Source organism: Elaeis guineensis, chromosome 5, assembly GCF_000442705.2.
Source record: "Elaeis guineensis isolate ETL-2024a chromosome 5, EG11, whole genome shotgun sequence".
NCBI lineage: Eukaryota > Viridiplantae > Streptophyta > Magnoliopsida > Arecales > Arecaceae > Elaeis > Elaeis guineensis.
In genome coordinates, this window is record NC_025997.2 from 53952563 (window position 1) to 54024651 (window position 72089).

Below are 72089 nucleotides of genomic sequence, written 5' to 3' on the forward strand. Positions count from 1 at the left end.
TTGGTCATGTTCAATGATGATGTATCCTTACATCTCACCTGTATGCTATACCAATATCTCCACACTCCTTGGTTAAGAGGACAACCAACCCATATGGCCTACAGCGACCTATGCTCGATAGAAGCTGTCGTCCTTATTAACAGCTTATCATTTGGTCGTGAATAGTTTTAAGGACTAATCGATAAATCCTCTCTTTATCAAACTTAAAAGTCCTAAGGACTTCATCATAATAACGGAGTTCATTAGAAGATGAAAGCTTATGATGAAAATGCCAAATATATTTTATTTATTAACAAATCAATTACAATACTCGGTTGCTCAACCGTCAACAGCTTGATGATTGGCTTTTTGGGACATATTTCCCAACAAACCTCATCCTAACATGAGCAAAGTCGAAGGCCCGGTTCTTTTAGACCGGATGGGGGGAGAGGCCCTTGCAACGACCCTTATGTGCCCCCACAGCCCTGCTGGGAATAGGAGGGGAACCTCGTCCTAACCTGAACTGAGATCGACTACGTCAAGAACAGAGGGAGAACCTCATCCTAACGATGACAAGGACCCAGCTGCTCAACAAAATCGGATAAGGGGAAAAGTTCCCTCAATGACACCTCTACACTTCTACGCGACCCCTCAAAAAGCAAGGGGAGGACCCTCCCTCAAAAAGAGGAGGAAAATTAAAAAGGAAAGCGATGAATTACGCCGGCAACAGACGAAAAACAAACCACTTCGAAGACCTATGGAACCTCATCTCCACAAAGATGGGAAGTTCCTACCAAACATCCCCGGCCTCTAAGAAGGCTCTTGACACAGGTCAAGAAAATAGTGACCCCTTCGAGGTAATGCGGAGTTCGGACCATCGAGCTCGAGCCTACGGCCATGAACGATAAGAAAAGTAAATCGACGTGATGACGACTGGGCACCTCCAAACGACGTCGACGTCAGACAAGTCAAAAGACAAAAGAAGTTCGGCGGATGATAATTTAATACAATACGTGGACGAGGTAATACAAAATCTCTTTTTCATTTCATTTATGAAATATACACTACAAAGCCTAGAAGGCTAAAGAAAGAAAAGCAAAACGACGAGAACAAGACGAAACAACAGAAGAAAAAATATATACATGGGAAGACGGAAAGACAAAAAGAGCCCTAAGGGGGCCCGGCTTCCTCCGACCTCGGACTTTCGGCTTCGACCCTCGCCAGGGAATCCCTTAAACGTCCGACTTCTACTTCCAATTCTCTCTCTCTCATTAATATCTCCATGTATCTTCAATGATATCGCTGGCTTTCGCTCTCCGCCTCTCGACGCCTTTTTCTCAGGACCTCGGATTCTGCCTCTGCATCCTTGACGGCCTGCTGCTCGCATGCCAGCTGGATCTTCAATTACTACAGCTCAGCCATCCTCCCCCCAAGGGTGACAGAAAGCTCTTCTGCAGTTCTTCTCAGGGATTGGAGTTCGCTGGAATCTCGAGAGGAAGCGAGCTGAGCCCTGCCAGCCAACTGCCCTTGAAGATGGGCAACTTCGTCGGTCACCACCCTGAGTCTCCCTTTGTATTCATCCACCTGCCTGCGCCAACCGGCCCGATGCACGTCGTAGCCCACCTCGACATCCTGAAGCTGCTGCTGAAGGTCGAAGACCTTCTTCGACCACTCCCGATCGCCGTCGGCCCGAGTCAAGAGTCGGGATGAACTTCCCTCCAGCTGGCTAATCCTCTCCTATGCAGTTGACAATTCCACCCTGAGAGAACTGATCTTGGTAGCTTGAGCCCAAATTCGATCGCTGGCATGCTTCTTGTGTTCCTCAAGCTCCTTTACGAAGTTCGCCTTCCTCCAGCTGTACTCCATGATCCCCTTCATGTGGAGATTCTGAAAGTGGGTGGCCTCCGCGGTGGCTTCAGAGTGACCCTCCCTCAACCTGCGAAGCTCGCCTTCCATCTTCTTCGACCTTTTTGTCAAATGAAGAACTTCCTTCTCCAGCCGCTGGATCGTGGACTTCAGCAGAATTCCCTAGGGCAGGGGAAGTGCTTCGGCAGGATGCTGCCATCGGGAGACCAAAGCATCAAGGTGCGTCTCATTGCAGAAAGAAAAACAAAAAGGAGAAAGGAAGAAAGAAGAAGCCATCCATGATGAGAAATTCAACTTTATTGATTGAATGTTTCTTAAAGACAAAAGGAAAATTGCAGTAAAGGAAAAATACAAGATCAGAGGTCTCAGACCTCAGTGATAGGAGTTGGAGAGCTCGGTGTCTCTGGAAGGGGGGCTACGACAGCAGTAGCAACAGGAGAGGGGTCGGTCTCATCTTCAGACTCCTCACCCAAAAAGCTGAGATCGAGCTCAGGAAACTTTCTGGTCACCTTCTCCTAGCAGAGCTCGAATCCCTTGATGAATGCTTCTTGGCCGAATCGAACGTTCAGGTCCCTCATCTCTGCGGAGGCCTTGAACTCCTCCACTGCAAGACCCCTGGCCTCCGAGACCAGGACCGAAATCTGCTCCGCCAAATTGGCGACCTCGGCCTCCGTCTTTCTCACCGTCTCCTCCAAGGTCTGCTTCTCTTCCTCCCAGGCCTGCTTTTCTTTCTCCAGGGCCTCTTGGAGGGTAACTACTTCAGCGGCCTTTTCATTGAGGTGAGCGACTTTGGCCTGGCGACGCTCCTCCGCCTGGATGGCGTCCCTCCTCGCCCAGTTTGTCGCCTCGATGTTGGCAAGAAGCTGGTGCCCAATCTGCAAGGGTGACTAGGGGATCAGAACAAGGGTCGAAAAGCCAATTAAATGAAGACTTGTTTACCTCGAGAAAGGACTCTAGGGAGTCCCAAACCCGCTGCTCAGGATCGGCACGGTCAATCCTCTCGACGACTTCAGGCAGAATGCAGCCGTCGATCAACCGCTTGATCAAGTCCCTGTCATTGAAGGGATTCTCCGGCTCTTCTTCGGAACCAAGGGACTCTTCAACGACAGCTCGGCGGCTACTCGCCCTGCGGGCCACCGACTTCATTCTCCTCTCCCTCTCGGTTTCGGGCGCCTCCATGGAACGGACCCCCAAAATGGGAGCCCTAGCGGGGGGACTCCTTGAAGAGGCCCGGGGGGCCGATGGTTCGGCATCTGAAGGAACATCGACCACGAGGGCCGCCTAGACAGGCACGGTCGAGCTCGTCTCCTCCATTCTGGCCTTCTTTGCTGATCCGGAGGCCACGGCACCTTTTCTTTTGTGGGCCTTGAGGCCCCTGGCGAGCATCCGTGCTGCTTCGGCATCCATTTCTGAAAAAAAAAAAGAGAAGAGAAGAAGGATAGAAGAAAAGAAGAGAAAAGAAAAGATGGAATACTTGCAGGATCCTGGGGGCTCAAGCCGATGTTGAACAAAAATTGCTCCTTCAGAAGATTGGGAAGGGAAGGAGCAGAATAGTCGAGAAGCTTCCGGGCGGTCTGAAGGTCATCCTCCCCCAGGCTGGGAGCCCGGTGGACAGAGTCCCTCAGAGAGCCCCAAGGGGGCAGGCCCAGCCTCAAAGTTGGGCAATGGACGAAGAGATATTTTTCCTTCCAGTTGTGGATTGAAGAGGGAGCACCTTTCAGTAACCCATTCTTGCCAAACTGAGGGGAGAAATACCACCAGTCCTTCGTCGAAAGGTGACGCTTGAAGGTATAAAAATGCCTAAACAGAGAGAGGGATGGCTGAACCTCGACTACGTGGCAAAGGGAGAGGAACCCTATCAAAAACCTAAAAGAATTCGAAGCAACTGAAGCTAAAGAGATATCTAAGAAGCGAAAAAGGGCGACAACAAAGGGTGAAAATAGAAGCCGGAGTCCAGCACGGAAGGCCTCTTGATACAGGCAGAAACGACCGGGTGGGGGAGTGCTAGCCCGGTCGGAGGGGCCAGGAAGCTCGAGGTCATACTCCGGAGGAACTCCATACTGAACCCTTATCAGTAGGAGTTCATCCGAAGTCAGGGAGCAGGGAATGGCACCCGATGCAAAAATCGAGCGAAGCCCAGTCCCAGAAGTGGGTTCATCTACAGAGTGGGGCTCCTGGGGGGCTGAGGTAGAGGAACTCCCGAAATCGCTAGAGGCGGAGGTGCCGGAAGACATTTCGAATGATTTCAAACGAAGACCCTAAAGATCCCGAAGAAATCAGATGGGACAAGGGATGAGGGGTTGCGGGAGACCAAATCAGAGGAATACGATAGAAGAAAATGGAGGAGAAAAGGCCCCTAAATGGCAAGAAGAAAAATGAAGGTTCTGGGACTAACCTAGATCGCTCTGAAAAATGCAGAGGGGCGAGGACAGGGATGACTCGAAGGATGCCTAGGGCCAAAGAAGACGCCAAGGAGGGTCAGGGCTCTCGAAGAAAAGGCGGACACCGATAGAATTTTCGATCGGAATAGGGCCCCTAAAGGCGGAGGGGCGGGTTTAAATAGGCCCTGAGATCTGGTGTAATGACGATTGCGAATCCCCTCTGGCCGGTCTCTTTTCGCCGCATGTCCCACTCACCACAGTGGGTGGTTAAAAAGTGGCAGACGGCTGATAGTGCCTTTATTGCACCACGCCTTGAGCACCGTTCCACTGCAGGTTCCAAAAGAGCTTCTTTGGATCATCTCGATTTGAAAATACTCCGGTGCACGCGCATTAAATGCCAAAATATCTGAGGACGATCGCACGCGGACATCGAGGGAGCAACTTCGGCTGTGATAATCTTTCTGTACTTCTTTCATTCGAAATTCGAACTCGAAAGTAGGGGGACTGGTGTTGGGTATAAAATACCCTCAGCCAAAGTTCTTAACAGGATTGACCCTCTCAAGACTCCTCCGGCTTTCGATCGCAGACGGTATCTCCCTGGACTTCTCCAACAGTCGGATTCCCACAGTGCTGACTGAATTCCTCCGACGGATGAACTCCCACTACACCACCCGAGCTCCTTCAACATGAGTTCCCCCAGTTATCTATTAAACCGCCCTGAGCGCTCACTAAGCTCCGCCGCTAGCCAATTTTCTATGACTACCAGCTGCTCCCCGAATCCCTTCCGGACTTCTTCCAGCCAGGTTCAACTCCAATCTGAACTATCCCGGACTTCGCCAACGGCTAAACTTCTCCAACGGTAGATTCCTACAACTACCATATTTCAGCCCGGACTCCTACGGGAGCCGGATCTCATCCCCAACCTCGACTGTGGAAAGGCTTCTCCCGGACTCCTACGGGAGCCGGGCTCCGTCCTCGACCCCGATTGCTGGCAAACTTCGTCCGGAATTTTAAGGGAGTCAGACTTCGCCCCTGACTTTAATTGCAGGTGGACTTCATCCGGACTCCTACGGGAGCCGGACTTTGCCCCCGACTTCAATCGCAAGAAGGCTCCGCCCAGACTCCTACGGGAGCTGGGCTTCATCCACGACCTCGACTGATGGTCAACTTCATCCAGACTCCTACGGGAGCCAGACTTTGCCCTTGACTTTAATTGCAGGTGGACTTCAGCCGGACTCCTACGGGAGCCAGGCTTCGCCCCCGACATCAACCGCAAGAAGGCTCCGTTCGGACTCCTACGGGAGCTGGGCTTCATCCCCAACCTCGACTGATGGTAAACTTCATCCAGATTCCTACGGGAGTCGGACTTCGCCCCTGACTTTAATTGCAGGTGGACTTCAACCGGACTCCTACGGGAGCCGGGCTTCGCCCCCGACTTCAACTGCAAGAAGGCTCCGCCCGGACTCCTACGGGAGCTGGGCTTCATCCCCGACCTCGACTGATGGTAAACTTCATCTGGACTCCTACGGGAGCCGGACTTCGCCTCTGACTTTAATTGCAGGTGGACTTCAGCCGGACTCCTACGGGAACCGGGCTTCGCCCCCGACATCAACCGCAAGAAGGCTCCGCCCGAACTCCTACGGGAGCTGGGCTTCATCCCCGACCTCGACTGATGGTAAACTTCATTCGGACTCCTACGGGAGCCGGACTTCGCCCCTGACTTTAATTGCAGGTGGACTTCAGCCGGACTCCTACGGGAACCGAGCTTCGCCCCCGACTTCAACCGCAAGAAGGCTCCGCCCGGACTCCTACGGGAGCTGGGCTTCATCCCCGACCTCGATTGATGGTAAACTTCATCCGAACTCCTACGGGAGCCGGACTTCGCCCCTGACTTTAATTGCAGGTGGACTTCAGCCGAACTCCTACGGGAGCCGGGCTTCACCCCCGACATCAACCGCAAGAAGGCTCCGCCCGGACTCCTACGGGAGCTGGGCTTCATCCCCGACCTCGACTGATGGTAAACTTCATCTAGACTCCTATGGGAGCCAGACTTCGCCCCTGACTTTAATTACAGGTGGACTTCATCCGGACTCCTACATGAGTCAGACTTCGCCCCCGACTTCAACCGCAAGAAGGCTTCGCTCGAACTCCTACGGGAGCTGGGCTTCATCCCCGACCTCGACTGATAGTAAACTTCATCCGGACTCCTACGGGAGCCAGACTTCGCCCTTGACTTCAACCGTAAGAAGGCTCCGCCCGGACTCCTATGGGAGCTGGGCTTCATCCCCGACCTTGACTGAAGGAAGACCCCATCCGGACTCCTATGAGAGCCAGACTCCGAGCTCCTCTCAGATGGGTAGCTAGCCACCTCTCTCCACTAGACACTCCAGTCGAACTCCGACCGACAAGCCTGGACCCCCTGGCAGGCCGCAGCAACAGCCACGACTCTGCTCCACCTCCTGCAACAGATTTTACATGGCTCTATCACTCCCTGGCAGGCCGCGGTAACGGCCACAGCACTGCTCCACCTCCGGCAACAGATTCCATGCGGCTCCATCACTCCCTGGTAGGCCACAGTAATGGCCACGATCCTGCTCCACTTCCTGCGATGGATACTGCGCGATTCTTCCATCCTCTGGCAAGTCGCGACAACGGACACCGCTCCACTCCCCGCGGCAGACTCCACGTGGCACGCCTCGGTGATAGCCATGGGTCTACTCCACTACTCTTCGCAACAAACTCCTCCTGATCATGGGCAGCCCACTGCTAGACGGTTACAAACATCGCTATCAGTCTGTTGCTCCCTTCGCCTATAAAAGGGAGACCCCAGATACGTTATTCTCTAAGCTCTCATTTTTACCTAGAAACTCTGCTAAAATTTCTGTTCGAGCACTCCATTCTTGTTGAGGCAGAGAACTGACTTGAGCGTCGGAGGGTCTTGCCGGAGCAACCCCACCTCCGGTTTAGACTTCTTTTGCAGGTCCCGACGGCGACCGCGACCCCCACAACTCCAGCTTCTCTAATGCAGGCAGATTTTTGCACCAACAAAGAGAATAATTACAAGAATTATCTTGCAAGATTGAAGCAGGGTGCGAGTATAGCACCAAAAGGTTTGTATATGATACAGACCTATTTTTTATTGAGTGGCTCAAACTCTGATACTTGGATATTGGATACCATTGTGGATCACATATTTATAATTCATTACAATGACTATAGAATATCAAAGGTCTGAAAAGAGGTAATCTTGAGCTTTATGACGTAAGTAGAGAGTCTATTAGTGCAGAGGTTATGGAAATCTATGTGCTTGTTTTGCCTTCGGACAAAACTTTAAAATTAAAAGACTATTATTATATGTCAAAGATCATTAACAATATTATTTCTATATCTTTGTTATTAAAATAGAGTTATAAAATAAGGCTAATGGGAAATGGATGCTTCATTTTCTTTTCTAATAAATTTTATGATAGTAGTTTTATTAATAACAATCTTTTAATTCTTACACTCAACGAAAATATTTTTCATATTGAAAGAAATATGAAAAGAAAGAGAGAAGATGTGAATATCTGGCATTGCCGTCTTGATCATATTAGTAAGTCAAGGATAAACAAGTTATATAAAGAAGAATTTTTTGATCTGTATGATTATGAGTCATTGAAAACTTATGAATCTTATCTCATGGGTAAGATGACCAAGACTCCACTTTCTGGATATAGAGAGAGGGCAAATGAGTTGTTAGCCCTAGTACATACAGATGTATGTAGATTAATGATAACACAGGTCAGAGGAGGATACTCTTATTTTATCATCTTTACAGATGATCTATCAAAGTTTGGATATATGTATCTTATGAAACATAAATCCGAAGCCTTTGATAAGTTCAAGGAGTATCAAAGTATGTTAAAAAATAAACTGAAAAAAGTATCAAGATTCTTCGATCTAATCGAGGAGGAGAATACTTATCCAGTAAATTTTTTGATGATCTTAAAAGTAAACATATTCTCTCTGAATGGATCTCTCCTTATACACCCCAGCTAAATGGTGTAACAGAAAGGAGAAATCATACTTTGATGGATATGGTGCGGTCTATGATGTGCTTCACTAATCTTCCAATATCTTTCTGGAGATATGCCTAAGAGACTACCGCATATATTTTAAACAAGGTGCCTTAAAAGTCTGTTGCAAGCACACCATATGAGATATGGAAGAGAAGAAAGTCTAATCTTAAGCATCTTAAGATTTAGAGTTATCCTGCATATGTCAAAAATATTTTTGGACATAAGCTTAGTGTTAGATCAGACAAGTGCAGGTTTATCGGGTATCCTAAGGAAACTAATGGATACTACTTCTACCATCCTACTGAACAAAAAATATTTGTTAGTAGGCATGTCACTTTTTTGAAAAATAAATTCATCCAAGAAAGAGGCAGTGGAAGGAATATTAAACTTACGGAAGCTCAAAATCTACAAACCAATCTAGAAATACCTGTGGTTGAACCACAAGAAGATCCTCAAACAAAAGTACCCAAGGATGAGGTACATCCACAATACACATCTCCACTCCAAAAGTCAGATAGAGTGCGTCAAGCACCTCTGAGATATGGTTTTATCATTGAGAGTGACAATTCGATCAACATCATTCAAGATGATGATCCACTGACCTATTCAGAAGCTGTCATGAGTAGAGACTCAGACAGATGGATGGAAGCCATAAAATTTGAGATGGACTCGATATATACCAACCAAGTATGTGTTGGGAAATGTGTCCCAAAAGCCAATCATCAAGCTGTTGACGGTTGAGCAACCAAGTATTGTAATTGATTTGTTAATAAATAAAATATATTTGGCATCTTCATCATAAGATTTCATCTTCTAATGAACTCCATTGTTATGATGAAGTCCTTAGGACTATTTAAGTTTGATAAAGAGAGAATTTATCGATTAGTCCTTAAAACTGTTCACGACCAAATGATAGGCTGTTAATAAGGACGACAGCTTCTATCGAGCATAGGTCGCTGTAGGCCATATGGGTTGGTTGTCCTCTTAACCAAGGAGTGTGGAGACACTGGTATGGCATACAGGTGAGATGTAAGGGTATATCATCATTGAACGTGACCAACTCCAGAGTATTCTGCTGTCGAGAATATCTCTGATGGGATATAGGTATAAGTGTCCTTTAGACTTGAGATCGCCTCAGTGACTTGCAAGCAACTCACTGTGCTTTGGTACTGGACTAATTGAATTTTTAATTCAGAGACGAAAGGCTTCTGGGCATAGTCAAGTACTTGCGAAGTCAGAGTATGATCGAGATGGGATTGACCACTCCAAGAGTTGGAGAAGAATGAGTTGCTGTATTTCAATTTAGCAAAACCTTGGCCAGGATAATCCATTAGATGGATTTGATATTTTGAAATACAATGTGGACAACCTGATCAGAGTTGACAGTTGAACTCTGGGGTGTCCTATGATCATTTTGGACAAAGGGATGAATTATATGAAAACTATATCCGCATGGGTTCTAAGGATGTTGTTCTACACATTCGACCTATCCGGTCGTCGGGTATCATTGCTAGATGGTCACTTCGATTGGTACAAAAATTTATTCCTATGCTACCGGCTTAGGTTCGGACCTATGAGGTCATACATATTAGAGTTCATGATCCGATCGGATGGTTGATCAACGATTAAGAATCATTCTAGGGTTAAATGATCAATACGATTGACATTTAACCCAGTGCAAGTGTTGCAGGAAGATCGATTAGCAATTTGATTGCTAATTGGCTTAATTTGATTAAGCCAATGGGCTGAGATTAAGTCTAATTAAATATGATTTAATTAGATTTAGTTTGAGCTTGATTGGATCAAGTCCAATTAGTTTATTGGATAAGCCAAGTGCAAGGAAAAACTAGTCCTAGTTCAACTAGGACTTGGGTCAATCTAATTTCTAATTTGATTAGAAAATTAAATAAGATTTAAATCTAATTTAATCTAATTAAATTGGATTCTTAATTGAGTTAAGACCTATTTTAATTGGGTTGATCTAATTTTGGTTTGATTTGGTTTGGAAAATCAAATTAAAATAAGTCATAAGATAGAATCCTAGTAAGACTAGGATTCCACCTTGCACCACATAAGCCTTCCCCATGTCCTCTCTCTCATTCAATGCCAATCTCCTCTTATTTTGTGCGACAAAAGCCCTCTCCCAGGTCTCTCCCACATTCACAAAAGGTCTCCTCTCTTATTTCTTACATGGAAGGTGGTTTGGATCAAATCAAAAAGGAATAAGTTTGGATTTTGAATTCTATGAGATGGAGTTTTAGAAATCCAAAACTCTTTCAATTTTGCATCGAATTTATCCAAATTTTTTTTGGAATTTTTATGAATTTTAGGGTACACATTGTGCACCCTTTTTTGGTGATCCATGCATGAAAATTTGGAGGAGGTGCTCAAGAGTTGGGCGCCCCTTAACTTGCCATGTTTGGATAAGCCTTGACTAGGTATTTGACCTAGATAAGGACTCTATCATATCTCTCTATTTAAGATGAGTTTCTTTATGATATTTTTGAAGAAGATATAGATTTGAGAGACCTTTTATCCAACCAAAAATTAGAGAGAAAGATCTTTGGGTCGTGGAGATATAAAAGACACAAGTTAGGATGTCTAGAGAGAGAAACGAGAAGAAGAAGAGGGTCTTCTTCTAGGGTGGTTTGTTTTCATATCTTTCCTCCCTCTATCTTGAGTTTCCTAAGAGTGTTTCAGATTTAGAACTCCACCTTCTATTTTTCATCTTTGGAAGAGTCCAAATCAAGAAGAAGGAGGCACCTGATCAACCATCAAAGAAGGATCAGCGCAGTACTAGCATACTGTGCTAATTTCCTGAAGCAGGACTTCTGATCGAGATTCGTGGGCTCGTGTGGACAACTGCTAGAGGTCGGACATATGTGTAGCTTGCAACATCATCCTCAAACCCAGATCAGCAAGGTTAGAACATCTAACTTGCAAGGTAATAGATCTGATCTATTATTTAATACATACATTAGATGTAGTATAGAAACATGTTGATACGATCAACATGTAGTTCATGCTATATTTATATATTTTAATTTTTGATTTGATGCTATGTAATAATAATATAATAAGATCTTAGATCTAGAAATTCTTTGATTTTAGAAAATAAATTTTGATTTATTTTAGTCTTCCGATGTATGATCTTGAAAAAGTTTCAAGATCTAACCCTGAAACCCTAGATCTGGTTCCTATAATTGGTATCAGAGCCAGGTTCTTTATTACATGATTATTTATACATGCTTAGATTATTTCTTAGATTAGATCTAATTTATAATCTGATTGTTAAATCTAAAATTAAAATTTTAGATCAATCACGAACTGCAAGGTTGTCCTGCTGTAAGGTTTACCCCTTACAGTGCAAAGGTTGTCCTAGTTTGTGTAGATCTATCTTTAATCATAAATTTATTAGATGTGATCTAGATTAAATTTATGATTTATTAGATTTAAAAGATATTTAAATCTAAAATAAAATCTCTTTGTCAATAATTTTTGTGCAAAGAAATTATTTAAAGTTGAAATTGTTTCAATTACATGAACCTGTTTAGATTAGATCTAAAGTAGTTTCATATTTATTTCACTTGCATCTTGATTATGAATCAAACATGCAATATGGTTGGTAGAATCATATTGTAAAATTATTTTATAAATATAAAAATTATTTTTTGAAAAGCCGAACCCAACCCTCAGCCCCAAACTTAATTAAGAATTAAGAAGTTGTTTGATTAGGTTCTAGGATTGTGAATTGAGGAACCTAAGACACAAACCATAACACATTGGGTTAATGGGTTAGTGGGAATTAGGTCCATTAATTAGGTTAGACCTATGGTTAGATTAAAGATGGACTTAATTAGAGAATTGACTAAATCTAATCAATTGTTGTCTTAGATTAGGTCAAGGATTCTCTAGATCAATTACAATAGTTGCAGTTGGTCAAGTCCATGTCTTTAACGAGAACCAAATGGACTTGATTCTTAGCTAAGTAGTCTAGCACGAACTGTTAGGTTGATCTAATCGAAACTAATTAAACCAGTTGGTGTCTAAGGTAAACCAGATCGGTGGTTTTTAATTGGGAGCCCGCTTACCTGGCCATTTCTGATGGTGTCTAAGACAAGCTTTGGCAGACCCTCCCACAGATCGAACTTACCTGGTCTCTTGGTGAAATTATATTTTGATCGGATCACTTGACTATTCGAGCTGACCCATGTCAGCTAGGTAAATCAGTGTGACTGATTTAGGTGCTCCTAGACCAGCCCTTTTAATGATCTCTCTTAAGCTGACTTGGTGAAGCCAGTGGGAGGATCATGATAAGCTGGTTCATCTGACCTCATCCTCTATATTATTTAAATCCTCTAAAATTATTAGGTCCTTAAAATGACAAAGTTATGGAGATAACTGAGTCATAGCCTCCCATTAAGGTGTTTGATAATGAGTCCATTAACTCAATAATCATTGCAGACCCAAAGGCCTGGTGCTTTTTGACTAATGGAATTATCACTCATCATATGATGACCTGGAAGTGTCTCTCTAATGGTGGTTAGGTGAGCCAACCAAAGTTGGGCTTAATCATTCGTTGGTTAGATACACCAAGTATGATCATGTTAATGGTTACACCTAACCAGATCCTTACAGTGGAGGCCAAAGCCTACTGATTAGGTTTCTGGGGTAAAATTAAAATTACTAGAAATTATTTAAAAAAATAATTGGTTATGAACCTACCCTTAGATGTACATGGGTTGGCCAACCAAAGTTGGGCTTGTGTGCAGTCTAAGTGGATTCTAGTACCCACTAAGAAATTAGGGTAATTTCTCGAATTGGAGGTAGAGGCTACCAATTCGAATAAAATAGTGGGAGAAACCTTTTGATTAAAGTCCAAATCTTTAGGTTTAATGAATCAATTACTAATTAGGTTATGGTTCTCCTTTGTGCAAATATGGCCACTTCCCTATCACTCCGATCATTGTTGGACAATGATAAGTTGGTGGGACCCAACTTCGGTAGCTGGTATCGAAAGTTAAAGATAGTCTTGGAGCATGAACGGATCCTATATGTGATAATGGATCCTGCACCTGAGGAGCCAACTGCCAATGTACGTGGAACAGTCAGAGACACTTACCAGAAGTGGCTCAGTGATCGGACCACAGTGCGCTGTATCATGCTGGCTATCATGAGCGATGAGTTCAGTCGCAGATTCGAGACGGCTCAGCCAAAGGACATGCTTCAAGTGTTGGAGGATGCCTTTGGCACACCCGATGACGTAGAGAGGCACAAGACTAGTTGTGCCATCTTCAACGCCAAAATACGGGATGGTGCCTCTGTCACTGATCATGTATTGTACATGATCGAGCTGATGGAAAGATTGAGCAAGCTCAGCTTTCCATTGCATGAGCAGCTTGAGAAAGATGCAATACTGAACTCGCTACCCAAGTCTTATCTCCCATTCCTCACTCATTATAGAATGACAAAGCCTGAAGAGAACTACCACGGGTTACTGGGGTTGCTTCAGAACTTTGAGAAGGATCACCAACTCCTCAAGAAGTCAGTGAACTTAGTGGGAGGTTCATCTTCTGGTTCTCGACCTTTTAAGAAAGGGAAGAAGAACAAGAAGAAGAAAGTGAAGAAGGTGCAAGTTCAGGCTGGGACATCAGTGCAGAGCCAGACCAAAAAGATCAAGCCTGATAAGAGTCTATTCTACTGGCAAGCACCCTAGATTAGATAGTGTGTCAGATATCTACTTATGGCACTATAGGCCAGGTCATATAAACAAGAACAGAATAAACAGGATGACTCAAGAGGGAATCCTCAAAGTCAGTGATTGTGAATCACTTCCAACCTGTGAGTCCTGTCTTCTTGGTAAAATGACCAAGTCACCTTTTACTAGAAAAGGTGAGAGAGCTACTGAGCTCTTGGGCCTAGTACATACTGATGTATGCGGGCCCATGAGCACCAGTGCTAGAGGTGGATATTTCTACTTCATAACTTTCATGGATAACCTATCCTGATATGGATATATCTATCTGATAAAACATAAGTCGGATTCATTTGAAATGTTCAAACGATTCCGAAGTGAAGTAGAAAAATAAACTGAGAAGAGTATTAAAACTCTTCAATCTGATCGAGGAGGAGAATACCTTTCTAGTGAGTTTCTCACATATCTAGAAGTGAATGGAATTCTCTCTCAATGGACTCCTCCAGGAACACCACAGCATAATGGTGTGTCTGAAAGAAGGAATCGGACTCTGTTAGACATGGTCCAATCCATGATGGGTTTTGCTAGCTTGTCGATATCCTTCTGGGGATATGCACTCGAATCGACTTGTTATCTGTTAAATAGGGTTCCAAGTAAGTCTGTAATTAAGACTCCATATGAGATATGGACGGGACGTAAGCCAGCACTTTCACACCTTAGGGTCTGGGGGTGCCCGGCCTATGTCAAACGATTAGTCATAGACAAACTTGGACCTAGGTCTGACAAATGCTTATTCATAGGGGACCCCAAAGAGACAAAAGGATATTTTTTCTACCATGCTGATGAATAAAAGGTGTTCGTCAGCCTTAAGGCAATCTTTTTAGAAAAGGAGTTCCTTGGTGAAGGAACTGTTGCCTCTAAGGTTGAGCTTGATGAAGTTCAACAGGTCGAAGGACCGACACCAATAGCTGAACCTGAGTCGGATATGATTAGATCAGATCCGAAGCCCAATGTACCTGCACCATTAAGGCAATTTGGTAGAGTACCGCATCAGTCGGACAGGTACTACGATTTCTTGGTCCGAGATGGTGATCCCATCGAATTTGATGAGAATAATGAGGATCCGATCACCTATATGGATGCAATGCAGAGACCTGATTCCGAGAAATGGCTTGAAGCCATGAAATTCGAAATGGAGTCCATGGAGGTCAACGATGTATGTGTTGGGAATAGTGTCCCAAAGCCAATCGTCAGCCTGTTGACGGTTGTGCTCCTTTTGTATTAGTACATGAATTATAAATAAATAAAAGTTATTTTGGTATTTTTTCATCACAAATGTTTCATCTTCTAATGAACTCCTGTGTTGTGGTGAAGTCCTTAGGACTATTTAGACTCGACAAAGGAGGATTTATCGATTAGTCCTTAAACATGTTCGCGACCAAATGATACGTTGTTACCAAGGACGACAACATTTATCGAGCATAGGTCATTGTGTGCCATATGGGTTGGTTGTCCTCATAACCAAAGAGTGTGGAGACACTGGTATGGCATACAGGTGAGATATAATGGTACATCTGCACTGAACGTGACCAACTCCGGAGCTATTTCTGCTGTCAAGATTTGCTCCGATGGGATATGGGTATAAATGTCCCTCCGACCTGAGACCGCCACGGTGACTTGCAAGCAACTCACTGCACTTAGGCACTGGACTACCTGAATTTCTAATTCAGTGACGGAAGGTTGCTGGGTGTAGTCAAGTACTTGACTTGTCGGTGCGTGTGTCAAGATGGGATTGACCACTCCAGTTTAGGAGCTGTGTACAGTTGTGTTTCAATTTAGCAAAACCTTGGCCAGGGTAGTCCTAGTGAGGAGTCACAGGACTAATTGAGTTGAGCACGATTCAGATGATATCATCAGGGTTGACAGTTTAACCCTGAGTCATCCTAAACACAGGGGTCAAAAGGGATGAATTATACGGTAACCATATTCACGTAGGTTCTGAATGTTGCGATTGCGATTATTCGACCTATCCGGTCGTCGGGTACCATTGCTAGATGGTTACTTCGATTAGTACAAAAATTGGTTCCTGTGCTACCGGCTTAGGTTCGAACCTGCGGGGTCACACACATTAGAGGTTCCTTTCTGATCTGATGGCTGATTATGAGTCTTATCTATCTGGGACTCCATGATTGAGAATTAGGATTTTCTAATCATAAGTTCTACACATTTTGGGTACCGGGGTCAAAATTTTGAATTTCAAATTTTGAATTTGAAATTTGAACTCTTTGATCAGGGTTTCATATCGATGGTCTCTGATGCCTGATTGCCCATCGGATTTGGACTCAATATTTATGAGAGGTTTAATTAGTGATTTAATCACTAATTAACTCAATTTGATTGAGTAATTATTTTTGGATCAAGTCCAATTGAATTGGATTCAGTTTGGATTGACCCGATTAGGTTAAATGTTGACCTAATCGCTAAGGTGGTTTAGTCCCTGATTTGATCAGGGGTTAGGTTTAGTTAATTCTTGATTTGATTAGGATTTTATTAATCCTAATTAAGTCTAATTATGTTGGGTTTAATTTGGTCTAATTGTGCTCAACCTATTTTAAACTAGGTTGGCTCAATTTGAATCAAACCACCTTGTTTTAAATTTCCTGTGTCACCCAACTTCCTTGCACCCATTTGAATTCACGAGAAGAAACTTCTCGTGAAATTTTTCTCATGCAAAACCCTTCCCCACGTCCTCATTTGTGCATCATATGGATGGATAAAATAATTAGTTAGCCATTCAAATTCAAAGCATGTTTGAATTTGAATGGATAACTTATCACTTGCCCTTTCATCCTTATCCATTTTGTGCGCCACATTACTTACACGAGAAAAGGTTTCTCATGAAACTTTTTCCATGCACAAAGAGCCACGCCCCTTCTCTTCTCACGCCCAAAAGGATAGGGATAAGTTGGTTTTCGTTTGAATTCAAATTTGATTTGAATTCAAATGTGTAACCTCTTGTCTTTATCCTCTCACGCGGATAAGACACGTTTGACGTTGTTTTAAAAAGAGGAGAAAGGTGGGACGTACGTAAAAAAAAAAAAAAAAATTAGGAGAGAAACTTTGGGGCGTGAGGAAGGCTTCTGTGCAAGGTGAAGGTCCAAAACCTTTCGAGAGAAAAGGAAAGAAAAGAGAGAAAATTGGGCGCAGGGTTTTTGGTGTGGACCCTAGGGTTTCTACCTAGGGTTCGGGAAGTGAGATTGGTGTGCCACGAGTGTCGTGAGTCCACCAAATTTTAGAGAGAGATCCATCAGCCTCTCAAGTAACTGTGCAGATGATCCGGAGTGTCCGAGAAGTCAGCACACATCGATCGAAGGAATTCGATCAACATCTGCCATCAAAAGGGTGAAATCACGAACTAGCATTCGTGAGGAGCTGATCAGACGGGAGCTTCGTGTGGACGATCCGCAGAGGCCAGACAGTTGGGTGGCTGTGATGTGATGATCAGAGCTCTCCGACGGTGATCAGATTGCGGTGATCGACTACCCGCAAAAGGTGATGTGTTCTGAACACAGTACTGTAAAACGTTTACTGATTCAAATTTGAATTTCAAATTTAAATGCATGCTGTTGTATCATATTTAGATCCTAGTGTAGGGTTAATTAATATTAATTAATGAGATTAATTAATAATTCTGCTGTAAAATAATAATTTTGAAAAAGTTTTAAAATTACCATTTTGCCCCTGCACTAAATTTTTGCTTCAATTGGTATCAGAGCTGGTTCTAGAATATGATATACATATGCATGCGTAGATTAAGGTGTAATCTATAAGTTTAAATTTGAAATTCAAAATTTGAAATTCGAAATTCAAAAAGATTTAAAATTTGAAATTTGAAATTTGTTAGAAGTTTCAAATTTGAAATTCAAAATTTGAAATTTGAAATTTGGTTGAAATCTCAAATTTGAAATTTGAAATTTGAAATTTGAAATTTGAAATTTAAAATTCAAAATTCAAAATTTTGAAATTTGAAATTTGGTTGAAATCTCAAATTTGAAATTTGAAATTTGAAATTCAAAATTTGAAATTTGAAATTCAAAATTCAAAATTTAAAATTCAAGGACTGAAAATTCAAAATTTGAAATTTGGTTGAAATCTCAAATTTGAAATTTAAAATTTGAAATTTGAAATTCAAAATTTAAATTTTGAAATTTATATATTTAGATATACTTGATCCAAGTAGCAAGTAATCTAATTGGGTTGGTTGCCATGGCCGTCCGGTCATAGGAGAAAAGTAGGGTTTAAAGGCCCTCTCTTCCCATTCGATGGGGTCTCCTATGGCGGTAGGAGTGCCGATGCAATTATATCCCATGCCGATGAAGCAGTGAAAGGACTTAATTAAGAAATTTATCACGAATGTGTTAGATTAGATCTAAAAAAAAATTTATGATTTATTTTGAGTTATTTTCTATTATGAAATGAGCAATAGAATTGCTGTTTATGAAATGTGCTGACCCGTTTGTGAAATGAGTTAACACATTTGGTGAACAGAAAATAAAATCTTTCAAATTTGAAAATTGTTTTCGAAATACCAAACCCTGACCCATCAGCCTAAGTACTTAATTAAAAGAATTAAGTATTGTCTAGTAGGTCTAGAATTATGAATTAAGACCTAAGATAATTGCATAAACTTTTGGGTCAATGGGTTAGATGAATTAGGTCCATAATTGGGTTAGACCTAAGGTTAGTTTAAAAAATGGATGAATTGGAGTAATTGGTCAAATCTAATCAAAAGTTGAATTAGATTAGGTCAAGGATACTCTAGACTCAACTTCAATAGTTGTAGTTGAATGGGTCCATGTCTTTAACTAGACCAAGATGGACTTAATTCATGGCTACGTGGTGGAGCTCTATTTACTAAGTTGATCAAAATTAAAACTAATGAACCGGTTGGTGTCTAAGGTAAGTTCGACAGTTTTGACCAGTGGTTCTTAAGCGGGAGCTACTCGCATTGATTCGATCATTGACGAGTTAATGGCAAATCCCCACCATTGATCTCACTTACCTGGCCAATCTGGTAAGTTAGATTTTGATTAGATCACTTGGTGATTAGAGCTCACCCATGTCATTAGGTAAATCAGTATGACTGATTTAGGTGCTCCTAATGCCAGCTTTAATTAAATCCTTTTTAATCTGACTTGGTGAAGTCAGTGGGAGGATTGAAATTGGCTGGATGATTTCTTCTCTACTATTCTTTAATAAAATCCTCAAAATTATTAGGTCCTTAAAATGATTAAGTTATAATGATAACTAAGTCATAGCCTCCTATTAAGTGAATGATAATGAGTCCATTAGTTCAATGATCATTGGAGGCCCAAAGGCCTGGTGCTCATTGGCTAATGGAATTATTATTCATAATATGATAATTTGATTGAGTCTTTCTGATGGTGGTTAGGTTGGCCGGCCAAAGTCGGGCCTGATCATTTATTGGTCCGATTCACTAAATTAAGTCATGTTAATGGTTGGACCTAACCAGATCTTTTCAGTGGAGGCCAAAGCCTACTGATTAGGTTCTGGGGCAAAATAAATTACTAGAAGTTGTTTAGAGAAACAACTGGTTAAGAACCTACCCATAGATGCACATGGGTTGACCAACCAAAGTTGGGCTCGTGTGTAGTCTGTGTGGATTCTAGTACTCTTTAAGGAATTAAAGTAATTTCTCGAATTGGAGGATGAGGCTACCAGTTCGTAAAAATATTGGAAAAAACTTTAGACTAAAGTCCAAGTCTTTAGTATTAATTTATGTACTAATAGAGGTCTCGTTTTCCTTTAAGCAGCTATGGCCACTACCCTGTCGCTCCGGTCATTATTAGATAATGACAAGCTCATGGGACCCAATTTCGATAGCTGGTATCGAAAATTGAAAATCGTTCTTGAGCATGAATGGATCCTTTATGTAGTAACGGATCCAGCACCTGAGGAGCCAGCTCCGAACGCTAGTAAAGCGATCCGAGACACTTACTTGAAGTGGCTCAATGACCGCACCACCGTTCGATGTATTATGCTGGCAGCAATGAATGACGAGTTCAGCCGAAGGTTTGAGAACGCGCAGCCACAGGAGATGTTTCAAATGTTGAACGACTCCTTTGGCACGCCTGACGATGTTGAAAGGCACAAAACTAGTTGTGCTATTTTCAATGCTCGGATGAGGGATGGGGCCACAGTCACTGATCATGTACTGTATATGATCGAGATGATTGAGCGCCTAAGCAAATTGGGCTTTCCTCTGCACGAGCAGCTCGGTAAGGATGCGATCCTTAATTCCTTGCCCAAGTCCTTCCTCCCATTCCTTACTAATTTTCGAATGACAAAGCCTGCAGTAAACTACCATGGATTGTTGGGGTTGCTGCAGAACTTTGAGAAGGATCACCAACTCCATAAGGAGTCGGTGAATCTAGTGGGAGGGTCTTCTTCTAGTCGTCAACCCTTTGGAAAGGGGAAGAAGAACAAGAAGAAGAAAAATAAGAAGGTACAATCTCATGCTGGGATAGTAGCACGGGGTCAGACCAAGAAGCGCAAGCATGACCAGAGCCAGACGGAGTGCTTCTTTTGCAAGAAGCACGGGCATTGGAAGAGGAACTGTCCTCAATACATTGCCTCCCTGGACCCGAACAGGCCAAAGAAGAAGCAAGGTAATTATATGATAACTCCTTGCAACTTTTCGATTTGTGATACTACTGCCTGGGTATTGGATACCGAAAGCCCTTATCATATTTGTAATTCGATGCAGGGTCTGCAGGTCAGTAGGAGATTTGATGAAGGCGAGAGGTTCCTAAATGTTGGAGATGGAAGCAAAGTTCCAGTTCTAGCTTTAGGAATCATGAGTCTTGTAATCAATTCTCGTAATGTAATTCTGAGTGAATGTCACTATTGTCCAAGTTTTTTATTAAATATTATTTTTGTAGGCCTTTTGGCCATGTACGGTTATGATTTTTTAATAAAAGGAAATATTTGCAATATCATTTTGAATGGTGTTACAATATTTGTTGGATAATTAAATAATGAAATTTACTTACTATCACAGCCTGTTAATGTGGTTCAAAAATTTGGTAAACGCTCTAGAATAGATAATGTGTCAGAAGTCTACCTTTGGCACTGTAGGCTAGGTCATATCAATAAGAACAGGATAAACAGGTTGGCTCAAGAAGGAATTCTTGAAGTTAGTGATTGTGAATCACTTCCAACCTGTGAGTCCTGTCTTCTTGGAAAGATGACCAAGTCACCTTTTACTGGAAAAGGTGAGTGAGCCAGTGAACTCTTAGGTCTGGTACATTCTGATGTATGTGGACCCATGAGCTCAAGTGCAAGAGGTGGATTTTTCTACTTCATAACCTTCACAGACGACCTATCTAGGTATGGGTATGTCTATTTAATGAAGCATAAGTCGGAATCATTTGAAATGTTCAAACTATTTCGAAATGAGGTAGAAAAATAAACTGGGAAGTGTATTAAAACTCTTCGATCTGATCGAGGAGGTGAATACCTTTCCAATGAGTTTCTGACGTATCTAGGGAAGAATGGGATTCTCTCTCAGTGGACTCCTCCTGGAACACCACAGCATAATGGTGTGTCTGAAACGAGGAATCGGACCCTGTTAGACATGGTTCGATCCATGATGGGGTTTGCTGGTCTGCCGATCTCCCTCTGGGGATATGCACTCGAATCGGCTTGTTACCTTCTAAATAGAGTTCCGAGTAAGTCTGTAGCCAAAACGCCATATGAGATATGGATAGGACGTAAGCCAGTACTCTCGCACCTTAGGGTTTGGGGGTGTCCGGCTTATGTTAAACATTTAATTACAGACAAGCTTGGACCTAGGTCTGACAAGTGTAATTTTATAGGGTACCCAAAAGAGACCAAAGGGTATTATTTCTACCTTGCTGATGAGCAAAAGGTGTTTGTCAGCCTTAAGGAAATCTTTTTAGAAAAGGAGTTCCTTAGTGAAGGAACTGTTGCCTCTAAAGTCGAACTTGACGAAGTTCGACAGGTGGAAAAACCGACACATGTTACTGAACCTGAACCGGATTTGATTAGATCAGATCCGGAGCCCATTGATTATGCACCCTTAAGGCGGTCTGGTAGAGTACCACATCAACCGGACAGATATTATGGTTTCTTGGTCCGGGATGGTGATCCTATCGAACTTGATGAAAATGATGAGGATCCGATCACCTACATGGATGCAATGCAGAGATCTGACTCTGAGAAATGGCTAGAGGCCATGAAATCCGAAATGGAGTCCATGAAGGTCAACGATGTGTGGACATTGGTTGACCCACCCGAAGGAGTAAAACCCATAGGGTGTAAGTGGGTCTTCAAAAGGAAGAGGGGCGCAGACGGAAAGGTGAAGACCTATAAAGCCCGTCTGGTTGCCAAGGGATATCGTCAACGTTATGGTATAGACTATGACGAGACGTTTTCTCCTGTGGCAATGCTCAAATCCATTCGGATTATGCTTGCGATAGCTGCCCATCTGGACTATGAAATCTGGCAGATGGATGTGAAGACAGCTTTCCTAAACGGAGAGCTGGACGAAGAGGTGTATATGATACAACCTGAAGGGTTCACATCCACAGATGAGTCTAAGGTGTGCAAGCTACAGAGGTCCATTTATGGACTTAAGCAGGCATCTCGGAGTTGGAACATACGTTTTGATAGGATGATCAAAACGTATGGCTTCGTTAAGAACGGAGAAGAACCCTGCATTTATAAGTGGGCTAATGGTCCAGCAGTAGTATTTCTTGTATTGTATGTGGATGATATTCTCTTAATCGAAAATGATGTCCCTGCATTATAGGGAATAAAGATTTGGCTATCGTCACAGTTCTCCATGAAGGATCTGGGAGAAGCTTCCTACATCCTAGGGATGAGGATCTATAGGGATAGATCCAAAAAGTTGCTTGGCTTATCCCAGTCCACGTACATTGATACTATGCTGAAAAGGTTCAGCATGGAAAATTCCAAGAAAGGCTATCTACCGATAGGCCATGGAATTTCTCTCTCGAAGAGGGATTGTCCGACAACACCTCAAGAGAGAGAGCGTATGGGTAGGATTCCATATGCTTCGGCAGTGGGATCTATAATGTACGCCATGACATGTACACGACCAGATGTGGCATACTCACTAGGGGTAGTGAGTAGATACCAATCTGATCCAGGAGAGAATCACTGGAAGGTTGTTAAAACCATCCTAAAGTATTTAAGAAATACTAAGAACCAGTGGCTTATATATGGTAAATCAGACTTGAGACTTATAGGGTTTACAGACTCTAGTTTCCAGTCTGATCGCGATGATAGCAAGAGTGTGTCAGGATTTATTTTTACCCTTAATGGTGGGGCTATCTGCTGGAAGAGTTCCAAGCAGCACACTGTGGCTGATTCAGTATGCGAGGCGGAGTATATTGCTGCATCAGATGCTGCCAAAGAAGCGGTGTGGCTGAGGAAATTCATCACCGAGCTCGGAGTAGCACCCTCCCTTGTTGGTCCAGTTCTGCTCTACTGTGACAGCTCTGGAGCCATTGCTCAGGCGAAGGAACCAAAGGCACACCAACGGATGAAGCATATTCTGCGTCGCTACCATCTCATCCGGGAGATCGTGGATCGAGGTGACGTCGACCTTCAGAAGATCGACGGGAAGGAGAACCTGGCCGACCCATTCACTAAAGCCATTGCGGTGAAGGAGTTCAACGACTACAAGTCGAAGATGGGTATTAGATACTGCACTGATAGGCTTTAGGCCAAGTGGGAGATTGTTGGGAATAGTTTCCCAAAGCCAATCGTCAGCCTGTTGACGGTTGTGCTCCTTTTATATTAGTACATGAATTATAAATAAATAAAAGTTATTTTGGTATTTTTTCATCACAAATGTTTCATCTTCTAATGAACTCCTGTGTTGTGGTGAAGTCCTTAGGACTATTTAGACTCGACAAAGGAGGATTTGTCGCTTAGTCCTTAAACATGTTCGCGACCAAATGATACGTTGTTACCAAGGACGACAACATTTATCGAGCATAGGTCGTTGTGTGCCATATGGGTTGGTTGTCCTCATAACCAAAGAGTGTGGAGACACTGGTATGGCATACAGGTGAGATGTAATGGTACATCTGCACTGAACGTGACCAACTCCGGAGCTATTTCTGCTGTCAAGATTTGCTCCGATGGGATATGGGTATAAATGTCTCTCCGACCTGAGACCGCCACGGTGACTTGCAAGCAACTCACTGCACTTAGGCACTGGACTACCTGAATTTCTAATTCAGTGACGAAAGGTTGCTGGGTGTAGTCAAGTACTTGACTTGTCGGTGCGTGTGTCAAGATGGGATTGACCACTCCAGTTTAGGAGCGGTGTATAGTCGTGTTTCAATTTAGCAAAACCTTGGCCAGGGTAGTCCTAGTGAGGAGTCACAGGACTAATTGAGTTGAGCACGATTCGGATGATATCATCAGGATTGACAGTTTAACCCTGAGTCATCCTAAACACAGGGGTCAAAAGGGATGAATTATACGGTAACCATATTCACGTAGGTTCTGAATGTTGCAATTGCGATTATTCGACCTATCCGGTCGTCGGGTACCATTGCTAGATGGTCACTTCGATTAGTACAAAAATTGGTTCCTGTGCTACCGGCTTAGGTTCGAACCTGCGGGGTCACACACATTAGAGGTTCCTTTCTGATCTGATGGCTGATTATGAGTCTTATCTATCTGGGACTCTATGATTGAGAATTAGGATTTTTTAATCATGAGTTCCACACATTTTGGGTACCGGGGTCAAAATTTTGAATTTCAAATTTTGAATTTGAAATTTGAACTCTTTGATCAGGGTTTCATATCGATGGTCTCTGATGCCTGATTGCCCATCGGATTTGGACTCAATATTTATGAAAGGTTTAATTAGTGATTTAATCACTAATTAACTCAATTTGATTGAGTAATTATTTTTGGATCAAGTCCAATTGAATTGGATTCAGTTTGGATTGACCCGATTAGGTTAAATGTTGACCTAATCGCTAAGGTGGTTTAGTCCCTGATTTGATCAGGGGTTAGGTTTAGTTAATTCTTGATTTGATTAGGATTTTATTAAGCCTAATTATGTTGGGTTTAATTTGGTCTAATTGTGCTCAACCTATTTTAAACTAGGTTGGCTTAATTTGAATCAAACCACCTTGTTTTAAATTCCCTGCGTCACCCAACTTCCTTGCACCCATTTGAATTCACGAGAAGAAACTTCTCGTGAAATTTTTCTCACACAAAACCCTTCCCCACGTCCTCATTTGTGCATCATATGGATGGATAAAATAATTAGTTAGCCATTCAAATTCAAAGCATGTTTGAATTTGAATGGATAACTTATCACTTGCCCTTTCATCCTTATCCATTTTGTGCGCCACATTACTTACACGAGAAAAGGTTTCTCATGAAACTTTTTCCGTGCACAAAGAGCCACGCCCCTTCTCTTCTCACGCCCAAAAGGATAGGGATAAGTTGGTTTTCGTTTGAATTCAAATTTGATTTGAATTCAAATGTGTAACCTCTTGTCTTTATCCTCTCACGCGGATAAGACACGTTTGACGTTGTTTTAAAAAGAGGAGAAAGGTGGGACGTGCGTAAAAAAAAAAAAAAAATTAGGAGAGAAACTTTGGGGTGTGAGGAAGGCTTTTACGCAAGGTGAAGGTCCAAAACCTTCCAAGAGAAAAAGAAAGAAAAGAGAGAAAATTGGGCGCAGGGTTTTTGGTGTGGACCCTAGGGTTTCTACCTAGGGTTCGGGAAGTGAGATTGGTGTGCCACGAGTGTTGTGAGTCCACCAAATTTCAGAGAGAGATCCATCAGCCTCTCAAGTAATTGTGCAGACGATCTGGAGCATCCGAGAAGTCAGCACACATCGATCGAAGGAGTTCGATCAACATCTGCCATCAAAAGGGTGAAATCATGAATTAGCATTCGTGAGGAGCTGATCAGACGGGAGCTTCGTGTGGACGATTCGCAGAGGCCAGACAGTTGGGTGGCTATGACGTGACGATCAGAGCCCTCCGACGGTGATCAGATTGCGGTGATCGACTACCCACAAAAGGTGATGTGTTCTGAACACAGTACTGTAAAACGTTTACTGATTCAAATTTGAATTTCAAATTTAAATGCATGCTGTTGTATCATATTTGGATCCTAGTGTAGGGTTAATTAGTATTAATTAATGAGATTAATTAATAATTCCACTGTAAAATAGTAATTTTGAAAAAGTTTTAAAATTACCATTTTGCCCCTGCACTAAATTTTCGCTTCAGTATGGACATTGGTTGACCCACCTGAAGAGGTTAAACCCATTGGGTGTAAATGGGTCTTCAAAAGGAAGAGGGGCACAGACGGAAAGGTGGAGACCTATAAAGCCCGTCTGGTCGCCAAGGGGTATCGTCAACGTTATGGTATTGACTATGACGAGACATTTTCCCCTGTGGCAATGCTCAATTCTATTCGGATAATGCTTGCAATAGCTGCCTATCTGGGTTATGAGATCTGACAGATGGATGTAAAGACAGCTTTCCTGAATGGAGAGCTGATCGAAGAGGTGTATATGATACAACCTGAGAGGTTTACATCCACAGATGAGTCCAAGGTGTGCAAGCTTCAAAGATCCATTTATGGACTGAAGCAAGCTTCTCGGAGTTGGAACATGCGTTTTGATAAGGTGATCAAAACGTATGACTTCATTAAGAATGGAGAAGAGCCCTACATCTATAAATGGGCAAATGGTCCAGTTGTGGTATTCCTTGTCTTGTACGTGGATGATATTCTCTTAATCGGGAATGACATCCCCAGACTATAGAGAATAAAAGTTTGATTGTCATCACAGTTCTCCATGAAGGACTTGGGTGAAGCATCCTATATCCTAGGGATGAAGATCTATAGGGATAGATCTAAAAGGATGCTTGGGTTATCCCAGTCCATATACATAGACACTGTGCTGAAGAGGTTCAGCATGAAGAATTCCAAGAAGGGCTATCTACCGATAGGCCAAGGAATTTCTCTTTCTAAGAAGGATTGTCCGACAACTCCTGAAGAGAGAGAGCGTATGAATAGAGTCCCATATACTTCAGCCGTGGGATCTATCATGTACGCCATGACATGTACAAGACTAGATATGGCATACTCACTAGGAGTAGTGAGTAGATACCAATCTGATCCTGAAGAAAATCATTGGAAAGTGGTTAAAGCCATCCTTAAGTATTTGAGAAATACTAAGGACCAATGGTTGGTTTATGGCGAGTCAGATCTGAAACTTGTGGGGTTCACAGACTCTAGCTTCCAATCTAACCATGATTATAGCAGGAGCGTGTCGGGTTATATCTTTAGTCTGAATGGTGGAGCCATCTGCTGGAAGAGTTCCAAGCAACATACTATGGCGGACTCTGTTTGTGAAGCAGAGTACATCGCAGCATCGGATGCTGCGAAGGAAGCTGTGTGGCTGAGAAAATTCATCAACGAGCTCGAAGTAGCATCCTCCCTCGATGGTCCAGTCCTGCTCTACTGTGACAGCACTGGTACCATAGCTCAGGTGAAGGAACCCAAAGCACATCAGCGGACGAAACACATCTTGCGCCGCTTCCACCTGGTCCGAGAGATCATGGATCGAGGTGACGTCGACCTTCAGAAGATCGACGGAAAAGAGAACCTAACCGACCCATTCACTAAAGCCCTTGCGATAAAGGAGTTCGACAATCATAAGTCGAAGATGGGTATTAGATACTGTGTCAAGTGGCTTTAGGACAAGTGGGAGTTGTTGGAAAATATGTCCCAAAAGCCAATCATCAAGCTGTTGACGGTTGAGCAATCAAGTATTGTAATTGATTTGTTAATAAATAAAATATATTTGGCATCTTCATCATAAGCTTTTATCTTCTAATAAACTTCATTGTTATGATGAAGTCCTTAGGACTATTTAAGTTTGATAAAGAGAGAATTTATCGATTAGTCTTTAAAACTGTTCACGACTAAATGATAGGCTGTTAATAAGGATGACAGCTTCTATCGAGCATAGGTCGCTGTAGGCCATATGGGTTGGTTGTCCTCTTAACCAAGGAGTGTGGATACACTGGTATGGCATACAGGTGAGATGTAAGGGTACATCATCATTGAACGTGACCAACTCCAGAGTATTCTGCTGTCGAGAATGTCTCTGATGGGATATAGGCATAAGTGTCCCTTAGACTTGAGATCGCCTCAGTGACTTGCAAGCAACTCACTGTGCTTTGGTACTAGACTAACTGAATTTCTAATTCAGAAACGGAAGGCTTCTAGGCACAGTCAAGTACTTGCGAAGTCAGAGTGTGATCGAGATGGGATTGACCACTCCAAGAGTTGGAGAAGAATGAGTCACTGTATTTCAATTTAGCAAAATCTTGGCCAGGATAATCCATTAGATGGATTTGATATTTTGAAATACAATGTGGACAACCTGATCAGAGTTGACAGTTGAACTCTGGGGTGTCCTATGATCATTTTGGTCAAGGGGATGAATTATATGAAAACTATATCCGCATGGGTTCTAAAGATGTTGTTCTACACATTCGACCTATCCGATCGTCGGGTATCATTGCTAGATGGTCACTTTGATTGGTACAGAAATTTATTTCTGTACTACCAGCTTAGGTTCGAACCTATGAGGTCACACACATTAGAGTTCATGATCCGATCGGATGGTTGATCAATGATTAAGAATCGTTCTAGGGTTAAATGATCAATACGATTGACATTTAACCCAGTGCAAGTGTTGCAGGAGGATCGATTAGCAATTCGATTGCTAATTGGCTTAATTTGATTAAGCCAATGGGCTGAGATTAAGTCTAATTAAATATGATTTAATTAGATTTAGTTTGGACTTGATTGGATCAAGTCCAATTGATTTATTGGATAAGCTAAGTGCAAGGAAAAACTAGTCCTAGTTCAACTAGGACTTGGGTCAATCTAATTTCTAATTTGATTAGAAAATTAAATCAGATTTAAATCTAATTTAATCTGATTAAATTATATTTTTAATTGAGTTAAAATCTATTTTAATTGGTTTGATCTAATTTTGGTTTGATTTGGTTTGGGAAACCAAATTAAAATAAGTCATAAGATAGAATCCTAGTAAGACTAGGATTCCACCTTGCACCACATAAGCCTTCCCCATGCTCTCTCTCTCATTAAACGCCAATCTCCTCTTATTTTGTGCGACAAAATCCCTCTCTCAGGTCTCTCCCATGTTCACAAAAGGTCTCCTCTCTTCTTTCTTACATGGAAGGTGGTTTGGATCAAATCAAAAAGGAATAAGTTTGGATTTTGAATTCTATGAGATAAGAGTTTTAGAAATCCAAAACTCTTTCAATTTTGCATCAAATTTATACAAATTTTTTTTGGAATTTTCATGGATTTTAGGATACACATTTTGAACTCTTTGCTGGTGATCCATGCATGAAAATTTGGAGGAGGTGCTCAAGAGTTGGGTGCCCCTTAACTTGCCATGTTTGGATAAGCCTTGACTAGGTATTTGACCTAGACAAGGACTCTATCATATCTCTCTATATAAGATGAGTTTCTTCATGAAATTTTTTGAGAAGATAGAGATTTGAGAGAATTTAAGCCATACAAAAATTAGAGAGAAATACCTTTGGGTCATGGATATATAGAAGACACAAGTTAGGGTATCTAGAGAGAGAAACGAGAAAAAGAAGAGGGTCTTCTTCTAGGATTGTTTGTTTTCATATCTTTCCTCCCTCCATCTTGAGTTTTCTGAGAGTGTCTCAGATCTAAAACTCCTCCTTCTACTTTTCATCTTTGGAAGAGTCCAAATCAAGAAGAAGGAGGCACCTGATCAACCATCAAAGAAGGATCAGCGCAGTACTAGCATACTGTGCTAATTTCCTGAAGCAGGACTTCTGATCGAGATTCGTGGGCTCGTGTGGATGACTCCTAGAGGCCGAACGCGTGTGTGGCTTACAACATCATCCTCAAGCCCGGATCAGCAAGGTTAGAATGTCTAACTTGCAAGGTAATAGATCTGATCTATTATTTAATACATACATTAGATGTAGTATAGAAACATGTTGATATGATCAACATGTAGTTCATGCTATATTTATATATTTTAATTTTTGATTTGATGCTATATAATAATCATGTAATAGGATCTTAGATCTAGGATTCTCTGGTTTTAGAAAATAAATTTTGATTTATTTTAGTCTTCCGCTGTATGATCTTGAAAAAGTTTCAAGATCTAACCTTGAAATCCTAGATCTGGTTCCTACAGTATGGACCTTGGTTAATGTACCTAAGGGTGTGACCCCAATAGGGTGCAAATGGATCTTCAAGAAGAAGATCGGAGTAGATAGCCATGTAGAAACCTACAAAGCTAAGTTGGTGGCAAAGGGTTTCAGACAAAGGCAGGGAATTGACTAGATGAAATCTTCTCACAAGTGGTTATGCTCAAGTCCATCCGGATTTTGCTTACTATAGCAGTATACTATAACTATGACATCTGACAAATGGATGTCAAGACCACTTTTTTAAATGGTAATCTTGAGAAAGAGGTCTATATAACTCAGTTAGAGGAATTTATCTCAAGTGGGAGGGCAAATCAAATATGCAAGCTAAAGAGATCCATCTATGGATTGAAGCAGGCTTCGAGGAGCTGGAACATCTGATTTGATATGACAGTCAAAGAGTTTGGCTTTATCAAAAATAAAGATGAACCATGTGTATATAAGAAGATAAGTGGAAGTGCTATTGTCTTCTTGGTTCTGTATGTTGATGACATACTACTCATTAGGAATGATATTTCAATGATGCAATCGGTCAAGACTTGGCTATCGAATAAGATTTTTATGAAAGACTTGGGTGAAGCATCCTATATACTGGGAATAAAGATCTATAGAGATAGATCTAAAGGGATGTTAGGCTTATCCCAGTCACAGTACATAGATCTCATATTAAAGAGATTTAATATGGAGATAAGTAAGAGAGGTTACCTACCTACAAGTCATGGTATATGTCTCTCTAAGAAAGTATGTCCTAAGACACCAGAGGAGAGGAAGAGGATGAACAAAATCTCTTATACTTCGGCTGTAGGATCAATTATGTATGTCATGCTATATACTAGGCCTGATGTAGCTTATATTTTCGGTGTAGCTAGTAGATTTCAGGCTGATTTAGGAGAAGATCATTGAAAAGCTATGAAAAATATTTTGAAGTACCTAAGAAGGACTAAAGATGTTTTTCTCATATATAGAGGCAAATCAAAGTTGAAACTAGAGAGATATACAGATTCTAGTTTTCAATCTGATCTAGATGATAGCAAGTCAATATTAGAGTATGTGTTTATCCTAAATGATGGAGCAGTGAGTTGGAAGAGTTTCAAGCAACAGATAGTAGCTGACTCAACCACTGAAGTAGAGTACATCGCTGCTAGTGAAGCCGCTAAGAAAGCTGTCTGGATGAAAAAGTTCATCATAGAATTAGGAGTCATCCCTGAGATTGAAGGACTAATGCTACTCTATTGTGATAATACTGAGGCCATTATTCAAGCTAAGGAACCTAGATCTTATCAAAAATCCAAGCACGTCCTTAGATGCTTCCACCTCGTTCGAGAAATTATAGAGAGACAAGATGTTATCCTTGAATGAGTTAACACAAAGAACAATATAGCAGACCTATTTACCAAGGCCATACCACAGCAGCTATTTGATCGCTATCTTAATTGTATGGAATTGAAATACAAAGATGATTGACTTTAGTGCAAGCAGGAGATTGAAAGAAGAGTGCCCTAAAAACCAATCACAAGTATGTTACGATGGAATTTTTCTTTATAATTTTTCAACTCATGTAATGATATTTATTATTTGATAATAAAATGAGGTATTGATTCTTCATTTTAGATGCATATTATTATGTCTAAGATTATGATGAATTGTAAAGATTAAGGTAATGATTTTAGGAGACATGAATGGGTCATGCCAATGAGATCTAAAATTCTAAAATTTTAATCTTCAATATTGCTGATCGTAGGAATATTGAGTCGGAGATCAATATTTTGAATAGACTGGCACATCCTATGTATGCTTGATAGAGAGGGTGATAGATCTCACTAGCCACTTGTGTGTGAAACACTAATATAAGGATGTGGGTGCTTATTTGAAAATGAGTCCACTGAATTGACGCGATGAGAGGAAACATCTTAAAGAAGCCTTACTTGTATGTCAAAGATGGTTCTCTAAGTGAGAGTTGTGCATGTGATCCTTAGACCTAAGATCATCATGAAATCTTGTGCACATGAACTCATATTTTGGTTCATACCCAGACATGGCATTAAGACATGTGTGGGATGTTCTAGATATGGTAGAGTGTGTATGAAGATTATGAGTCAATCAATATAGAATCGATCACTCCTAGTAAGAGGAGATCACATCCTATGTATTCTCATCCCTAGATGACCCAGAAAAAATCTTTTGGCCAAAAGTAGGAAGGAGATTAGAAAGATTTTTTAATGCTTCATCATCAGAGTCATCATTGATTAATTAAGAATCGATATAAATATGTGTTTGAGTTTGATATAATTCTATACTCATGAACATATTCAAGATGCAGGGATGATCGAAGGATTAAATTACACGGTAACTTGCCATTAAAGGATATATTTGGTATTTTTACTAAATTTTATATCTTCTGGATAGTCATGATATATTGCTAGACATCAATCTTAACTTGTAAATTTGATCGAATTAAAGAGTTTAATTCGATCGCCAATTAGAAAAGATTCTAATTGTTGAACTCGAGTTAGCTCGATTGAACCTCAATCGATTAGATTGGAATCTAATCAAATTTGATCAACTTACACCCAAACCTACTCCTGACCAGATGTGGAACCCAATGGATCACACACATATAAAAATTAGCCAAAAATCCTTTTGATAAGATTGATTAAAATTTTGGATCCAATCAGGGTTTCCGGTAAGCATGCTAGCACGTGTGGAAATCTTAGCTCTTTGGGAGATCAATTTGGTCTCATACCTTGCTAATTTGCTAACCCAATTTGGTAAGCAATTGGGTCAGGTTGTGCCACCTAGAAGCAGCCCAAAAAGTGGTGACACATCTCAAGTTAACGCCAAAAATCAAGAGTCCTCTTGGATGAGGACTCTTGGCGCAAAGAAAAGGGACTCATGCATGTGTTGGCGTGAGCAGAAGGAAGAGTCCTTCTGGCTTGGGATTCAGATGCGTGTAGCAGCCCATATCATCCTCCATCCTCTAGTGCACATCTCAAAGTATGAGATGTATTTTTTCTAGATTATATGGGGTGGAGAAAAATTGGAAAAAAGAAGGGCTCTCGCACGTGTGCGGTGAAGTCTCATGACTCTTCACATTTTGAAGAGTTCTTCTATAGATCAAATGAGTTTGAAAAGGAACAGCACCTATCAAATAATGTTCCTCTTTTAATCAGCTTTTTTTATGGAGATTTATCTAAATTTTTTTCAGATTTATTAGAAGGACAAACAGACACCAGAAGACCCTCCCCGTGTGTGCACATGTGGTGATAAGCATTCATGTGAAGAGATGCAAGGAACACATCCTTCCATGGGATTTTTGACTCTTTATTAGGTGATCTAAAATTAGAATTAAATCCTCTTGCCACATGGTAAGTTCTAGATTTTTTTGATTTGAGAAGGGATGCAAAAATATCCCTTCTCTGATCGTGCATGTGGGTGGATGTGCTGATCAACATATCATTGATGAGACTCCTTCTGTTTGAAGGATCTCTTATCTCTGATATTCAGATCAGATAGACCTTTTGGATGGGGTGTGTCCTTACATTTGGGCATCCCTTTGATGGCTATAAAATGGATAGTGCATCAAGTGTTCAGTGCAATTCAATCTGCTTTCCAATTTTGTCTTCGTTGCTCTCCCTTCTTTCGTAGAACCCATCTTAGTTTTAAGACAAGGATTTGGGATTTAAGACAAAGTCTAATCAGATCCAGACAAGGGTTGGAAAGGTCCTAAAGAAGGAGATTCAGAAGTTCAGAGGAGATTCTAAAAAGGTCGAATCAAGTTCTTGAAGAAACCTGATCGATACGAGCCTAGTCGAGTTCTAGGGGCAAGAATGCTTGAAGCAAGGTGAAGGAGGAGCACTGTCTTTGGTCTAATTTTCGTGTGGATCACCATTAGAGGGTGGACACTTGGATGCCTCATAAAAATTGAGATTAGCACTATAGGTATTCTTCTTATCCAAGTTTACATTAATTATACTTTGATGGTTATAGTCAAGGGTTTCTGGGCATTAAGGTTTCTGGTGCGTCAGGTGTTTTGAATGAAAATTTTAAACATCAAGCCCTTCTGCTGCACCATTAAAACCCAATAGTAGATCCTTCTTCTCCAAGTAGGATCTCAATCCTTTAGAATCTTGATCAACTCTTTGATCAAGACTGCAGAATCAACTCTTTGATCTATAATCTTTTCTCTTCATTCCTCACTGTAGATGAACAACTCCTAAACTCTTGGCATGTAGAAAGGTCGGACGCCCAACCTTTGGGTGTGGGAAAGAGAAGAGGGAGAAGGTGTAGCATGGAGAAGGGAGAGAGGGATTCTTGTTTCATAAAATTCTACAACTCTTTAAACCCTAAGAGACCTTCTCTTTAAATAGATTCTACCTTATGCCAAAAAAGAAAATAATTAACTTAAAAAGGCACATCTTTATCTCATAAAGATTTCTACCTTTTTAATCTAATTTTTTTCTATTAAAATCAGACTTAATTGGTAGGTTATCAGTCCCTTTTAGCAAGTACATGGGGTGCCACCCTTCTTTCCATTTATTCCACATACACATTAGGAGATAATGAGGAGATAATGAAGAGATAATGAGAAGATAATTTAGCCAATTAATTGACTTAATCCAATCCTCTTAGGCTCACAATTAGGTGACCAATTAAATCCAAATAGATTTAGATTAGGTTCAAGGCTATAGACTTGATCCAATCGAAGTCCCGAGAAGAATTAGGTTTAACCATATGCTAGCATGGTTCTCTTAAACCTAATAGGATTTCAATAAATCCTAATCCAATTAAAACTTCATAAGCCTAATTGGCAAATTCAAGATTAAATCTCTTAATGTGTGACCCCATAGGTTCCATTCTATCGATAGTGAGATATATTATGATCTTCATCATAATATCATCAAAACTCCTTCGATGGATTGGAACATTTTCAACTCTACCCTTCGAGAGTCATCGATCATCAAAACAATGCCCGATGAGTCCCACAATCTATTAGTGACACCTAGCAGTATGTAGTGGCAATTCAGTAGAATGAAAGTATGAACTCTTAGGAGCAGTTATCGTATGATTCAGTCTTACTATCGTGAGTTCCAACTTGACGGAGGTTATGAAGAACTCGTTAGACCCCATTGTCAGTCATATACTAGATTGGCTCGACTCGAGTTTATTTATGAATCCTATAAAAACTCTTTTCTAATAGTCACACTTGCTGTGGCCAAAGACTTTCTGAACTCAGTCTCGCAAATTGCATAGGACTTCTCCTTTTCTACCAAGGTTGATAGATTCCATCTAGGTGCATCCTACTCCAAACAGTGAACCTGAATCTACTGAAGCCAACATACACAGCAAAGATCCGAATAGCTAGGGACCAAGAAAACGTGCAGTCTAACTCAATAGCCTCGTTGCAAATAGCCAATGACACTACAGGTCTAAGGACCACTCACACCACTGCAGTATCGAGAAGATCACTGATGAGTGAGTAGATATCTATGTAGTTCTCGTGTTGGTCATGCTCAGTGTAAGTTATTCTCTAACAACCACCTGCACCATCATCCAGTGTCCCTACACTGCAGATCCAAGACTCATCTGCCTACAAAAGAGGTGAACTATGCACCGATCTCGAATGGATTGATTACTGTCCTCCATGATGATCCTTTGATCGAGAGCATTTAGAAATTAACCACTAATTAATATATGTCTCAAATTTTTAATACTTTAAGAATATACAAAAATTATCTTTGTTAATTTTTAAGATAAATCATGGACACATAAATATGATTGGAATGAAAAAGTCCTTTATTGATAATAAAAAGTTTACAAGTATAAGTTTAAGTCCTAAAATTACATAATGTGTCAGTCAATAATTGACTTCTAGGGCACAAATCTAACAATTTCTTTCTTAGTTTGAATCAAATTCAAATAGAAAGAAAGATCAAGATAAGGAAGGATGACACATAGAGGAGTTGGTGCCCCCTTTTCTTTCATGCATGCAAATGTGTGTCCTTCTTTTCTTAATTTTTTATCACATAGAAAATTAGTTTTCCATGCCACATCTGATTAGATTTGATCCTATTTTGAATCAAATTCAAATAGAAAATAAATCTGAAAGAGAGAGAATCTCAGATGGGGTGGGGCACCCACTATTGGCGCCCCTTCTTTTCACGCACGCAAGAAGCAAAGGGGGCGCATTTCCATGCATGCCCTCCCTCCTTTCTACATGAGATCTAGATAGAGAAGCCTAGTAAAAGTGGGCTTTAAGGGTTAGATTTAATCTAATTCTTATTTGATCCCAATCAGATTCAAATCGAGTCCGAATCGAATCGAATTCGAAAGACTGTCAAATTTGATCCAATCAGTATTATAATCCAAATCTGATTTGGATAATTGAACCCAATTAGTATTAAATTAAATCAATTTTAATTAAATTTAATTTAAATTAATTAAGACTTGATCTATAATCTAATCAGTCCCAATTAAATTACAACATTTGCAATTAAGTTTCTGTGCTAACAATTGCAGCTACCAAAATTGTAATGCTTTACAAATTAATAGTTTTCAAAATTCAAACCATCAATCCAATTGATAATTTAAATATGATCCAAATCATTGATCAAATCATGCTCTTTTTGTGTGTCATCCCTCAGGTTCTATTTTACTTGATAGTGAGACATACCGTGATCTTCATCACAGTATCATCAAAACTCCTTTCGATGGGCTGAAACGATTTCAACTCATCCCAACAAGGATCGTTGATCCAAAAATGATCCTACTGAATTCTCATGATTCATCAGTGACACCTAACAGCATGTAGTGGCAACCCAACAGAATAAAAAAGGTAAACCCCTAGATGCAATTACCGTATGATACAATCCTTCTATCATGAGTCCTAACTAGACGGAGGTCATGGAGAACTCGTCAAACTCCATCATCGTCAAATGCCAGATTGGTTTGACTCGAGTTCATCTATAAATTTCATGAAAACTCTATTTCAGTATTCACACTTGTTCTGGCTAGAGACTTTTTAAACTCAGTCTTGCGAATCATATAGGACTACTCTTTTTGTATCAAGGTCGATAGATTCTATCTAGATGTATCCCACTCCAAACAGTGAATCTGAACCTACAATAGCCAACATACACAAAAAAGATCCGAATGGCTAGGAACCAAGAGAATGTGCAGTCAAACTAAGTAGCCTTACTGCAAATAGCCAACATACCACAGGGTAAAGGATCAGTCACACCACTGCAGTATCAAAAAAATTACTGGCGAGTGAGTAGACATCCAAGTGATTTTTTATGTTGGTCATGCTCAGTACAAATTATTCTTATTGGAATTTCTATGTCGGGATATGCATGTATATTTCAAAATTTTAATTTTTAAACATCACAGTGGAATAGAAGATTAAAATTTTTTTTAATCTATATCATGCATACATATGCTAAAATTGAACATATGCTGAAATTTAATATGTAATCGAATTACATACTTGTTTCGTAATTTCTTTCTTCAAATCTGGATCTGAAAGAGAAGAGGCTCTCTCTTAGCTATACAAGAGTCCGGCCTCTATGGGTATCTACTCAGGATCAGCCTGGAATAGCCCTCTTAAAATTAATTTTTCTTCTCAAAAAAAAATCAGCCTGCAAATTTAAACGAAGACTGGATCGCGATCAACTCTTTGATCTTTTTTTTGATCTTCTTCTTTCCTTCTTCTCTTACTTTTCTTCCCTTGATTATGCTACTACCATGGACTAGGAACCAACACACAAGAGAATGCCCAACAGCCTTTGGATGTGGAGGAAGAAGGGACGCCCAACACTTGGGCATTGATGCTCCAAGGGAGAAGAGAGGGAGAGGAGAAGAGAGAGGGCATGGAGCTCTCTAAGAGGGGGTGTCGGCTATTGGTTGAAGTACCTAGGGACCTTAGGAGAGACCTTTTAAATAGGCATAAGGTTTGAATTTTATTCAAAATCAAACAAGCACTTAATACAAGTCTTACTAGCATTATGTTTGCTTATAACTTAAGTTATTTGATTTTCTTTAGGAAATCTATTAGGTGCCAACAATTGGAGCCCTTGCACCTGCAAAATCACACCCCCTTTTGCACCCAAGAGATGCCCCATAAAGGATCCACATACCCTCTAATAGGTGGACATGCCCAACTTGATCAAATCAAGTGGCACCCAAAGAAAACTATCAAGAAAATTAATTAAGGACTTGCACCCTTAATTCATTTGATCCAAAATCTTAGGTACCCAATAATTGGAGCTCAATGAATCTAATTCATATAGATTATTAGCAGATAATTAAGTTTAAATTAATCTTATCAAATAAAAAATTTAAACGTAAAGAAAAAATTGGGTCCAACCATGTGCTAGCAAGGTTACCCTGAATCCAATAGGATTTCTCTAAATCCAATTGAAACTTCATAAGTCCAATTACTTATTCCAGATCTAATCTTTTTATTATGTGACCCCACAGGTTTAATTCTATCTGGTAGTGAGATATACAATGATCACTGTCATAGTATAATTGAAACTCTTTTTAATAGGTCAAAATAATTTTACTCTAACTCATCAAGGATTGTCAATCTCGAACAATCCTAGTGAGCTCTCACAATCCATCAGTGACACCTAGCAGTATGTAGTGGTAATTTAGTAGAATCAAAAATAAACCTTAAGGTATAGTTAACGTGTGATTCAGTCCCTCTATTGTGAGTTCCGACTAGATGGAAGATCATGGATAAATTATCAAACCTCATCATCAGTCATATGATAGATTCGATCAGCTCAAGTCCAATTGTGATCCTTATAAAAAAAATTTTCATCAATCACACTGCTATGGCTACAGACTCTCAGACTTAGCCTTCAAATCCCATAGGACTACTCCTTTCTATCAAGATCAATAGATTCTATCTTGATGCACACTCTACTCCTAAGTGGATCAACTATCACCAACATCCACTATAAGGGCTCATTGAGATCATGTTTATGTGTCAGTCAAACTCCAACAGCCTTACTGCGAGCAGTCATACCATCGTAGGTCAAAAGATCATTCACATAACTATAACATCGAGATAATCACTGATGATCGAGTAGAAATTCAAGTGATCTCTCGTATGGTCACACTCAATACTAGTTGTTCTCTAAGAACTATCCACACTCATCGCTCAGTATCTCTACACTGTAGATCAGAGACTCATCTATCTCGAAGAAAGTGATCTATGCATTGATCTATCTAGATCGATTACCATCCTCATGATGATACTATGATCGAAAGTATTTAGAAATTAAATATATATCTCTAATTCTCAACACTTTGAGAATATATATCTAAAAGTTAATTTCATGGATGATTCAAGGACATATCACACTTAAATAAAAAATAAACTTACCTTTTTATTAATCAAATCAATATATTAAGTATAAAATTATGTCTTAACTTTATTACAATGTATCAGCCATATTGGTTTCTAGCACATACATCTAACAATCTCCCACTTAGACTAAAGTCAATTGGCCACTAATCTAAGTCCCATCATCTCAAGATGGATTTTTATTTTTGACGAGCTCAATTGCTTTGTCAGTGGATCTACCACGTTATTCACAGAGTCTACTCTTTGCACCTCGACATATTTTTTCAGGATAGTCGCATATGATATGATATTGTCACTCAATGTGCTTTGATTTCTGATGATATCTCAGCTCCTTAGCAAGTGCTATGGCTCCATTATTATCGTAGTAAGGTGGTATGACATCCGATGTCATAATCTTAAATTCTGTGACAAATTTTTTGAACTAAAAGCCTTCCTTTATAGCATTCGAAGCAGCGACATACTCAGCCTCTATGGTTGCATCTACTATGATGGGTTGCTTGGAACTCTTTTAGTTGACTGCGCCACCATTGCAAACGAACACATATCCTGATATAGACTTTCTATCATCAGGATCAGACATGAAGTCTGAATCAGTATATCCCTCTACTCGCAACTCAAAATCTCCTCCAAAGATCAAGAACAAATCCTTAGTTCTTCTCAAGTACTTAAGGATGTTCTTTACAGCTATCCAGTGCTCCTTACTTGGATTTGACTGATACTTGCTTATGATACTCACAACAAAGGCAATATCAGATCGAGTACATAGTATAGCATACATGAGCCTCTCTATGGCTAAGGCATAAGAAATCCTACTTATATGCTAAACTTTCTCAGATGTAGTCAGACACATCATCTTGGAAAGATTAATACCATGCCTAAGAAGTAAAAGTTCTCTTTTAGAGTTTTTCATGCTGAATATCTTCAGTACTTTCTCTATGTACAGCTTTTATGACAAGCCTAGCATCCTTTTAGATCTATCCCTATAGACCTTTATTCCAAGAATATAGGATGCTTCCTCTAGGTCTTTCATGGAGAATTTCTTGGACAACCATCTTTTGACTGTGGTCAATATGAGAATATCATTTCCAACAAGAAGAATATCATCCATGTACAATATGAAGAATATTATTGTGCTCCCACTGATCTTTTTGTATACACATGGTTCCTCTTCGTTCTTGATGAAATCAAATGATTTGATCGTATCATCAAAATGATGATTCCAACTCTGAGAAGCTTGCTTTAATCTGTATATGGATCTTTACAGCTAGCAGACTCTGTGATCACCATCACCAGATGTGAAACCTAAAAGCTTCTCCATATAAATATCTTCCTCAAGATATCCATTCAGAAAAGTAGTTTTCACATCCATCGGTCAGATTTCATAATTATAATAAGCTACAGCAACAAGCAGAGTGCGGATGGATTTTAGCATGACTACGGGTGAAAAATTTTCTTGATAGTCAATGCCCTTGTGCTGACTATAATCTTTTGCCACAAGCCTAACTTTATAGGTCTGTACCTTACCACCGGTACCTATTTTCTTTTTGTAGATCCATTTACACCCAATGGGTACTATACCCTCAAGTGGATCAACTAAAGTCTATACTTGGTTCGAGTGCATCGAGTCAATTTCTGACTTCATTGCATCTAAATATTTTTCAAAATCAATGTCAGACATCATCTCGTCAAAGATATTAGGATCATCACTATGACCCTTATCTCCCATAAGGAACAATTTCTTTACTTCCTTCATAAGCATACCCATGTACCTTTCAGAAGATCGGAAGACCCTACTAGATCTACGAGTTGGTAGAAGAATATCAACTACTAGCTCATGAATAATAGATTTTAGAGGATCTATAGCTCTTTGCTCTTCAGAGACCTTTTCTTCGAGCTCAACTAACCTCCCACTACCACCATCCTGGATAAATTATTTTTCTAAAAATATTTTAACTCACAATCACATTGTGATCTTGTGAAAAGTAGTAGTATCCCATTGATTTTTTTGGATACCCTATAAAATGAGCTATTACAGATCTATCCTCTAATTTATCAGCCATCTATCTCTTGACGTAGGTCGGACATCCTCAAGTCTTAAGATAACCTAGACTCAACTTTTTATCATATCATATCTCATACGGTGTGGTAGGAACATATTTTGATGGAACTCTATTCAATAAATGAATAGTAGTTAATAAGGTATGTCCCCAAAGATGTAAGGGTAGATCAGTGAAGCTCATCATGGATCTGACCATATAGGATCTTGTTCCTCTTTTTGGATGCCTTATTGAGTTAAGGTGTTGCGAGAGGAGTCCATTGAGAGACTATACCATTATCTTTAAGATATCTCAAAATTTTTTGACTAAGGTATTCACCTCCTCGATCAGATCAAAGAACCTTAATGGGTTTGTTTGTTTATTTTTCTACTTCATTTCTGAATTCTTTGAACTTTTCAAAGGTTTCAGACTTGTGTTTCATCAGATACACACACCCATACCTAGACAGACCGTCGATAAAGATAATGAAGTAGCTATAACCACCTTTGGCCTGTACATCAAATGGCCCACACATATCAATGTATACCAGAGCAAGTAACTCAGTGGCCCTTTCCCTATGTCCTACAAAGGGTAACTTGATCATTTTTTCTTGAAGGCAAGATTCATAGGTTGGATATGACTCTGGATGAAGAGAGTCAAGGATCCCATCCTTTTCTAGTTTGTTTATCCTATCCTCTTCAATATGGCCTAGTCTATGACACCATAAGTACTTCTGGTTAATTTCATCTTTGGATCTCTTTTGACCTACGGCACTCACTTTTTGCTTGTTCAAATTCATATTCGCATCAACATGCAAGTGATATAGACTGTCAATTAAAAGATCTCATATAACCAATTTATTTCATAAATAAATAGAACAAAAGTTTTTATTAAAATTAATTTCAAAATCTTTCTGTGCTAGCACAGACATGAAAATCAAATTCTGACTAGCTACAAGAATAAAATAACAGTCTTTAAATCTAATCTAAATCTTGATGGTAATCGAAGAGGATAAGTGCCAATGGCTTCTGTAGCAACTTTTGCTCCATTGCTAATCCGAAGGATCATGTCACCTTCTCTCAACCTCCTACTTTCTATTAGATCCTGCATTGAGGTACATATATGAGCACTCGAACTAGAATCCAATATCCAACTAGAAGTAGGAGAAACCATAAGGTTAGATTCAATTACGAGTATACCTTCTGAAGGTTTATCATCTTTTTTGATCTTTAGGCTCTCCAGAAAAAGTGGACAGTTCTGCCTCCAGTGGCCTTCAGCATCACAGTGGAAACACTTTGCTTTGCTTCGACTTTCTTAGGAACGTCCTTCTTTGGCTTGCTCTCTTTTTTCTACTTCTTAACGAATTTAGTCTCTTTCTTCCAAGTAGACTTTCTCTTAGAAGAAGTTCGCTCCACAGTGAGAATAGTGCCCCTTGAACTCTTCAAAGTTCTTTTCGTAATGACCAACATGTTGACCAGTTCGGGTATAGTGCAATCGAGTTTGTTCACATAAAAATTTATAATAAATTGACTATATATACTTGTAAGGGATTGAAGGATCAAATTCATCTGTAATTCCTTTTGCATATCAAGCTTGAGCTTCCTAAGCTCCACAATGTCCTGGATCACTATCATACAGTGCTCATGGACTGACTGCCCTTCGCACATCTTCAAATTGAAGAGTCCCTTGGATACTTCGAAGCATGTAGTATGGCTCTGCTCACCATACAACTCTTGCAGATGAGTTATCATAGCCCTGGTAGTGGGCATATGCTTATGCTAGCTTTGCAACTCATTTGACATAAATGTCAGTACATAGCACTTGACCCGACTGTCATCCATCCACTTTTCAAAAGTAGCTCTTTGCTCTACAGTAGGATGGTTTGATAATACTATGGATTTCTAATCGAGTACATGACCTAATTTTTTTGAAGTCAGGACAATCCTGAGGTTTTTGAGCTAGTCTTTGTAATTAGTTCTAGTCAAACAATTGGTTTCAAGGATATGGGCTAGAGGGTTTGAGGCTGATATTGTTTAACTGTGAGAGTAGAGATTCAAGTTAGACTTTTATACTTTAATATTTTATTTACTTCTAGAAACTTTAAGATGCAAACAATGACTCCCACTAATTTTTTAGATCCCTCCACTCTCTGAGTAGAAAATGAAAACCTTAACGCGATAAAAAAAAATTTAGTGGGTGCTGCGGTCCCACCGATGCCATGCACCTCACCTAACAGTTATTGATAATATGCACACTGATGCATGGATAACTCTTTGCCTAGATGTTTCTTTAAGCATGTTGCAGCGACTTGATCTCTAAGTCATGCAGGCTCACCAAATAGTTATTGACCACACTCCTTAGTTAAATCAAACCCACCATTCACAAGCAGGTGCAAGGCCGTCATTGGGTCCCTCACCTAACAATTATTAGGCCCAACCCCATCCTCACCCTGGAGTAACTCTTTGCTAATAGAGTGGTTGTGTGTTCTCAGTGCAACTGAACCACTGTAACCAGTCAAGAATAATCAATATCAGTAGCATGCCCGCACATCTACAACGGTGGAAGACCTATGGACTTAATAGTTATGGGAAAGTTTAGGTTTAGGTCTCATCTAATCAATCATTATATGACTGATCTAATTGGCATGGACTAAACCAAAATGCCAAGCAACCTTATTGAAGACAATCTTTCAAATTGGCTAGATAAGTAGAGACCGATGGGGGTCCTCCCGTTGCTTTCCTTAGACACCAATAAATTGGCCAGGTCAGCTAACAGAATCAATTAAATAACCATCTCTCAATTACTTGCCTTAGACACTAATAGGTTAATTGATCCAAATAGATTAACTCAAGCGAATTAGACTCAAGCTATTGAGCTGAATTAGGTCCTTAGGTTAATCGATTCTACATATGAAATTCAATCGATTTGATCAACAATAATTGCATGATTATATAACTTAATTAATCTAATCCTAATCAATACTTGACTCGATTTGATTAATTATTTAATCGAATTAAACCTATAATATTCAAATCAAAAATTCTAGATGCAATCTAATTACATGACATAATTTTTAATTTTTTTTATAACCAAAATTCTCATGCATAAACATAAATTTCAGATTCTAAAATTAAATTTTAGATCTAAATTTTTTGCATGAAAGGTAAGTTTAAAATCAAGAAATAATTTTTAGATTTAACATACAAACATATATCTCATATATGTATGTAAAATTCAGATTTAAGCAAAATTCAGAACAACATATGATATCATATATCTCACATACAAATCATGAATCAGATTAAAAAAAATTTTGTAACCTAAACATATAATCATATATCTCATACATGAATCATAAATTAGATCAAATAAAATTTTAAGTTTATGCATGCATCTGCATATTACATGAACATGAACTAGAAATCGTTCTAGATCAAAATTCAGATTTATGCATGCTTTAACATATTAACTATATATTCTAAAATTAAATCTAAAATAAATTTTAAATTCAAAATACTCATCTATACATCTCATATATCAAGAAAAAATCAAAATTTGAAACTCCTTTCAAAACATGTATGTTGGGTATAAAATACCCCCCAGCCGTAGTTCGGGATAGGAGTGACCCTCCGGGGATCCAACCGACTTCTGACCTCCAACGACGTCTCTTCAAACCCCCCAGGCGGTCGAGCCTCCGCAACACTCCCAAGTTTTACTGACGGATAAGCCCCCACCAGCGTCGACAGGATTCTTCGCGACGGACGGACTCCACCCAAATTTCCACGATGATCGACCATCTTCTAGACTTCGTCCAGACTCCTATGGGAGCCAGATTTCATCCCCGACTCCGACTGCAGGAAGACTTCGCCCGGACTCCTACGGGAGCCAGACTCCGCCCATGACTCCGGCTGCAGGCAGACTTCGTCCAGACTCCTACGGGAGCTGGACTCCGCCCCCAACTTCACTTACAGGCAGACTTCATCCGGACTCCTACAGGAGCCGAACTCCGCCCACAACTCCAATTGCAGGTAGACTTCGTCCGGACACCTACGGGAGCCAGACCTCATCCCCAACTCCGGCTGCAGGAAGACTCCGCCCGGACTCCTACGGGAGCCGGACTCTGCCCATGACTTCACCGACAGACTTCGTCTAGACTCCTACGGGAGCCGGACTCCGCCCATAACTCCAAGTGCAGGTAGACTTCGTCCGGACTCCGATGGGAGCCGGACCTCATCCCCGACTCCGACTGCAGGAAGACTCTACTTGGACTCCTACGGGAGCCAGACTCCACCCATGACTTCACCTGCAAACTTCGTTCGGACTCCTACGGGAGCCGGACTCTGCCCACGACTTCACCTGCAGACTTTGTCCGGACTCCTACGGGAGCCGGACTCCGCCCACAACTCCAATTGCAGGTAGACTTCATCCAGACTCCTACGGGAGCCGGACCTCATCCCCGACTCTGGCTACAGGAAGACTCCGCCCGGACTCCTACGGGAGCCGAACTCCGCCCACGACTCTGGCTGCAGGCAGACTTCATCCGGACTCCGCCCCCAACTTCACTTACAGGCAGACTTCGTTCGGACTCCTACGGGAGCCAGACTCCGCCCCCAACTTCACTTACAGGCAGACTTCGTCCGGACTCCTACGGGAGCCGGACTCCGCCCATAACTCCAATTGCAGACAGACTTCGTCTGGACTCCTACGGAACCGGATCTCATCCCCGACTTCGACTGCAGGAAGACTTCGTCCGAACTCCTACGGGGGCCAGACTCCGAGCTCCTACCGCAAGCGACCCACTTCGAGTCTCCGCTGCAAACGATCAACTTCAAATTTCTACCCTGAGCGGCTCGTGCCGGATTCCCACCGTAGACCTTCACCCAAGCTTCCATTATGGATGAATTCCGTTCGGATGTCCATTGTAGACCGACACTAGCCGAGACTCCTCGATAAAGGATCCCCGTCCGGGCTTCTACGAGGATCGTACTCCAATCGAACTTCGACTGACCGACCTGGACCCTCTAGCAGGCCGCAGCAACGGCCATGACTCTGCTCCACTTCCTGCGATGGATTTCGCACGGCTCCATCACTCCCTGGCGGGCCGCAGTAACGGCCACGACTCTGCTCCACTTCCTGTGATGGATACCGCGCGATTCCTCCATCCTCTAGCAAGTCGCGACAACGGATGCCACTCCACTCCCCGCGACAGACTTCACGTGGCATGTCCCGATGATAGCCATGATTCCACTCCACTACTCTTCACAACAAACTCCTCCTGACCCTGGGCAGCCCATTGCCAGACGGTTACAAACATCGCTATCAGTCTGTTGCCCCCTCCGCCTATAAAAGGGAGACCCCAGATACGTTATTCTCTAAGCTCTCATTTCTTACCTAAAAACTCTGCTAAAATTTTTGTTCGAGCACTCCATTCTTGTTGAGGTAGAGAACTGACTTGAGCGTCAGAGGGTCTTGCCAGAGCAACCCCACCTCCGGTTTAGACTTCTTTTGCAGGTCCCGACGGCGACCGCAACTCTCTCGACTCCAGCTTCTCCGACGCAGGCAGATTTTTGCACCAACAGGATTGGCGCTAGAGGAAGGGCCCTGTGTCTTTGCAGTACCCTTGTTCTTAAAGGAGCACTCAACGGGATCGCCTCCGGTCATCTTTTCCGACATCCACTCCTCCTTCCCCTACTAGGTCTTTGCCCGATGCCTCCCCGCAAAGCATCCACGACCTCCGTGGCCAGATCTTAGGCTCCGGCCTCACCTCCAGTTTCCCAGCCTCCTCCTCCTCCTCCGGCAATGGTGGTTGGCACGGAGCAATTCGACCTGCTGGTGCAGCAGGTCAGAGGCCTCACTGAAGCTGTGCAGGTCATGCAACAGCAGCAGCAGCCGCAGGCATCAGTGCGACTGGAAAGAGCATCACCAGAACCCCAAAATCCAGGGGTGGGATGGGCCACTTGGGCCAGCTGCCCCATCTTTCCCGGAAAGATGAATCCAAGGGTGGAGAGCCCTCAATCAGACCACGATTCCACCCCTGGAAGATCTCTACCTTCATTCTGCCAGAAGACCCTCGAGACCCACAGTCGAGAGGATTTCTTAGACCGGAGGCTCCAAGAGATGAACAGGCGGATTGAAGAGCTTCACCACTCTCCCCCCGCTTATGGTGAGGATATTTGTACTGACCCTCCCTTTTCTCAAATGATCATGCAGGAACCGATCCCGCCGAACTTCAAACTCCCTCAATTTGAAAGCTACGATGGGACTTCAGATCCGGTTGACCACCTGGAGGCCTTCCAGACAATGATGCTGCTTCATGGCATGCCCGATGCCATTCTATGCCGAGCTTTCCTATCCACCTTGAAGGGAGCGGCGAGAAATTGGTACTCGATGCTGAAGTCGGGTACCATCTTTTCCTTTGATCAGATGAGCCACCAATTTGTGGCCCATTTTGTCAGCAGCTGGCATCCTCGGAAGGGCTCAAAGTCCCTCATCAACATCAAGCAGAGGGAGGGGGAGTCCATTTGGGCCTACATCAACCGTTTCAATGTCACTGCACTGGAGGTCCGGAACTTGGACCAGTCAGTAGCGATGGCCACTCTGAAAGGCGGCCTTCAGAAGAACGACCTTTTGTTCTCCCTGGAGAAGAAGTACCCCAGGGATTTTGCTGACCTGTTGGCTCGGGCCGAAGGGTACGTTCGAGCGGAAGAAGCCTTTAAAATGAAGGATGAGGAGACCGCGAGAGAGCGATAGGCAGGAGACTCGAGTAAGCCCGCAGTCGAAAAAGGGCCGAGAGAAGCGCGGCCACACTCTCGAACTCCTCCCAGGCACAAGCGTGTCCAGACTCCTCGGGTATGCAGGCAGGGAAGCCCGAATCGTCGGGGTTGGTAGGGTTCTCCCCCAGGAAGATTCCGCAACTATGCCCCCCTCAACGCATCGAAAACCCAGGTGCTGATGGAGGTCAGAGAGCAGCTCCCTAGGCCAGAGAGGATGCGCACTAATCCTGAGAAGTGCAATCCGAACAAGTTCTGCCTCTACCATCATGACCACAGCCACGACATGGAGGAATGCATCCAGCTTCGAGATGAGATCGAGGAGCTCATCCGATGAGGTCGGCTTGACAGATTCATTCGACGTCGGCCTGAGGGTAGAGAAGATCGGCCAAGGGCCCTGCCGCAGCTTGAGCCGCCAAAGAGAGGAGAGCAGCCCGGAGATCGGCCTCCAATCAGGATCATCAACTCCATCTCTGGAGGACCCCAATAGGGAGCAGACCTTCCACAGTGCTAGGATTTGAAAACTTGTAAATGTATAACGAATGACTCTATTTTAAATCAGGATTCCTTTCAAATCTACACATCTTTTCCTTTTTGGCACAGACTTGTAACGACAGGGGACGACCCCTTCGGGCAATAAAAATAAACCCTAATATGGGCAAAGTCGAAGGCCCGATTCTCCTTAGACCGGATGGGGGGAGAGGCCCTGCACCGCCCACATGCGCCCCCACAGCCATATTAGGGACAGGAGGAGAACCTCGCCCTAACATGAGCAAAGTCGAAGACTTGGTTCCTCCTAGACCGGATGGGGGGAGAGGCCAAACAGTGCCCATATGCACCCCCACAGCCATGTTAGGGACAGGAGGAGAACCTCGCCCCAACATGAGCAAAGTCGAAGGCCCGGTTCCTCTTAGATCGGATGGGGGGAGAGGCCAAACAGCACCCATATGCGCCCCCACAGCCATGTTAGGGACAGGAGGAGAACCTCGTCCTAACATGAGCAAAGTCAAAGGCCCAGTTCCTCTTAGATCGGATGGGGGGAGAGGCCAAACAGCACCCATATGTGCCCCCACAGCCATGTTAGGGACAGGAGGAGAACTTCGCCCTAACATGAGCAAAGTCGAAGGCCCAGTTCCTCTTAGATCGGATGGGGGGAAAGGCCAAACAGCGCTCACATATGCCCCCACAGCCATGTTAGGGATAGGAGGAGAACCTCGCCCTAACATGAGCAAAGTCGAAGGTCTGGTTACACTCAGATCGGATGGGAGGAGAGGCCATACAGCGCCCATATGTGCCCCCAACAGCCCCGTTAGGAACAGAAGGAGAACCTCATCCTAACCTGAGCTGAAACCGACCACATCAGAAATAGGGAAAGAACCTTGTTGCGACGCCGACTAAGGTCCGACCGTTCGAGACCCGGCAAGAAAAAGAAAACTTTTGCGACGACCCCTCTACGCCACCGCGACCCCCTACCCCAATGAAAAATGGAGGCTGAACTACATTAAAAGCACAAAGAACCTCATCTCTATGAAGAGGGAGGAAGAGAGAGTAAGATCTACAGTCGCAAATGAAAGGCAAACCGACACAGCGATAACCAGGAACCTCCAAGCGGCGTCGATGCCGAACCGAAAACTCAGCAATGATGACCTAATACAAAGATGAATGAGGAATCCTCGAACAACATCGACATCATGCGGGACAAAAATGAAAGAAGTCCGGCATACAACAGTTCAACACGACATACGGATAAGATAGCAAAGACCTTTTCATTTCATTAGCAAAATATGCATTACAGAGCCTGGAAGCCCGAAGAAGAAAAACAACAAAAACAACAACGATAGTGACAACGACGATGACAAACAGACAAGCGACAAAAGAAGACACTTAGAGGAACAAAGAACAAAAAGGGCCCTAAGGGGGCCCGGCTTCCTCCGACCTCGAACTTTCGGCTTCGACCCTCGTCAGGGAACGCCTTAAACTTTCAACTTTTGCTTTCAATTCTCTCTCTCTCATTAGTATCTCCATGTATCTTCGGTGAAATCGTTGGCTTTCGTTCTCCGCCTCTCGATGCCTTTTTCTCAGGACCTCGGATTCTGCCTCCGCATCCTTGACGGCCTGCTGCTCGCATACCAGCTGGATCTTCAATTGCTGCAGCTTGGCCTTCCCCTCCCCAAGGGTGACAGATAGCTCTTCTACGGTTCTTCTCAGGGATTGGAGTTCGCTGGAATCCCAAGTGGAAGCAAGCTGAGCCCCTTCAGCTAGCTGCCTTTGAAGGCAGGCAACCTCATCGGTCGCCATCCTGAGCCTCCCCTTATATTCATCCACCTGCTTGTGCCAGCCGGCCCGATACGCATCATAGCTCGTCTCGACATCCTGGAGCTGTTGCTGAAGGTCGGAGACCTTCTTCGACCATTTTCGATCGCTGTCGGCCCGAGTCAAAAGTCGGGATGAACTTCCTTCCAACTGGCTAATCCTCTCCTGTGCAGCCGACAGCTCCACTCTGAGAGAACTGATCTTGGCAGCTTGAGTCCAAGATCGATCGCTAACGCACTTCTTGTTTTCCTTAAGCTCCTTCTCGAAGTTTGCCTTCCTCCGGCTATACTCCATGATCCCCTTCACGTGGAGATTTCGAAAGTGGGTGGCCTCCACGGTGGCTTCAGAGTGGCTCTCCCTCAACCTGCGAAGTTCGCCATCCATCTTCTTCGACCTCTTCGTCAAATGATGAACTTCCTTCTTCAGATGCTGGATTGTGGACTTCAGCGGAATCCCCCATGGTAGGGGAAGCGCTACGGCAGGACACTGCTATCGGGAGACAAAAGCGTCAAGGCACGTCCCATTTGCAGAAAGAAAAACAAAAAGGAGGAGGAAGGGAGAGTGGAGAAGCCCTCCATAGGGAGAAATTCAACTTTATTGATTGAATGTTTCTTAAGGACAAGAGGGAAAAAAAAAATTTGCAGTAAAAAAAGAATACAAGGTCAGAGGTCTCAGACCTCTAAAGTAGGGGCTGGGGAGCTCAGTGTCCCCGAAAGAGGAGCTGTAGTGGCGGTAGCAGTGGGAGAGGGACCGGCTTCGTCTTCAGATGCCTCACCCAAGAAGCTGAGGTCGAGCTCGAGAAATCTCTAAACCACCTTCTCCTGGCAGAGCTCGAATCTTTTAATGAAGGCCTCTAGGCCGAACTTGACATTCAGGTCCCTCATCTCCGTAGAGGCATTGAACTCCTCCACCGCCAGAACCCTGGCCTCCGAGACCAGGACCGGGATCTGCTCTGCTAAATTGTCGACCTCGGCCTCCGCCTTCCTCGCCGTCTCCTCCGAGGTCTGCTTCTCTTGCTCTAGGGCCTACTTCTCTTTCTCCAGGGCCTCTTGGAGGTTGGCTACCTCAGCAACCTTTTCTTGGAGGCGGGCGACTTCGGTCCGACGATACTCCTCCGCCTGGATGGCATCCCTTCTCGCTCGGTTCGTCGCCTCTATGTTGGCGAGGAGCTGGTGCCCGATTTGCAAGGATGGCTAGGAGGTCAAAATAAGAGTTGGAGAATTAATTAAACAAAGGTAAGAAAGGAAGGAGGGAGGTGAATCTGTTTACCTCGAGAAAGGACCCAAGGGAATCCCAAACCCGCTGTTCGGGATCGGCGCGATCGATCCTCTCGACGACCTTGGGTAGGATGCAGCCATCAATCAACCGCTTTATCAAGTCCCTGTCATTGAAGGGATTCTCCCCCGGCTCTTCTTCGGAATCGTGGGACTCTTCGATGGTGGCCCGGCGGCTGCTCGCCCTGCGGACCACCGACTTTCTTCTCCTCCCCCTCTCGACCCGGGCGCCTCCGTGGAACGGACCCCCGAAATGGGATCCTCAGTGGGGGGACTCCTGGAAGAAGCCCGGGGAGCCAGAGGTTCAGCGTCCGAAGGAACTTCGACTGCGAAGGCCACCTGGGCAGGTGCAGCCGAGCTCGTCTCCTCCGTTCTAGCCTTCTTCATCGATCCAGAGGCTGCGGCGCCTTTTCTTTTGTGGGCCTTGAGACCCCTGGCGAGCATCCGTGCTGCCTCGGCGTCCATCCCTAAAAAAAAAAAAGAGAGAGAAGAAGAAAAATTAGTGACGGGGTAAAAAAGGAAGAAGTGGCGTGCAAAAAAAAAAAAAAAAGAGGAAAGGAAAGATGGGATACTCACAGGATCCAGGGGACTCAGGCCGATGTTGAACAAAAATTGCTCCTTCAGAAGGTTGGGAAGGGAAGGAGCCAAATAACCAAGAAGCCTCCGAGCAGCCTGAAGGTCATCCAACCCATGCTAGGAGCCCGATGGACAGAGTCCCTTAGGGAGCCCCAAGGGGGCAATCCCAGCCTCAAGGTCGGGCAAAGGACGAAGAGGTACTTTCCCTTCCAGTTATGGATTGAAGAGGGATCACCTTTCAGCAACCCCTTCTTACCAAACTGGGGGGAGAAATACCATCAGTCCTTTGTCGAGGGGTGATGCTTGAAGGTGTAAAAGTGCCTAAACAAAGAAAGAGATGGCTGAACTTCGACTACATGATAAAGGGAGAGGAACCCTATCAAAAACCTAAAGAAATTCGGTGCCACTGAAGCTAAAGAAATATCTAAGAAACGGAAGAGGGCGACAACGAAAGGTGGAAGTGGAAGCCGGAGTCCGACACGGAAGGCCCCCTGATACAGGCAGAAGTGGCCAGGCGGGGGGGTGCTAGCTCGGTCGGTGGGGTCGGGGAGCCCCAGATCGTACTCTGGATGAACTACATACTAAACCCTTATCAGTAGGAGTTCATCCGGAGTCAGAGAATAGGGGATGGCACCCGGTGCAAAAACTGGGTGAGGCCCAGCCCCAGATATGGGTTCGTCTACAGTGTGGGGGTCCTGGGGGGTTGACGCGGACGAACTCCTGGAACCACTAGAGGTGGAGGTGCCGGAAGATATTTCAAACGAAGACCCTAAAGATCCCAGAGAAATCAGGCGGGACAAGGGGCGAGGGGTTGCGGAAGACCAAACTTGAGGAATGCGGCAGAAGAAAATAGAGGAGAAAAGGCCCCTAAATGGCAAGAAGAAAAATGAAGGTTCCGGGACTGACCTAGATCGCTCTGAAGGATGCAGAGGGGCGAGGACAGGGACGACTCGAAGAACGCTTGGGGCCAAGGCGGACGCCAAAGGGGGTCAGAGCTTTCGGAGAGAAGGCAGACACCAACGGAACTTTCAGGCGGGATGAGGCCTCTAAAGGCGAAAAGGCAGGTTTAAATAGACCCTGGGATCCGGCGCTATAATGACCGCGGATCTCCCCAGGCCGACCCACACTTGCCACGTGTCCCACTCACCATGGCAGGCGGCTAAAAGTGGCTGACAACTGACAGAGTCATTACTGTGCCGTACCTGAGCCAACATACCAGTGGGAATTCTGAAAGATCCTTTCGAATCGCCCCGATTCGAAAAGACTCCAGCACGCGCACATTTAATGCCAAAATATCTGGGGGTGATCGTGCACAGGATTCAAGGGGACAACTTCGGCTGCAAAAATTTCTCGGTACTTCCTTCATTCGAAATTCGAACTCGAAAGTAGAGGGACTAGTGTTGGGTATAAAATAACCCCCAGCCGAAGTTCGTGACAGGAGTGACCCTCCGAGGATCCAACTAACTTCCGACCTCCAACAACGTCTCTTCAAACCCCCCAGGCGGTCGATCCACCGCAACACTCCTAAGTTTTGCTGACGGATAAGCCCCCACCAGCGTCGACAGGATTCTTCACGACGGACGGACTCCACCCAAATTTCGACGATGATCGACCATCTTCTAGACTTCGTCCGGACTCCTACGGGAGCCGGATTTCATCCCCGACTCCGACTGCAGGAAGACTCCGTCCGGACTCCTACGGGATCCAGACTCCACCCACGACTCCGGCTGCAGGCAGACTTCGTCCGGACTCCTACGGGAGCCAGACTCCGCCCGCAACTTCACTTACAGGCAGACTTCGTCCGGACTCCTACGGGAGCAGAACTCCGCCCACAACTCCAATTGCAGGTAGACTTCGTCCGGACTCCTACAAGAGCCGGACCTCATCCCCGACTCTGGCTGCAGGAAGACTCCACCCAGACTCCTACGGGAGTCGGACTCCGCCCACGACTTCACCTGCAGACTTCGTCCGGACTCCTACGGGAGCCGAACTCCGCCCACAACTCCAATTGCAGGTAGACTTCATCTGGACTCCTACGGGAGCCGGACGTCGTCCCCGACTCCGGCTGTAGGAAGACTCCGCCCGGACTCCTACGGGAGCCGAACTCCGCCCATGACTTCACCTGCAGACTTCGTCCGGACTCCTACGAAAGTCAGACTCCGCCCACAACTCCAATTGCAGGTAGACTTCGTCCGGACTCCTACGGGAGTCGGACATCGTCCCCGACTCCGGCTGCAGGAAGACTCTGCCCAGACTCCTACGGGAGCCAGACTCCGCCCATGACTCCGACTGCAGGCAAACTTCGTCCGGACTCCTATGGAAGCCAGACTCCGCCCCCAACTTCACTTACAAGCAGACTTCGTCCGGACTCCTACGGGAGCCGGACTTCGCCCACAACTCCAATTGCAGGTAGACTTCGTCCGGACTCCTACGGGAGCCAGACCTCATCCCCGACTCTGGCTGCAGGAAGACTCCGTCGGACTCCTACGGGAGTCGGACTCCACCCACGACTTCAGCTGCAGACTTCATCCGGACTCCTACGGGAGCCGGACTCCGCCCACGACTTCAATTACAGGTAGATTCCATTCGGACTCCTACGGGAGACGGACTTCGCCCACAACTCTAATTGCAGGTAGACTTCGTCCGGACTCCTATGGGAGCCGGACCTCGTCTCTGACTCCGACCGCAGGAAGACTCCACCCGGACTCCTACGGGAGCCAGACTCCACCCACGACTTCACCTGCAGACTTCGTCTGGACTCCTACGGGAGCCGAACTCCGCCCATAACTTCAATTACAGGTAGATTCCATCCGGACTCCTACGGAAGCCGGACTCCGCCCACAACTCCAATTGCAGGCAGACTTCATCCGGACTCCAACGGGAGTCGGACTCCGCCCACGACTCCGGCTGTAGGCAGACTTCGTCCGGACTCCTACGGGAGTCAAACTCCACCCCCGACTTCACTTACAGGTAGACTTCGTCCAGACTCCTAAGGGAGCCGGACTTCACCCATAACTCCAATTGCAGGCAGACTTCGTTCGGACTCCTACGAGAGCCGGACTCCGCCCACGACTCTGGCTACAAGCAGACTTCGTCCGGACTCCTACGGGAGTCGGACTCCACCCCCAACTTCACTTACAGGCAGACTTCGTCCGGACTCCTACGGGAGCCGGACTCCGCCCACAACTCCAATTGCAAGCAGATTTTGTCCGGACTCCTACTGGAGCCGGATCTCATCCCCGACTTCGACTACAGGAAGACTTCGTCCAGACTCCTACGGGAGCCGGACTCCGAGCTCCTACCACAAGCGACCCACTCCGAGTCTCCGCTGCAAACGATCTACTTCAAATTTCTACCCCGAGCGGCCCGTGCCGGATTCCCACCGTAGACCTTCACCCAAGCTTCCATTATGGACGAATTCCGTTCGGATGTCCGTTGTAGACCGGCACTGGCCGAGACTCCTCGACAAATGATATCCGTCTGGGCTTTTACAGGAACCATACTCCAACCGAACTTCGACCGACAGGCCTGGACCCTCTGGCAGGCCGCAGCAACGGCCATGACTTTGCTCCACTTCCTGCGATGGATTCTATGTGGCTCCATCACTTTCTGGCAGGCCGCAGTAACGGCCATGACTCTGCTCCACTTCCTGTGATGGATTCCATGCGGCTCCATCACTCCCTGGCAGACCACAATAATGGCCACGATCCTGCTCCACTTCCTGCGATGGATATCGCGCGATTCCTCCATCCTCTGGCAAGTCGCGACAACGGACGCCGCTCCACTCTCTGTGACAGACTCCACGTGGCATATCCCGATGATAGCCACGATTCCACTCCACTACTCTTCGCAACAAACTCCTCCTGACCCTGGGCAGTCCACTGCCAGATGGTTACAAACATCGCTATCAGTCTGTTGCCCCCTCTGCCTATAAAAGGGGGACCCCAGATACGTTATTCTCTAAGCTCTCATTTTTTACCTAAAAACTCTGCTAAAATTTTCATTCAAGCACTCCATTCTTGTTGAGGCAGAGAACTAACTTGTGCGTCGGAGGGTCTTGCCAGAGCAACCCCACCTCCGGTTTAGACTTCTTTTGCAGGTCCCGACGGCGACCGCGACTCCTTCGACTCCAGCTTCTCCGACGCAGGCGGATTTTTGCACCAACAGGATTGGCAATAGAGGAAGGGCCCTGTGTCTTCGCAGTACCCTTGTTCTTAAAGGAGTGCTCAACGAAACTACCTCCGGTCATCTTTTCCGACATCCACTCCTCCTTCCCTTACTAGGTCTTTGCCCGATGCCTCCCCGCAAAGCATCCACGCGACGATCCACGACCTCCGCAGCCGATCTCAGGCTCCAGCCTCACCTCCAGTTTCCCAGCCTCCTCCTCCTCCTCCGACAATGGTGGTTGGCACGGAGCAATTCCACCTGCTGGTGCAGCAGGTCAGAGGCCTCACTGAAGCTGTGCAGGCCATGCAACAGCAGTAGCAGCCGCAGGCATCAGTGCGACTGGAAAGAGCATCACCAGAACCCCAGAATCCGGTGGTGAGATGGGCCACTTGGGCCAGCCACCCCGTCTTTCCTGGAAAGATGAATCCAAGGGTGGAGAGCCCTCAATCAGACCACGATTCTACCCCTGGAAGATCTCTACCTCCATTCTGCTGAAGACCCTCGAGACCCGCAATCGAGAGGATTTCCTGGATCGGAGGCTCCAGGAGATGAACAGGCAGATTGAAGAGCTCCACCACGCTCCCCCCACTTATGGTGAGGATATTTGTACTGACCCTCCCTTTTCTCAAATGATCATGCAGGAACCGATCCCGCCGAACTTCAAACTCCCTCAATTCGAAAGCTACGACAGGACTTCGGACCTGGTTGACCACCTGGAGGCCTTCTTTTGCAGGTCTCGATGGCGACCGTGACTCCCTCGACTCCAGCTTCTCCGACGTAGGTGGATTTTTGCACCAACAATGTATATCAATTTCATGCACATGAAACCTGTGGCTCTGATACCAGTGTTGAAATTTCTATGTCGGGATATGTATGTATATTTTAAAATTTTATTTTCTAAATATTACAGTAGAATAGAAGATTAATTTTTTTTTAATCTATATCATGCATGTATAAAATATAAACCACAAGGATTTACTTCATATGCTGAAATTAAACATACGTTGAAATTTAATATGTGATCGAATCACATACCTATTTCGCAATTGCTTTCTTTAAATCTAGATCTGGAAGAGAAGAGGCTCTCTCTTAGTCATGCAAGTATCCAACCTCTACGGATATCCACTAAAGATCAGTCTGGAACAGTCCTCTTAAAATTGATTTTTTTTTTCAAAAAAAATCAGCCTATGAATCTAAACAAAGCCTGAATCGCGATCAACTCTTTGATCCTTTCTTTGATCTTTTTCTTCTCTTCTTCTCTTGCTTTTCTTTTCTTGATTATACTGCTACTATGGACTAAGAACCAGCACACAAGAGGATGCCCAACAGCCTTTGGATGTGGAGGAAGAAGGGATGCCCAACACTTGGGCGTTGATGCTCCAAGGGAGAAGAGAGGGAGAGGAGAAGAGAGGGGGCGTGGAGCTCTCTAAGAGGGGGCATGGGCTGCTGGGTGAAGTTCTTAAGAACCTTAGGGGAGGTTTCTTTAAATAGATATAAGGTTTGAATTCTATTCAAAATCAAACAAGTACTTAATACAAGTCCTACTTGCATTAGATTTCCTTATAACTTAAGTTATTTGATTTTCTTTAAGAAACCTATTAGGTGCCAACAATTGAAGCCCTTGCACTCATAAAATTACACCCCCTTTTGCACCCAAGGGATGCCGCATAAAGGATCCACTGCCCTCTAATAGGTGGACACGCCCAACTTGATCAAATCAAGTGGCGCCCAAAGAAAACTATCAAAAAAATTAATTAAGGACTTGCACCCTTAATTCATTTGATCCAAAACCTATAGCACCCAACAATTGAAGACTAATAAATCTAATTTATATAGATTATTAGTAGATAATTAAGTTTAAATTAATCTTATCAAATAAAAAATTCAAATATAAAGAAAAAAATTAGGTCTAACCATGTGCTAGCAAGGTTACCCTGAACCTAATAAGATTTCTCTAAATCCAATTGAAACTTTATAAGCCCAATTGCTTATTTCAGATCTAATCTCTTTATTATGTGACCCCATAGCTTCAATTCTATCTGATAGTGAGATATATAATGATCTCTATCATAATATCATTGAAACTCTTTTCAATAGGTCAGAATAATTCCACTCTAACTCATCAAGGATTATCAATCCTGAATAATCCTAATGAGCTCTCACAATCCATCAGTGACACCTAGCAGTGTGTAGTGGCAATCCAGTAGAATCAAAAATAAACTTTAAGGTATAGTTAACGTGTGAGTCAGTCTCACTATCATGAGTTCTGACTAGATGGCAGATCATGGATAAATCATCAAACCTCATCATCAGTCATATGATACATTCGATCAGCTCAAGTTTAATTATGATTTTTATAGAAACTTTTTTCGATCAATCACAATGCTGTGGCCACAGACTCTTGGACTTAGCCTCTCAAATCTCATAAGACTACTTCTTTCTATCAAGATCGATAGATTCCATCTTGATGTACACTCTACTCCTACAGTGGATCAACTATCGTCAATATCCACTACAAGAGCTCATTGAGATCATATTTATGTGTTAGTCAAATTTCAATAGCCTTACTGTGAGCAGTCATACCATTACAGGTTAAAGGACCATTCACACAACTATAACATCGAGATAATCACTGATGATCGAGTAGAAATCTAAGTGATCTCTCGTATGATCATGCTTAGTACTAGTTTTTCTCTAATAACTACCCACACTCATTACTCAACATCTCTACACTATAGATCAGAGACTCATCTACTCCGAAAGAAGCGATCTGTGCATCGGTCTATCCAGATCGATCACCATCCTCATGATGATACTATGATCGAAAGTATTTAGAAATTAAATATATATCTCTAATTCTCAACACTTTGAGAATATGTATCGAAAAGTTAATTTCATGGATGATTCAAGGACACATCACACTTGAATAAAAAAATAAACTTATCCTTTCATTGATCAAATTAATATATTAAGTACAAAATTGTGATCTAATTTTATTGTAATATGTCAACCATATTGGCTTTTAGGATATACATCTAACAGTTCTCTAACAACCACTTACACTCTCACCCCAGTGTCCCCACACTACAGACTTGAGATCCAGCTATCCGAAAGGAGGTGATCCGTGCACTGATCTTAAATGGATTGATCACTGTCTTCCATGATGATTCTATGATCAAGAGTTTTTAAAAATTAACCACTAATGATGTATGTCTCAAATTTTTAATACCTTGAGAATATACAAAATCATCTTTGTTAATTTTTAGGATAAAGCATGGACACATACAACATGGTTGGTAATAAAAATTATCTGACAAGTATAAAAAATATGCCTTAGAAAAATATATGCATCCGTCAAGATTGACTTCTAGACACTCATCTAACAAACTCCCACTTGCACTAAAGCCAATCTGCCACATACCTAAGCTCCATCTTTTGAAGACAGACTTCGATCTTTAGCTAGCTAAGTGACTTAGGCCTACCATATTTTATATAGAGTTTATTCTCTGTACCTCTATATATTTCTATTTGAGGCAATCACGTATATCCCTGCTCTATATGCTTAGACTTCTAGTGAGATCTTGGCTCCTTAGCGAGGGTTATAGGCCATTATCTTTGTAAAATAGTATCATGAATCTGATGGCATGACATCCAATTCTATAACTATCATAAGAATCAGAATGTATCCTACACATCTACAGCATACTCAGCTTTCATTGGTTAGTTGCTTGAAACTCTTCCAACATACCAAACCAACATGATTCAAGAATACATACTAATGTAGATGTTTTACCATCAGCATCAGTATATTCTCTCACTATTAGCTCTAACCCTTCTTCAAAGATCAAAAATAAATTCTTAGTGCTTCTCAAGTACTTAAGAATGTTTTCACAGCAATCCAGTGCTCTCAGCCTAGATTCGATAAATATCTGCTCGTGACCCTCACAGCAAAATATGTGAAATCGAGTACATAGCATGGCATACACCTATGCCCAAGAGGATAATGGATCCCTCTTAAAAATTTCTATGCTGAACCCTTTCAGTACCTCTTCTATGTATTTGTCTATGAAAAATCAAATATCCTTTAAGATCTATCTCTATAGACCTTTATTCCTAGAATATAGGATGTTTGCACTAGGTCTTTGATGAAAATTCTAAATGCACATTATAACTGATGTCAATATAAGACCCTCCAACTGACCTTCATGTAAATATATGTTCCTCCTTATTTTTGATGAAATTAAATAATTTGATCACATCATTCTGAGTTGTCTGCTTAAATCCATGATTGGATCTTCGTAGTGTGATCACCATCACTGAAAATAAAATCCATAGGCCACTGCATAAAGATAGCTTCCAAACATAATCATTCAGTAGGACTATCAACACATCCATTTCTCGAGGTTGATGTCCCACATCACCTTATTGTAGGTTTTGGGATATCTCTATATTCCCAATCTCCCTTAAGAAATAGTTTTTCTTAATCCTCTGTAAAAATATCAAGTACCTTTCAAAATGATGAAAAATCCTACTAGATCTATGAGGTGGAGGAGTTACTACATATACTGGCTTATCATGAAAAAGTTCTATAGGTCCTATGACTCATTGTTCTTTAGAGACTCTCTCTTTGAGTTCATCCTCCCACTGTTTCTAAGAAAGTAGCATGATTGCTCACAATCACATTGTGAACCATTGAAAAGAGGAAATGGCATCCCAAACCTTTTAAGATACCCATAAACGAGCTCTCAAGTCCTATACTTTAACTTGTCCATCATACCATATCTCATATGGTGTAGTGAAACAAACTTTGGAGAAACTAATTTAAATTTCAAAAATTGAAGCTTGTCGCTAAAGAAATAAAGATTAAATTAGTAAAATTTATAATAGACCGGATCATATTTCATACAATGCCATTCCTCCTCACAGATACCTCATTGAGTTAAGGTGTACTAGGAGGATTCTATTATGAAACTATGCTATTTCTTGAGATAACCATGAAGTTCCTATTTGGTATTGCATCCTCGATCTAATCGAAGTATCTTTAAGATTTTTTTAGTTTATCTTTCTACTTCATATCTGAATTCTTTAAACCTTTCAAAAGCTTCAAATTTGTATCTCACATACATACCTATACCATGACTGCCCATTAGGAAAGATAATGAAATAAAGATAACCTCCTTGTCTGGCTTATCAAATGGACCACACACATCAAATATGTAGAAAGATAAGTATCACAGCGGTCCAATTCCTTTATCCCTCAAAGGACAGCATGGTCATTAATCTTTAAAAAGATGATTCATAGACTAGATATGACTCAACAGTCAATAAGCCCAAAAGCTCATATTTCTCTAGTCAATAAATCATTTCTTCTCATATATGACCTAGCCAAAAGAACCACCTATATACTTCAGGTTTATTTGGTTTCTGGATCTCTTTAACCTAATGGCATTCCCTTTTTGCTCAAATAAGTTCACATGTGCATCAACATGCAAATGTTAGAAAATTAAATTCAAAATAGTAATCGACGAGATTAGGTACCCACAGCCACAGTACAACTTTTGTCCCATTACTGACTCAAAAAGAGTTACTTCACCTTCCCTCAGCCCTCTTCCTTCCCTTAAATCCTATATTGAAGTACGTAACATGCACTAGAGTCTAATACTCAATTGAAAGAAGAGGAAACTATAAGATCAATTTGAGCAACTCGACATATCTTCCGAAAGTATGTCTATATCTCTTTAGGCTTTCCAGGTATCTACCTCTAAACTTTTCAATATCTCTTTAGTTACCAACATATTGACCAATTCAGTTAAGGTGCTATATTGTTTATTCATATAACAGTTTTACAAACAAGCCATATGAATCAAAGATTGTAGGATCAAATCCACTAGTAATTTTTTGTGCGTGATCATGTCTAGCTTTTCAAGCTCTTCAATATCTTTGATCATTGTCAAACAATGATCATGCACAAATTGTCCATCATGCATCTCATGCACTATGCGACTTTGATCATATTATAACTATTGCAGATGAATTAGCATGTTGTTAACAGTCTACATGTCTTTATGCATGCATATTGGAGTTCATCAACCATGTACTCCAATTCATAGTATCTAACTTAATTGTCAATGTCCAATCATTTGTCAAGTATAGCTCATTGACTATGGATGGGACAAGCTGATGACATAAGGTTAATCTGGTCAAGAACATGACTTAATTTCTAAAAGTTAAGAACTATTTTTAAATTTTTGAGCTAAAATATATAATTGGTTTTAGTTAAGTGGTTGATATCTAGGATTCAAACTAGAGAGTTGGAAGCTAACAGAATTAACCATAGAGAGTAAAAGTTTAATTAGATGATTGTACTTGTAAAAGTTTGTTCTAGAGACTTCAAAATTAAATATGACTTTCATTAATTTTTTGACTCTCTCACACTCCTCAGGTGGAAAAATAAAAATTCTAACACGATAAGTGATTCTAGTGGATGCTGTAGTCCCATCGATGTATGACACCACACCTAATAGTTATTGATGACACGTACACCAATGCATGGATAACTCTTTGTCTAGATACTTCTCCAAATATGTTGTAGTGACTTGGTCTCTAAATCCTGTAGCCTCACCTAACAGTTATTGGTACATTTCTTAGTTAAGTCCGACCTACCGTTCATCAGCGAGCGCAAAGCCATCATTGGGATCCTCACCTAATAGTTATTGGGCCCAACCCCATCTTTACCTCGGGGCATCTAATGCCAATAGAGTGGTTGTGCCTTTTCAATACAACCAAACCACTGTAACCAGTCGAGAATGATCAATGTCAGAAAAGGCATCCGTATCTCTACAACGATGGAAGATCGATAGACTTAATATTTGGTGAGGAGATTTAGATTCAAGTCTCTTCTAATAGTCACATACATCTGATGTAGATGACTAGTTTGGTTTAAGTTAGCATATTATCTCATGTCTGACCAACCTAATTAGCATGGGTGAACTCGAGTCAACAAGTAATCTAATACAAAACATAATCTCCCAAAATGGCCAAGTAAGTGAAGATGAGTGGGGGTCCCCCCATTGCTTTTCTTAGACACCAACAAATTAGCTAGGTTAAACAATGGAACCAATTAAAAAACCACCATCTAATACTTACCTTAGACACCAAATTGGTTGATTAGAATCAATAAGGTTAACTTATAGACACGAGCTCGAACCATTGAGCCAAATTTGATCTTTATTTAATCAATTCACATCACATGCAAATTAATTTTGACCAACTATAGCTAAACTCAATTTTGAGCTCCTTTGACCTAATCTCAATCAACTTTTGATTAGGTTTGATCAACTGCTCAAAATCAGAAAGGGTTCAATCTAGATCTAATCCATGAATCTACTTATAGTTTAGTCTCTAGACCTAATTTATTCAACCTATATCCAAAGCTCACATTTTATGCATTGAAATTTAGATCTTAAATTCATAATTTTAGATCTTATAATTTTAGATCTTAATTTTTAATTAAGTATATTATTTATATGAGTTTAAATTTAGATCTTGAAATAATTTCTAATCTAAACTATTTGTATTGTATCTCATACAATTTTGTTGTCTTTAGAATCAAGTTGACTTATCCTGATACTCGAGTTGAATCATCATAGTGAGATGACTCAACATCGAGACAAATAGAAACCTTTGGACCTATCCTATACTATTGGGTCGACTTATCAGCAAATAAGCCAACCCACTAGGTAGAAAGAATATGCCTTACAAGCCAATCAAAATTTATATTTTGATGAATTTTTTTTGTAATCTTTCAGACACATGTAATTGACACTTTATAAATATAAGACATTTATTTTTTATCATATGCTGCATCTTACATTTAATGATGAACCGCATAAATCAAAACAATGGTTTTAAGATTATGATGAGATCATACTTATGGGATCTAAAATCATAAAAACTCTAATTTAGAATATTCTTAGTCATAGGAGCATTGAATAGGAAATTAATATTCCAGATAGACTGGCACATCTTATGTATGCTCGATGGAGAGGGTGGCTGATCTCATAAGCCACTTGTGTGAGATACTAATACAAAGATGTGGGTACACATTAGAGAATGAGTTCATTAAATTGATCTAATTTAAAAAATATCTTATGGAATCAACTTACTTATCAAAAGATATTTTCTTGTAGTGGGAGTTGTACATGTAATCTTTTGATCTTAGACTACCATAGAACTTTGTATATATGAATCCATATTTTGGTTCATACTCATTCATGACTTAGTTATATACGAGATATTTTGGATATGGTGCAGTCATGTACGGGATATTCTGGATATAGTAGATTGTGTATGGAGGTTGTGTATAGATCAACATGAAATTGATCACTCCTGGTAAGAGGAGATCGCATCCTGCTTGCTCTAATCATATGATGATTCAAGAAGACTTTGATCAAAGTAGAATAAAAATTTAAAAAAAAATTAATATTTTATTAGTCGAATCATTATTATAAGAATGAGAAAAATATAAATATGATATTGGATTTGACATGATTTCGTATCCAGAGTCATATTCAGGATGCAGATTGATCGCAAGATCGAATTGCACGATAACTTACCACTGAAGGATATTTTTGATATTTTTATTAAAATTTTATATCTTTTGAATAGGTATGATATATTACTAGATGTTAATATCATCTTGTAGGTTTGATTGAATTAAAGAATTTAATTCAATCACCAATTAGAAAGGGTTCTAATTACTAAAATCGGATTAGCTCGATTGGTCCTAAATCAGTTAGATTGAATTCTAATCAAATCTAGTCAACTTACATCTGAATCTACTACTAGCTAGATATAAAATCTAATGAGTCACACACAAAAAAAATTGATCAAGGGTCTAATTGGATTAGATTAAGTTTGCAGGATGAACATGCTAGCACGTGTTACAAACCTTAACTCCTAGTTTCGAATCGAATTCAAAATTAGTTCCAGATTGGGCTAATTAAATCCAATTAAGATCAAATCAGATTTGATCCTAAATTAGATTGACTCATGGCTGATTGAATCAAGTAATTGGTGCCACCTTCCTAGAATCCCATGTGCCAGAGATTCTCTCTCTGGCATGTGGTGTTTATTTTGTGTGCAAAGAATTTTATGGCGCCCCATGGGATGGGATGCCACATTTCATTTTTATCCATTTATTTCTTTGATGAAATTTTTATATGGCATGATATTCAGATTAATAAGAGGTGTAGAAGAGTCCTTCTACCTATTAATCACTTATTTGTTATCAAAAAGTTTGGATAAATATGGAACCCTAGCCGCCCACAACTCATGCGCCATTTATGAGAGTTCATATAGTTATGGTCTCTTAATTTTATGACACGCCACATTAATCTAATTTTTTTTCTCCATGGCTAAAGCACATTGGTGCCTCCATTGTGGGCCCTTGGATGGCCAACATGAGCTAATCAAGGGTGGAGAATTATGCCGCCCAAGTGAAGCCTCACGACTTCTCAAAAAAACACCAGAAAAGTTTCTCCGAAGAGTCCTACGTGAAGCAACTCTTGGAACTCTTTTTCGATGTTTGCCACTTGTCTCTAGCTTACTGATGGGCATCTGAAATTGGTAGGATGCATGAGATAATATGGTTGGGTGTGAGTTGTTGCATGGAGAGGGTGCGAGATGATCTCGATGGCATCCGATCGCTGACTATAAATAGGGTGCTGCGTTGAGTATTCTAATCCATCAGAAAAACAATTCTCTTACAAGTCTCCTAGGTTGTCTGAATAACTCTCTTCCTTTTCTTTGTTAGGACAAGTCCTAAAATAGTAAGGACAAATCCAATTTTAGGATAAGGGTCTAAGAAGATAAAGGAAACATAGGTAGTGCAATGTATGCAATTTCAAAAATTTTGCACAGTGAAAAGAAAAGATTAAATAATTTAATCTAAATCATATGTATAAGATCTAATCTAAACTATCATACCATGATAAAGTATATAAAATATGATACACTTTAGATCTGAAAATAAAAACTCACATCGATCTCATCGATGCTGAAATTCTAGATTTAACTATTAGATCTAACGATATGATCAAGACAAGTTAGAAATAATTACCAAACTAATGAAATCTTGATCTTTACTAGTCTAACACTTAGAGAAGATGTTCTTCAGATCACTCATAGTCACACAAAGTTGTCTGGCCTCTACAAAAAAATTCACACGAAGACTGGCACAGATCAAGGGCTTGGAGGTGCTAGTCTGCAAGCAACTTCGACGGCTGATCTCTTCTTTTTTTTTTCAAGCACCTTGGACACTACAAAAGATGAAGAGATCTGGAGAAGAAAGAGAGGAGGAGGAGAAGAGCTTTGAGAAAATAAAAAATTAGCAAGAAAATTGATTTATGATGCCAAGAATAGGGGACCCCTTTTTATAAGCAAGGAAATAAGTTTTCATCTAAGGGAGGGCACCAAGAGTCCATGCCAAACACCTTTTGGGCATTCCAAAATTTTTAGAAAAGGCTCTAAAATATGAGAAAGGATTCTTGTATCTCACACACCCAAGAACTCTCCAAGAAAAATAAACAAAAAATCATTATGGTGCCAACAACCTTTCTTGTATGAAAAATCTCTTTTCTTGTTTTCATCTTATCTCTAATTCGGATCGCATTCGAATTTTACAAGAGATAGAATTATGAGTCATCAATCATTGTCGTCCATCCTTGTTAGGTCTACTACTTTGACACCAAAAAGATAAAGCCAAATCCTATTTGGCATGGAGATTGTTGAAAATTGTGTCCTAAAACCAATCGTGTGATGATTTAGTTCATCCTTGTATATGAATTATTGATTATTAAATAATAGTTATTCTAGTATTTTTCATCACAAAGTGATATCTTTCTTGAACTCTTGTACTGTGATGAAGTTTCTAGAACTATGCTAGTATACGATAAAGAGAGGATTTATCGTATAGTTCTTAAACAAGTTCGTGACCAAATGTATGTCATTACAGGATGATGATGTTTATCGAGTGAAGGTCGTTGTGTGCCATATGGGTTAGTTATCCTCTTAACCAAGAAGTGTGGTGACACTGATATGACATACAGGTGAGATGTAAAGATACATCATTACTGAACAAGTGACTCACCTGCTGAGCGTTCTGCTATCAAGAGCTACTCATGAAACACATGGATATACATATCCTTCAGACCTGAGATCACCATAGTGACTTGCAAGCAACTCACTGTGCTATGGTGCCGAACTACCTGAATTTTTAATGCAGTGACGGAAGACTACTGGGTACAGTTAAATACTTGCAAAGTTTGTATGTAGATCAAGATGGGATTGACCCCTTCGGATTATTGGAGTTGATGTATCACTATATTTCAATTTAGTAAAGCCTTGACTAGAGTAATCCATGAGATGGATTTGAAAGATTGAAATATAATATGGATGAAGCAATCCTGGTTAACAGTGAACCTGAGACCATCTTAGAGCATCCAGGGTCAAAAGAATGAATTATGCAGTAACCATGAGTATGGATTCTGAAATATTCTTTGGCAATAATTTGACCTATCTGGATATCGAGAACCATTGCTAGATGGTATCTCGATTAGTGTAGAAATTGATTCCTGTACTACCGGCTTAGTGTTTGAACCTATGGAGTCACACACACAAGTCGGACAAAGTAGGAAGGAATTGACCTATATTTATATATCCAATCTGAAAGTACTTGACTTGATTGAATATGTAAGCTAACTTGATTGAGAATTGAGTTATGGGTCAAATGGGACTGAAGAGTTGACTATGTCTAGCTAGCACTACACATGAGATTCAGATTCAATCCCAGGGATGAACAATTTCTATCTATGATCCATAAAATATATGAAAGATTAAATTTAAGTACTAATTAATTTTAGATTAGATCTGAATTAATTAAACTTAAATAGGTCTAAAATTTAAGTTTGACTTGATACAAAAGTTCTAAAGTTTAGGATTGACTGCCTTTCAAAATTATTTCAAACCGACTTCGAATCAGATTCGAATCGGATCTGTTTTGGATGAGATATGAGTATTCCTACTTGCATTGAAAATACCCACTCATGAAGCACAACCAAAAATTAGTTTGATGCTTATTTGGGACATCCCAAGTGGGTACAAAGTGGATGTCATAAGTGATGGCAATTATATCTCATATAGGAGTCCTTCTTTCATGAGTATTGGATCAATTCAAATTAGATTTGAATAAAGAGTTCTCCTCTCATTGGATCATTAGAATTATCTATAAATAGAGAGAGTCTCTACCTATAGATGAGAGAAGAGAATAGAATAGCAAACAAATCAAATTGAGAGAAGAGAAAAAGAGAGAGAGACAGGCATGTGAAGAGAGAGATCCTTCATCTTCTACATCTCTCCCTTTGTTGCTGCCTCCTCTCCTTGGGCATAGATCCTTATTGGGAATCCTACCTACTAGTGTGAGGTATCACATCATCATATCTCATTTCTCGATTGATTGTGTATGCGAAGCCAATTAGATTGGAGTTTATCCTGTTTTTCTGCAATGTCTGATGTGCATGCAAAGTAGAGGATCTACATATTCAGGCCTCCACGAAGGTTTATATCAGATAATTTAGGATTTGATCTCTGATTCTACTATGATTCAGGTAAGTATTTGATCCATAAATAAGTAGAATATTAAAAAAAAAATTTAGATGCAACCTGGACATTCTGGAGGGAAACTGTTCCCTTCCCTTCAACTGATATCAGAGCAAGTCTCAAATATATATATAAAATAAAATTTTTTTATGATTATTTATATAAAATATAATTGAGATTTTTTATGTGACATTAAATTTCATTTAAATTTATTTATATAAAATTTTTGATCTAATTTTTATTGGATTAGAGGTGCCTAATCAATGATCGATTGAGATTGTTATAAATATGTTATAACAAAATTCTACTGTTGCTGAATTTTTGATAAAAAATAATGTGAATTAAAAATTTATTTTAATAAAATTTTAATTTTATTATTTTTTTTATAAAGTAAAAATTATTTTAGATTTAAATTAGATCCATTTTGATGGATATTTAGATCTGAATCCTATCATAATTCAGCACTGCACGAAAATAGATTTTATCAAAAATTAATTTCTTATGCATTCATATTTGTATCTAATTATTTTTTTATTTGATATCAAATCTAAAATTGATATTTTATAATCAGTATAAGATAAGTTTTAGATTTGATATGATGTATATGATATATCAAATCTAATTAGATTAGATGAAGAACATAATTGATGAGATCAAGGATATGTTCATGACATAAAATAGTTTTATCAATAATTGCATGTTAATGTAATTATATATGAAATTAGATTTTAGATCTTAGTAGTCTAGTACTCAGATTGATGAGATCACCAGACCATCCGATCATAAGAGATTGAAGAGATTAATCTCTTTTTTGTCTATTCGATGGGTTCTCTTATGATGTGTAGGGGTATCATTGTGAACCAATTTTATGAAGAAAAAAAATGAATAGATTTTTATGTATTATTTTGATCATAAATATATTTAGATTAAATATAAAATGATTTATGATTCATTATAATAGGATAAAATTTAGATATAAAATTATTTTAGATCTAAATTACATATTATATATGATGTAATTGGTATTGATCTAAAAGTTATCATGATACATGAGATGTATGAATGAAGTTTAGATCATACGTATGTATGTTTAATTGTTAAACATATTATAAAAATTTATTTTCATGTATTGAAATATATGGTATGCTTCACTTAAAACTCTTATAGAATAGTTCTACAAACTGAAATATACATTTTACACATTTAATTTTGAATTAAGTTTGAATGATCTAGAATTGAGAATTTAAGATCATTAAGACATCACATAATATGATGAGCAAAGGGTTAGCATAGATCAGGTCCTTTTAATGGGTAAGACCTAAGGTTAGGAACACATATGGACCAAGTAAAAAAATTAATTAAATCTAATCAAGTGTTGAATTAGATTAGATCAGTATTTTTCTAAATCAATGTCAATAGTTAAAGTTTGATCAAGTCCATATGTTTGATCCTAATAAATGTGAAGGAACCAGATCTAGGGTTTCAGGGTTAGATCTTGAAACTTTTTCAAGATCAGACAGCGAAAGATTAAAATAAATTAAAATTTATCTTATAAAATTAGAGAATCTCTAGATCTAAGATCCTATTACATAATTATTATATGATATTAAATCAGAAATTAAAATATAAAGAGCAAGAACTATATGTTGATCATATCAACATGTTTCTATACTACATCTAATGTATGTAAAATATAATAGATCAGATCTATTACCTTGCAAGTTAGATATTCTAACTTTGCTGATCCAAGCTTGAGAATGATGTTGTGAGCTGCACATGCATCCAACCTCTAGGAGTCATCTACACGAGCCCACGAATCACGATCAGAAGTCCTGGTCCAGGAAATCAGTATAGTATGCTAGTACTATGATGATCCTTCTTCAATGGTCGATCAAATACCTCATTCTTCTTGATTTAGACTCTTCCAAAGATGAGAAGTAGGAGAAAGAGTTTTAGATGAGACACTCTCAGAAAACTTACAGATGGAGGAAGAGAAGAGATGAACCCAGCAACTCTAGAAGAAGGCTCTCTTCTTCTTCTCTTTGCTCTAACCCAGACACCTAGTCTTGTGTCTATTAGATCTCCACACCCCAAGACTCTTTCTTCTTGATTTTTAGATGCCCCAAAGATCTCTCAATGATCTATGTTCCACAAAAATTTTATGAAGAAATTTATTTTAAATAGAGAGATATGAAGAGTCCTTGTCTAGGTCAAATACCTAGTCAAGGATTATCCAAATAAGGCAAGACAAGGGGCAGCCAACTCTTGGGCATCCCCTCTTTCTTTTTCTACTGTGGACCATCAAAAAAGGGTGCATATTATGTACCATAAAAGTTATAAAAATCTTTAAAAAAATTTGGATAAAATCATTGCCATAAGAAAAGAGTTTTGATTTCCTAAAACTCTAGCTCATAGAATTTGAAATCCAAACTAATTCCTACTTTGACTTGGTCCACAACCATATTCCATGTAAGAGAGAAAGAGAGAAAAATTTTGGGCATGCGTGAAGACCTGGGAGAGAGGGTTTTGTCACACAAAATAAGAGAGAGTGGGTATGGGATAAGAGAGAGTGGCCGTGGGGGGCTAAGGTGGCGC